Here is a 71713-nt window from a genome sequence, read left to right as displayed (position 1 = left end):
TCTCAAATATTACCCTGCTATTCCTCCTGACACTAGGATCAATTTAGCATGGCCAATCAACCTAACCCGCACATCTTTGGACAGTGGGAAGAAGCTGGAGCACCCGGAGGAAACCCACGCAGACACGAAGAGAATGTGCAAACTCCACACAGTGACCCGAGGCTGGAATTGAACCCGGGCCTCTGGTACTGTGAGGCAGCAGTGCTAACCACTGTGCCCCCTGTAAATGTGTCCCACGTGTCGCCTATAAACTCTTCATCCTTTGTTTCTCAATCTTGGACCACGTTTGTTACAGTACGCTGAGTTTTTGTTGTCTTTGTCCCAGCACTGAGCTTTGGCTACACCTGCTTCAGCAGCTGTTACTCTCTGATCCTTTAAGCTTTTGGTTGGACCTGTTTCAGACCCGAACACGAGCTTTCCCCCTGGCCCAGTTTAGCTTAATGTTCCCAGCCAGGTTCTCCCCGTTAGGGCTGATAGTCACTTTAACAGCATTCAGGGATACATTCAACAAGTTCATCATCTCACTGTGACTCTGGCCCTTTACTGTATCCTTCTTGTATCCTGTGGATCCGTTCTCCCTCTATTCACTTTTCCATTTGATATACTTGGTTCTTGCTTTTTATAATTCTTGTTTGGAACTTGTTGTTCCTTCCTCTAACACACATGTCCCTTTTTTTAACCACAATCCCTGCGATTTGCATCGGCAGTCAGTGCAGTAACAATATCAGTGTGCAGTGCAGTAACAATATCAGTGTGCAGTGCAGTAACAATATCAGTGTGCAGTGCAGTGACAGTAGCAGTGTGCAGTGCTGTAACAATATCAGTGTGCAGTGCAGTAACAATATCAGTGTGCAGTGCAGTAACAATATCAGTGTGCAGTGCAGTGACAGCAGCAGTGTGCAGTGCAGTAACAATATCAGTGTGCAGTGCAGTGACAGTATCAGTGTGCAGTGCGGTGACAGTAGCAGTGTGCAGTGCAGTAACAATATCAGTGTGCAGTGCAGTAACAATATCAGTGTGCAGTGCAGTGACAGTAGCAGTGTGCAGTGCAGTAACAATATCAGTGTGCAGTGCAGTAACAATATCAGTGTGCAGTGCAGTAACAATATCAGTGTGCAGTGCAGTGACAGTAGCAGTGTGCAGTGCAGTAACAATATCAGTGTGCAGTGCAGTAACAATATCAGTGTGCAGTGCAGTGACAGCAGCAGTGTGCAGTGCAGTAACAATATCAGTGTGCAGTGCAGTGACAGTAGCAGTGTGCAGTGCAGTAACAATATCAGTGTGCAGTGCAGTAACAATATCAGTGTGCAGTGCAGTGACAGTAGCAGTGTGCAGTGCAGTAACAATATCAGTGTGCAGTGCAGTAACAATATCAGTGTGCAGTGCAGTAACAATATCAGTGTGCAGTGCAGTGACAATAGCAGTGTGCAGTGCAGTAACAATATCAGTGTGCAGTGCAGTAACAATATCAGTGTGCAGTGCAGTGACAGTAGCAGTGTGCAGTGCAGTAACAATATCAGTGTGCAGCGCAGTAACAATATCAGTGTGCAGTGCAGTGACAGTAGCAGTGTGCAGTGCAGTAACAATATCAGTGTGCAGTGCAGTAACAATATCAGTGTGCAGTGCAGTGACAGTAGCAGTGTGCAGTGCAGTAACAATATCAGTGTGCAGTGCAGTAACAATATCAGTGTGCAGTGCAGTGACAGTAGCAGTGTGCAGTGCAATGACAGTATCAGTGTGCAGTGCAGTAACAATATCAGTGTGCAGTTCAGTAACAATATCAGTGTGCAGTGCAGTAACAATATCAGTGTGCAGTGACCGTAGCAGTGTGCAGTGCAGTGACAGTAGCAGTGTGCAGTGCAGTGACAGTAGCAGTGTGCAGTTCAGTAACAATATCAGTGTGCAGTGCAGTAACAATATCAGTGTGCAGTGACAGTAGCAGTGTGCAGTGCAGTGACAGTAGCAGTGTGCAGTTCAGTAACAATATCAGTGTGGAGTGCAGTAACAATATCAGTGTGCAGTGCAGTGACAGTAGCAGTGTGCAGTGCAGTGACAGTAGCAGTGTGCAGTTCAGTAACAATATCAGTGTGCAGTGCAGTGACAATATCAGTGTGCAGTGACAGTAGCAGTGTGCAGTGCAGTAACAATATCAGTGTGCAGTGCAGTGACAATAGCAGTGTGCAGTGCAGTAACAATATCAGTGTGCAGTGCAGTAACAATATCAGTGTGCAGTGCAGTGACAGTAGCAGTGTGCAGTGCAGTAACAATATCAGTGTGCAGCGCAGTAACAATATCAGTGTGCAGTGCAGTGACAGTAGCAGTGTGCAGTGCAGTAACAATATCAGTGTGCAGTGCAGTAACAATATCAGTGTGCAGTGCAGTAACAATATCAGTGTGCAGTGCAGTGACAGTAGCAGTGTGCAGTGCAGTAACAATATCAGTGTGCAGTGCAGTAACAATATCAGTGTGCAGTGCAGTAACAATATCAGTGTGCAGTGCAGTGACAGTAGCAGTGTGCAGTGCAATGACAGTATCAGTGTGCAGTGCAGTAACAATATCAGTGTGCAGTTCAGTAACAATATCAGTGTGCAGTGCAGTAACAATATCAGTGTGCAGTGACCGTAGCAGTGTGCAGTGCAGTGACAGTAGCAGTGTGCAGTGCAGTGACAGTAGCAGTGTGCAGTGCAGTGACAGTAGCAGTGTGCAGTTCAGTAACAATATCAGTGTGGAGTGCAGTAACAATATCAGTGTGCAGTGACAGTAGCAGTGTGCAGTGCAGTGACAGTAGCAGTGTGCAGTGCAGTGACAGTAGCAGTGTGCAGTTCAGTAACAATATCAGTGTGGAGTGCAGTAACAATATCAGTGTGCAGTGCAGTGACAATATCAGTGTGCAGTGCAGTAACAATATCAGTGTGCAATGCAGTGACAGTAGCAGTGTGCAGTGCAGTAACAGTATCAGTGTGCAGTGCAGTAACAATATCAGTGTGCAGTGCAGTAACAATATCAGTGTGCAGTAACAATATCAGTGTGCAGTGCAGTAACAATATCAGTGTGCAGTGCAGTGACAATATCAGTGTGCAGTGCAGTAACAATATCAGTGTGCAGTGCAGTGACAGTAGCAGTGTGCAGTGCAGTAACAATATCAGTGTGCAGTGCAGTGACAGTAGCAGTGTGCAGTGCAGTGACAGTAGCAGCGTGCAGTGCAGTGACAGTAGCAGTGTGCAGTGCAGTGACAGTAGCAGTGTGCAGTGCAGTGACAGTGTCAGTGTGCAGCGCACACACCTGGCAATTTGCAATGGCATCCTCCAGTTTTTGTGGTTTTGCGTATTGGTGGTAATTTCGAACCTGTGTCTGTGTTCGGTTTCAGTCGATATCTTATGGCTTTGCCTTAATTATCACGCTTCCTTAGCTGCTAATTCCTCAGAGATTATAGAGGCATAGAGGTTTACAGCATGGAAACAGGCCCTTCGGCCCAACTTGTCCATGCCGCCCTCTTTTTTAAAACCCCTAAGCTAATCCCAATTGGTCCATATCTCTCTGTGCCCATCTTACCCATGTAACTATCTAAATACTTTTTAAAAGATAAAATTGTACCCATCCTCTCCTTTTAATTCAATCCATCAAGTCCCGGTAGCATCCTAGTAAATCTTTTCTGTACTCTTTCTAGTTTAATAATATCCTTTCTATAATAGGGTGATCAGAATTGCACACAGTATTCCAAGTGCGGCCTGACCAATGAACAACTTCAACAAGACGTCTCAACTCCTGTATTCAATATTCTGACCAATGAAACCAAGCATGCCGAATTTGTGATGTTTAAAGCCTTCTTTAGGCCTAACAGGCACCAGAGTGTGGTGACTAGGGGATTTGCACAGTAGCTTCATTGCAGTGTTAATGCAAGCCTACATCTGACACCAGTAAACAAATAAACCTAAACTTAAAAACTTGAGTTGTTTTCTGTTAAAGGCCTTTCCTGGATAGATTCGCTGCTTAACCCGCACACTAATCTGTCTCTGACCATGACGTTCAAAACATCTCCAACTTCCCAGTATTCAGCTAATTTCTTTAAAGCGTCTACAAACTGTATAATTAATTCACCTTCTTGTTGGTTCCGGTTTTGAAAGCTGAACCTGTCAGGAATGAGCTGGCAAAGTGCCCAAAGTGCTCACCTGAAGATTACGGTCAGTTATCGAACACAATCGTGTCTGGGATTCCGTGGCACACAAACACCTCCTTTAGTGCCAGAGTTACTGCCTCTGCGGCAGCTGCTTCACCTCAACCCATCCTGAGAAGTAATCCACTACTTTAAGGAACAATTTGCTGTTGAAGGTGAACAAATCAATGCCCAGCCTCTCCAACGGCCGGATAAGGAATTATGTGAGAATGAGGGGCTCTCTCTGCTCCTTCCCGAGCAGTGCACACACCTGGCAATTTGTAATGGTTCCCTCCAATTGCCTTGGAAATGCCTCGTCACCAGACAACTGATTGGGCCCAGACTCTGCACTTGGTGATTCCCAGATGTGGATGGAGCTGGTTGGTTTTGGGACTGAGACCGTCCCACGGCACCCTGCGGTTAGTGTGTGACTGGGTGGGGGGAGGTAAACAGGGGGGCTGTCCCACAGCACCGTGCAATTAGTGTGTGACTGTGGCCAGGGGAGGGTGGGGGGGGGGCGGGGCCTGTCCTGTTGCACCGTGTGGTTGGTGTGTGACTGGGAGGAGGACAGGGAACCATCCCGCAGCACCATGTGGGTTGTCCTGGGTGGTGTATTTTTTGAACAATCTCTGGCCATTGGGAAACTGGGATAAGCTCCCGCCTCTGAGCGTAGGCCAGAAACACGTCTGTGTTTTTATTGGTTGAACCTAGTCCTGTCTTGGGCCTTTGCAGAGTCTCTCCATGTTGGCAATATCTGCAGATGTGGGCAAGCTCCTCATCGCACATTTGTTCCTGATGGATCTGTTGTGGTCACTGGCAGGTGTCTCCTTGTCAATTGGGAGGAGCTCCCAGCTGTTTGATGAGATTAACACCCTGTTTTATCAGGAGGTTCACTGTGTGTCTGCTGTTGGCTGGTTTTTCCTTGGTTTTTGAGGAACCTCATGAGACCTATGTGAAACCTCTGGGTTCTGCGTGGCACCTTTAATAGCTGCTTTCTGTCCAGTGAGATGAGTGGCTAGTTTTGATTGTAAGCTGAGGACCGATGATACAGCCTGTAAATTTCTCACACGGCTCTGTGTGAACTTCCTTCTATGATGGTCCCTCGTCTCCATGTCCAATACTCTCCAGAGGTGTCAGACACAGGTCAGCAACGGCCATCTAGTTATTCCCGGAACAGGTCTGCACCCAGAGCTGCGGATGAAGCATTTGCTGCTTTGATGTTGGGTGGGCTAGGTCGTAATGGGCAGAATGTCCATGCAGAGCAGCATCACCTTGATGGGAGCGATAGTTTTGCTCTTTGATGTCAATCCCAGCACCATGCCTAGTCTTCCCCATGGAGATACCACAAGAGTTCTGAGATTTGTGCCAAACTGGGTAAAAGTTTTGCCAGCTGGTTCAGCATTCCCAGGAATCACTGAAGGTCTGGGATTGAGGATGGGGGTTGGGAACAGGCTGGTTTTTTTGGGGGGTTTGCCGTGATACCCTGATTGCTGACGATGGAGCCCCAGAATGGAAGTGATGTTTTGGAAACCTCTCGGTTGTCACTCAGCGTCAGCCCTCCTTCCCGCAGGCCCTCTCTGATTGCTGAGAGTCTCTCATCATCCATCATCGCAGCACCAACCAATACATCATCCAGCTGGGGAGTGACCCCCTCAAGGCCCCGGGAAACGGCCAGCATCAATATTTCAGGCTGATGAGGTTGTACACGGCAGGCAGGGAAAGCAGAACCTGCTGAAAGGGGGAATGAATGTGGGTAACAGACTGGACTCTCGTCCAGAGGAAGTTGCCAAAAGCCCCCGTTTGTGTCCAGTTTTGACAATGTCGTACTCGTCGAGAGTTTAGTGGGGATTTTGTCCATTTAGGATGTGGTTTGTATTTCCCTGGCTCCCGTTTTAATGAACTGTGTCAGTTTGACACAAATGTGGATGGAGCTGGTTGGTTTTGGGACTGGGACCGTCCCACAGCACCGTGCGGTTAGTGTGTGACTGGGGAGGGACTGTGTGGTTAGTCTGTGACTTTGTGGGGGGGGTGGATGTGATGAATCCCATGTTCCTCATCCGGTCTGGTCTCCTGTGCCTGTGTCTAGAGTGCGTGTGGGATCTTGCTTGGTGTGAATAGACAAACTGGTTTAGCATCCTCTCTCAGTGTGATCCAGGAAATCTCTCTCAGTCGCCCCGGTCCGGTGAGGAGTTTCGGGAATTCAGATTGGAGCCGGGCTGTTGCTGATTAAATCTCGTTAATATTCTGTAACAGGTTCGGTTCCGCGCAGGCCTTGTGTTGACTGATGAACAATCCTGGTTGTGAATCACAAAGAGACTCTCCCGGATTGTTTTATTCTTGTTTCTCAGTGCCGCCTGCAGGGTGCCTTTCACTGGGAGGTTCACCCTCCTGATCCACTGAGGGAGAGGGGGGTCAGTCACTCGGTCACCAGTTATGGGTGTGTGTCTGACAGGGCGGTTACTCGGGCTCCTGTGTCTAATTTAGATTCATTAAATGACCACTGAGTGAAATGTCCACATTGCAGAGTGAGAAACCTCACCCAGGGAGAATGGCCGTGAGTTTCCTGGACCTGCAGCCTTGACCTCGCGGAGAATCTTTCAGCTTTTTGTACATTTCAAAGTTCTCGGCCTGCAGAGTTTGTTTTTTTGTTTCTATCCAGTTCAATCACAGCCCAATTCAAAGTCTCCACGAGTGAGACGTTCCCGATCCGAGCTGACAAGACTCACCACTTCCTGTCTTGGGTTTGATCTACACGATCCGAGCTGATTGGAGCAGACATTGCTCCTTCTCCGAGGCTCGGTCTCATTGTGTATCTTCACCAAAAGGCCGAGATTCCGCTTTAAAAAACTGCTTCAAATGAAGCCTCAGTGTAATCTCATGACTTCAACCAAGTTCAGGACAATAAAACCACACTTGATTTTAACCAATAGGCGGAGAGTTTGCTGCAGTGTCCAATCCCGTTGGACTGAGAGCTGAAATTCATTGATCTCACCTGTGGGCCACATTGCTCCACACTGCCACTCTGTGGCCAGGTCAGGTATTGTTTTCCCCGGCCTGGTGTGTCCTTCTGTGTTGCTTAACTCACTGGACTTTTTATTGGCCTCTGCAGCGCAATCATTTCTCTCTTAAAATGGTTCTGTGCTGCTCACAGAGTTCTGACGCCTAACTATCTGGAATTGTTTTTTTTCCAGTGTTCGGCCTTCCTTTGCTTTCTGGAGTGTGTTGTCTGCCACTCCAACCACTGCTCTGTCTCTGGTGAATTGTGATTTTAAATCTGTTCTCACAACCTCCTGCCATCCTGTACAGATCGACAGTGAATCAATAGATTCTCCTGGCTGTTATTGATTTGACTTGATTTATTATTATCACATTTATTAGTATACAGTGAAAAGTATTGTTTCTGGTGCACTATACAGACAAAGATCTTGGGGTCCGGGTCCACAGGACTCTTAAATCAGCCTCGCAGGTGGAGGATGTGGTCAAGAAGGCGTATGGTGTACTGGCCTTCATTAATCAAGGGATTGAGTTTAGGAGTCGGGAGGTAATGCTGCAACTTTATAAGACCCTTGTCAGGCCTCACTTGGAGTACTGTGCGCAGTTCTGGTCGCCTCACTATACGAAGGACGTAGAAGCTATTGAAAGGGTACAGAGGAGATTTACAAGGATGTTGCCTGGATTGGGAGGCATGCCTTATGAAGTTAGGTTGAGGGAACTGGGACTCTTCTCCCTGGAGAGACAAAGGTTGAGAGGCGACCTGATAGAGGTTTATAAAATGTTGAGAGGAATAGATAGGGTGGATTCTCAGAGGCTATTTCCCTGGGTTGAAATGGTCACTACGAGAGGACACAGTTTTAAGGTGCGGGGAGGCAAGTACAGAAGTGATGTTAGGGGTAAGTTTTTCACTCAGAGGGTGGTGAGTGAATGGAATCGGCTGCCATCAGTGGTGGTGGAGGCGAACTCGCTGGGGTCTTTTAAAAGACTTCTGGATGAGTATATAGGATTTAATGGGATTGGGGGTTATAGATAGGTCTATGGATAGGTAGGTGTTGATGTGATCGGCGCAACTCGTGGGCCGAAGGGCCTGTTTGTGCTGTAGTGTTCTATGTTCTAAAGCATACCATTTATAGAGTACATAGGGGAAAAGGAAAAGTAGAGTGCAAAATATAGTGTTACAGTCATAGGTAGGGTGTAGAGAAAGATCAACTTAATACAAGGTAGGTCCATTCAAAAGTCTGATGGCAGCAGGGAAGAAGCTGTTCTTGAGTCGGTTGGTGCATGATCTCAGACTTTTGTACCTTTTTCCCAGTGAAAGAAGGTGAAAGAGAGAATGTTGGGGTGCGTGGGGTACTTGATTATGCTGGCTGCTTTGCCGAGGCAGCAGGAAGTGTAGACAGAGTCAATGGATGGGAGACTGGTTTGCACGATGGACTAGGTTTCATTCACGACCCTTTGTAGTTTTTTGTGGTCTTGGACAGAGCAGGAACTCTGACAAACTGTGATACAAGAACGCTTTCTACAGTGCAACTGTAAAAATTGGTGAGAGTCGCAGCGGACATGCCAAATTTCCTTAGCGTCCTGAGAAAGTAAAGGCGTTGGGGGGCTTTTGGAGTCTCTTACTGAATTTAGCTCTTTTGATTATTTTATTGCTTCTTAGATTAAGGTAAATGTTAAATAATTTTAACACTTCTTTGAATTTTGTGTCGTGGTGGGTTTAGAGTTAGTGGGAGTGTGAATTCTGTAAACAGGTTAACATGCACACCTGTTTGTACAAGGCTCTTTTCTCTCTGATGCTGACTTTCCCACTGGTTTGCACCCATCTTGAGTACGGTTTATTGTACGTTACTGAATGTGGTTTTCACTCGGATGTGACACTGTGAAGTCTTCAGTAAAACTGAACAAGCTGCAACATGAAAGATAATTGAACTGTACCTTGTATTTATTAAATGAACTCAGTGTAAACACATTTGTTTTAACAATACAAGGTACATTTACATTAGAATAAATAAATTCTGCTGGGTACCTGGTGCCCACAGCAATGTTCTAAAACATCTGAAATGTTTTCATGTCGACTCCTGCTGATGTATTTGATTTGAGTTTGTTCACTACACTTTTCCTCCAACAGAAACTCTTTGAAACAAAATAAATAAGAAAACTCACATTCAGCTGGTCCGTCACTCAGGGAATATCTCTAATTTATTCCCCGACTGGATTCAGTTGCAGTATCGTTGACAAAAGGCAGGTGGATGCTGATAGTAAGATCAAGTTCTCAGGAAGATCTCTGCTTTGTGTTACGTACATTAACCTGACACAATATTCAGGATTTAAAATAGGGACACTCAGGATAATAATAATAATGTTTCCATTAGTGGGAGAGACCAGGATCCGAGGGCACAGCCTCAGAGTCAAAGAATGACCCTTTAGAACTGAGCTGAGGAATTTCTTCAGCCAGAGGGTGGTGAATCTGTGGAATTCATTGTCACAGAAGGCTGTGGAGGGCAGGTTATTGAGTGTATTTAAGACAGAAATAGATAGGTTCTTGATTGGTAAGGGGATCAAAGGTTACAGGGAAAAGGCGGGAGAATGGGTTTGAGAAACATGTTAGCCACGATTGAATGGCGGAGAAGACATGATGGGCTGAATGGCCAACATCTGCTCCTATGTCTTATGGCCTAATAGTTAGATGAATACTAACTGGGGACTAAACCAAAGTCCATTCCCTAATGTTTCAGCCTTTGGGGAGGGTGGGGAAGGGTTAGGGTTAACCTGAACCTCTCATTGTGTGTCACGACGTTCTGAATTCCTCCTCTGACCAAATGTATCATTTCACTAGAAATAATCAGTACTGGAAACCTACAGGAACACCCTTATCATCCAACTACACGTCAGTGCAGCTCTTCCTAAACAACCAGAATGTTATTTGCTTCCTGTACTAGTTTGTGGAATTTTTAAAATGCAGATTATCAATCGGTGTGGAGACCCGCGAGAGAACCAATGAAATAACTGCTGTGATCCACTGCGGAAAGAATTATTGGAATTATGAACCTAAATTCTGGTACCGCGCTGTGACAGTATCCCTGCTTTAACTTTACGGTGCGATTTGGGCCAATCAATGGCTAATTGATTGTGGTTAGCACTGCTGTTTCGTAGCCGCAGGCACCCAGGAAAAATTCTCGGGCCACTGTCTGTGTGGAGTTCGCATGTTCTCCCCGTGCCTGCATGGGTTTCCTCTGGTTTCCTCCCACAGTGCAAAGATAGAAACATAGAAATATAGAAAAACTACAGCACAAACAGGCCCTTCGGCCCACAAGTTGTGCCGAGCATGTCCCTACCTACTAGGCTTACCTATAACCCTCTATCTTACTAAGTTCCATGTACTTATCCAAAAATCTCTTAGAAGACCCTATCAAATCCAACATCACCACTCTCTGAGTGAAAAACTTACCCCTGACATCTCCTCTTTACCTACTCCCCTGCACCTTAAACCTGTGCCCTCTTGTGGCAACCATTTCAGCCCTGGGAAAAAGCCTCTGAGAATCATTGTTAAATCAAGCCTTCCATTGTTTGCTGGAGCAGACGAGTGAAGGAGCAGAGAGAGAGCTAAGATTTTACCTGTTAAAAACCTGTTTAAAATAAGTTTAAAGCACTTTGTTCTTTGTAGAACTGTTTAAAGCATTTATTTATTGTATTTACTGCTTTAAGAATTCTGAGGGAGTGGTTAGCAGGCAGTTGTGGGCCATCAGCTTTAAATATCAACTGACCACACAGTGAAGCCTTCCATTGTTTGCTGGAGCAGACGAGTGAAGGAGCAGAGAGAGAGCTAAGATTTTACCTGTTAAAAACCTGTTTAAAATAAGTTTAAAGCACTTTGTTCTTTGTAGAACTGTTTAAAGCATTTATTTATTGTATTTACTGCTTTAAGAATTCTGAGGGAGTGGTTAGCAGGCAGTTGTGGGCCATCAGCTTTAAATCAGCGCCAGGTTTAAAAGGAGGCCTGGTGTAGACAGCGGGCAGCGTCTGAGCGGGCAGCGGAGTGAGTGGGAAGCAGAGTGAGCTACTAGGGCTTAATATCAAAAAGGGCTGGAAGGAAAAAAGGCCAGGTGAGTTCGTTTGAAAAACAAAAAAAACAAAAAAATTTTTTTCAAAACTACTACAGTGAATAATGGAGGGGCATGTGATGTGTGGTTTCTGTATGATGTGGGAACTGGTGGACCCCAAGGTTCATCCCAGTGACCATGTCTGCAGTAAGTGCAGGTTGCTGGAGGAGCTCCAGCTCAGGGTAAATGAGCTGGCCTCTAAGCTACAGACACTGAGGCTCATCAGGGGGAGAGAGGGTGCCATTGTCAATGGGGTGCAAGTGACATCCACCCCCCCTAGACTGGCTAACTCTAAGGGTCAGGGACAAGAGGGGGCTGCTGGGAGGAGGAAGGTGGGTGAGGAGCGGAGGCCTCAGCCTCTTAATCTGCATAACAGGTTTGAGGTTCTTGCTTCCAGGCTGGACGAGAACGAGGCAGGTGAGGTTGGTGAGCAAACTGCACACGGTACAGTGCTGCAGCAGGACATAGGCAAAGAGAAAAGGAAAAGGAACGTAGTAGTGATTGGGGATAGTGGGGTGAAGAGTATTGACACTGTCCTTTGTCACAATGACAAAGTGCACAGAAGGGTGTGTTGTCTGCCTGGTGCTCAGGTACGGGATGTCACAGCTGGGCTGCAGAGGAACCTGGAGTGGGAGGGTGAGAATCCGGTCGTTGTGGTTCATGTGGGTGCTGGCGACGTAAGCAAAATGCAGACTGAGGATCTGGGGAGGGAGTATGAAAAGCTGGGAATGGAATTAAAAAGTAGAACCGACAAGGTGGTCATCTCTGGGCTACTGCCTGAACCGTGTGCAGATGGGCGTAGGGTTGACAGGATTAAGGAAGTGAATGGGTGGCTCAGGGATTGGTGTGGGAGGAATGGGTTTGAATTTATGGGGCATTGGCACCAGTATTGGGGTAGGTGGGACCTGTTTGGGCGGGATGGGGTTGGTCTGAACCGTGCTGGGACCAGAGTGCTGGCGAATCGAGTAAAGAGGACTGTGGACAGGGCTTTAAACTAATTGAGGGGGGGGAGGGTGCGAGGGTAGGTGACCTTACGAGGTCTAAAGTTAAGGAGAGTGTACATGTAAGGGAAGAGGCCGAGGATGTCCCAATAATAGAGGGAGTAGGGGGCGTGAGTATAGTTGGTGGCGTTGCGGCAAATAGGGTCCAGGTGAAGACTGGGATGAAAGCACTTTATCTGAATGCACGAAGCATTCGGAATAAAGTGGATAAGCTGGTGGCGCAGATCGACACAAATGGATACGATCTGGTGGCCATTACAGAGACGTGGCTGCAGGGTGACAGGGACTGGGAGCTGAATGTACAGGGCTATCAAGTGTTTAGGAAGGATAGGCAGGAGGGAAAAGGGGGGGACGTAGCTCTGCTGATTAAGGATAGCATCACGGTGGTAGCAAGGGATGATATTGGAGCCAAGGAGCAGAGGGTGGAATCGTTGTGGGTGGAGATTAGGAACAGCAAAGGGAGGAAGATGCTGGTGGGTGTCGTCTATAGGCCCCCGAATAATGATCTGGAGATGGGGCGGGCTGTTAACGCGCAAATAAGTGCGGCGTGCAGGAATGGGACGGCCGTAGTTATGGGGGATTTCAATCTGCATATTGATTGGTCGACCCATGTTGGACGTGGGGGGCTCGAGGAAGAGTTCTTGGAATGCTGCCGGGATAGTTTCCTCGAACAGTGTGTGTTGGAGCCGACAAGGGAGCGAGCTATCTTGGATCTGGTGCTATGTAATGAAGCGGGTAGAATTAGGGACCTTGTGGTGAAGGATCCTCTTGGGGAGAGTGATCATTGTATGGTGGAGTTTCTGGTGCAGATGGAGGAGGAGAAAGTGGGTTCCCGGACATGCATCCTTTGTTTGAATAGAGGGGAGTACGGTAGGATGAGAGAAGAATTGGCGAATGTGGACTGGGAGAGCGCGTTGGAGGGAGGGTCTGTTGAGGAGCAGTGGAGGATCTTTAAGGAGATCTTTCTTGGTGCTCAACGGAAATTTATTCCGATGGTCAAAAAGGATAGTAGGAGGAGAGGTAATAAGCCATGGATAACGAAGGAGGTGAAGGAAAGTGCTAAACTAAAAGCGGAGGAATTTAGAGTAGCTAAGAGTAGTGGGCGAAAAGAGGATTGGAAGAGGTTTAAATGTCAACAAAGATTGACAAAGAAGTTGATAAGGAAGGGTAGGAGAAACTATGAAGCTGGGCTAGCGCTTAATATAAAAAAGGATAGCAAGAGTTTTTATAAATATATAAAAAGGAAGAGGCTGGCTAGGGTGAATGTTGGTCCTTTAGAGGATGAGAAAGGGGACCTAGTGGTAGGGGATGGGGATATGGCTAAGGTATTGAATAACTTTTTTGTTTCTGTCTTCACGGAGGAGGACGTGAATAATTTGCCGGGTGTTAGCGATGGAAAGGTGGTAGGACTGGAGGGTCTTAATGACATTACTGTTACCAGAAAGGCGGTGCTCGACAGACTGGAGGGGCTGATTGTGGACAAGTCCCCAGGACTGGATGGAATGCATCCGAGGGTTCTGAAAGAAATGGCGGAGGTGATAGTGGATGCCTTGGTGGTTATTTTCCAAACGTCGCTGGATTCCGGGGAAGTGCCGGATGATTGGAAAACGGCTAATGTTACGCCGTTGTTTAAGAAGGGTGCCAGGCAAAAGGCGGGGAATTATAGGCCGGTTAGTTTAACGTCTGTGGTAGGTAAAATGTTAGAATCTGTCATTAAGGAGGAAATTGCGAGGCATCTTGAAGGGAATTGCTTGATAGAGCAGACGCAGCACGGTTTCATTAAAGGGAAGTCGTGTCTGACAAATTTACTGGAGTTCTATGAGGATGTGTCTAGGGCGGTGGATAGAGGAGAGCCGGTGGATGTGGTCTTTCTAGATTTTCAGAAGGCGTTTGACAAAGTGCCTCACAAGAGGTTATTGCAGAAGGTCGAGGGACATGGAGTTGGGGGTAGGGTGTTAGCGTGGATAGAGGATTGGTTGTCAAATAGGAGGCAGAGAGTGGGGGTCAACGGGTGCTATTCGGATTGGCGGATGGTGACTAGTGGAGTGCCCCAGGGGTCGGTGCTGGGGCCTCAGCTTTTTACCATTTATATAGATGATCTGGAGGAGGGAACCAAGTGTAGAGTGTCGAAATTTGCTGATGACACCAAGATTGGGGGAACGGCAAATTGTGCGGAGGGTGTGGAGAGTCTGCAGAAGGATCTAGATAGGCTGGGCGAATGGGCCAGCAAATGGCAAATGGAATTTAATGTTGGCAAGTGTGAGGTGGTCCACTTTGGTAGGAAGAATGGTAGGAAGGACTATTACTTACGGGGCGAAAAACTGCAGCAGGCGACGGTGCAGAGGGACCTCGGGGTCCTTGTGCATGAGTCGCAAAAACCCAGCTTGCAGGTGCAACAGGTGGTCAGGAAGGCGAATGGGATGCTGGCCTTCATAGCGAGGGGGATTGAATATAAAAGTAGGGAGGTCTTGCTGCAGCTGTATAGGGCATTGGTGAGGCCGCAACTGGAGTACTGTGTGCATTTTTGGGCGCCGTACCTGCGCAAAGATATTTTGGCCTTGGAGGGAGTGCAGAGGAGGTTTACTAGGCTGATACCGGAGTTGAGGGGGTTGAGCTATGAGGAGAGGCTGAATAAACTGGGCTTGTACTCGTTAGAGTTTAGAAGAATGAGGGGAGATCTCATTGAGACGTATAAGATGATGAATGGGATGGATAGGATAGAGGTGGAAAGACTCTTCCCGCTCAAAAAAGACAGTAGGACTAGGGGGCACAGCCTCAAGATAAAAGGGGGGCGGTTTAGAACTGAGTTGAGGAGGAACTTCTTCACTCAAAGGGTGGTGAATCTCTGGAATTCTCTGCCCGTTGAAGTGGTGGAGGCTGCCTTGCTAAATATTTTTAAGACGCGGGTTGATGGGTTTTTGATAGGAGAGGGGATTAAGGGTTATGGGGAGAGGGCGGGAAAGTGGAACTGAGCAGCGACAGATCAGCCATGATCTTATTGAATGGCGGGGCAGGCTCGAAGGGCTGGATGGCCTACTCCTGCTCCTATTTCTTATGTTCTTATGTTCTTAATCCACTCGATCAAAACTTCTCAACATCTTATACACCTCTATCAGGTCACCTCTCATCCTTCGTCTCTCCAGGGAGAAGAGTCCCAGCTCCCTCAACCTATCCTCATAAGGCATGCCACCCAATCCAGGCAACATCCTTGTAAATCTCCTCTGCACCCTTTCTATGGCTTCCACATCCTTCCTGTAATGAGGCGACCAGAACTGTGCACAATACTCCAAGTGGGGTCTGACCAGGGTCTTGTGCAGCTGCAGCATTATCTCCCGCCCCCTAAACTCAATCCCTCGATTGATAAAGGCCAGCACACCATACGCCTTCTTAACCACATCCTCTTCCTGCGAAGCTGATTTGAGTGTCTTATGAACCCGGACTCCAAAATCCTTCTGATCTCCCACACTCCCAGAGTCTTACCCTTAATATTATAATCTGTCACCCTATTTGACCTGCCAAAATGAACCACCACACACTTATCTGGGTTGAAGTCCATCTGCCACTTCTCCACCCAGTCTTGCATCCTATCAATATCTCGCTGCAACTTCTGACATCCCTCCACACTATCCACAACACTCCAACCTTTGTGTCATCAGCAAACTTACCAACCCATCCCTCCACTTCCTCATCCAGGTCATTTATAAAAATTGCAAAGAGCAAGGGTCCCAGAACAGATCCCTGGGGCACTCCACTGGTGACCGACCTCCATGCAGAGAAAGACCCAGCTACAACCACTCTTTGCCTTCTGTGGGCAAGTCAGTTCTGAATCCACAGAACAATGTTCCCTTTGATCCCATGCCCCCTCACTTTCTCAATAAGCCTTGCATGGGGCACCTTATCAAATGCCTTGCTGAAGTTCATATAAACCACATCTACTGCTCATCCTTCATCAATGTGTTTAGACACATTCTCAAAAAATTCAACCAGGCTCGTAAGGCACCATCTGCCTTTAACAAAACCATGCTGACTATCCTTGATCATACTATACCTCTCCAAATGTTCATAAATCCTGCCTCTAAGGATCTTCTCCATCAACTTACCAACAACTGAGGTTAGACTCACTGGTCGGTAATTTCCAGGGCTCTCTCTTCTCCTTTTCCTGAACAAAGGAACCACATCACAATCCTCCAATCCTCCGGAACCTCTCCCGTCTCCATTGATGATGCAAAGATCATCTCCAGAGGCTCTGCAATCTCCTCCCTCGCCTCCCACAGTAACCTGGGGTACATCCCATCTGGTCCCGGCAACATACCTAACTTGATGCTTTTCAAAAGCTCCAACACATCCTCTTTCTTAATATCTACATGCTCAAGCTTTTCAGTCCGCCGCAAGTCTGCACTACAACCACCAAGTTCCTTTTCCACTGTGAATACTGAAGTAAAGTATTCATTGAGAACCTCTGCTATTTCTACCGGTTCTATACAAACCTTCCCACTGTCACATTTGATAGGTCCTATTCCTTCACGTCTTATCCTCTTGCTCTTCACATACTTGTAGAATTCCTTAGGGTTTTCCTTAATCCTGCCAGCCAAGGTCTTCTCATGACCTTCTTAAGTTCCTTCCTATTAGCCGTATACTCTTCTCGATCTCTAGCATTACCTAGCTCCCTGAACTTTTGTAAGCTTTTCTTTTCTCCTTTATTAAATTCATTATAGCTTTCGTGCACCGCGGTTCCTTTAACCCACCATAACTTCCCTGTCTCATTGGAATGTTGCTGTACAGAGCTCCAGACAAATAGTCCTTGAAAGTTTGCCACATTTCTTCTGTACATTTCCCTGAGAAAACCTCTTTCCAATTTATGCCACTAATTTCCTGCCTGATAGCCTCATAATTCCCCTTACTCCAATTAAACACTTTCCTCGTTTGTCTGATCCTATCTCTCTCCAATGCCAATGTAAAGGAGAGTTACGATCACTATCCCCAAAATGCTGTCCCACTGAGAGATCAGACACTTGTCCACGTTCATTTCCCAAAACCAAATCAAGTACAGCCTCTCCTCTTGTAGGCTTATCCACACATTGTGTCAGGAAACCCTCCTGAACACACCTAACAAACTCCTCCCCATCTAAACCCCTTGCCTCAGGGAGATTCCAATCGATATTTGGGAATTAAAATCTCCCATCATGACAACTCTGTTACTATTACATCTTTCCAGGATCTGTTTCCCTATCTGCTCCTCAACATCCCTGTTACTATTGGGCACCACCTATAGAAAACACCCAGTAAAGTTAATGACCACTTCCTGTTCCAAACCTCCACCCACAGGGACCCCGTAAACAATCCCTCCATGGCATCCATCTTTTCTACAGTTGTGACACTAAAATGTTGAGAGGAATGGATAGGGTGGATTCTCAGAGGCTATTTCCCCGGGTTGAAATGGTCGCTACGAGAGGACACAGATTTAAGGTGCGGGGAGGAAAGTACAGAAGTGATGTTAGGGGTAAGTTTTTCACTCAGAGGGTGGTGAGTGAGTGGAATCGGCTGCCGTCAGTGGTGGTGGAGGCGAACTCGCTGGGGTCTTTTAAAAGACTTCTGGATGAGTATGTGGGGTTTTATGGGATTGGGGGTTATAGATAGGTGTTGATGTGATCGGCGCAACTCGTGGGCCGAAGGGCCTGTTTGTGTTGTAGTGTTCTATGTTCTATGTTCTATCTCTGATCAACAGTGCCACTCCCCCACCTCTTTTTCCTCCTTCCCTGTCCCTTCTGAAACCCGGCACTTGAAGTATCCAGTCCTGTCCCTGAGTCATCCAAGTCTCCGTAATGGCCACCACATCACATTTCCAAGTAGTGATCCACGCTCTAAGCTCATCCACTTTGTTCACAACACTCCTTGCATTAAAATTACACATCTGAAACCTTCAGTCTGAGCACTCCCCTTCTCCATCACCTGCCTATCCTCCCTCTCACACTGTCAACAAACTCTCTCTATTTGTGAGCTAACCTCCTCTCTCCCAGTCACTTCACTTTGATTCCAGCCCCCCATTCATTCTGGTTTAAACTCTCCCCAGTAGCCTTAGCAAACCTCCTGGCCAGGATATTGGGCCTCCTGGGATTCAAGTGCAACCCGTCCTTTTTGTACAGGTCACCCCTGCCCCAACAGAGATCCCAATGATCCAGGAACTTGAATCCCTGCCCCCTGCTCCAATCCCTCAGCCACACATTTATCCTCCACCTCTTTCCATTCCTACTCTCGTGGCACAGGCAGCAAATATACGGGTTAGGTTGGTTGGCCATGATAAATTGCCCCTTAGTGACCTGTGATGTGTCTGTTAGAGGAATTAGTGGGTAAATAAATGGGGTTGTGGGGATAGGGCCTGGGTAGGATTGTTGTTTGAGCAGATCTGATGGGCCGAATGGTCTCCTTCTACACTGTAGGATTGTATGGTTCCTAATTCTTTCCATCATTGTATTACAGTGTTAACCAGTTGCCCTGCTCACCTTCACGCCCAATCTACCCGCTGTGAAAATCTGCACAGATCTGAAAAGATTAAACAGCCAAATAACTAATCACGCCATCCTTGCCAGTTTAAGCTCATTCTTTTATACAAAGAAATTAAGTTTAGTTTGTACTTCAAAAATGAAATATTCATGTCATAAGAATAAGAACATAAGAAATAGGAGCAGGAGTAGGCCATCCAGCCCTTCGAGCCTGCCCCACCATTCAATAAGATCATGGCTGATCTGAAGTGGATCAGTTCCACTTTCCCGCTTTCTCCCCATAACCCTTAATTCCCTTATTGATCAGAAATCTATCTACCCATGACTTAAATATATTTAGCGAGGTAGCCTCCACCACTTCAATGGGCAGAGAATTCCAGAGATTCACCACCCTCTGAGAGAAGAAGTTCCTCCTCAACTCTGTTCTAAACTGACCACCCCCCCCACCTTATTTTGAGGCTGTGCCCTCTCGTTCTGGGTTTCCTTTCTAAGTGGAAAGAATCTCTCTACCTCTATCCTATCTATCCCCTTCATTATCTTATATGTCTCTATCAGGTCACCCCTCAGCCTTCTAAACTCCCACGAGTACAGACCCAGGCTATTCAATCTCTCCTCATAAGCTAACCCCCTCATCTCCAATATCAGCCTGGTGAACCTTCTCTGTACTCCCTCCAAGGCCAATATATCCTTTTGAAAATAAGGGGACCAAAATTGCACACAGTTGGCCAAACAAATTGGCCAAACCACAGTTGTCAAACAAATAAAGGTAAACTTCCAAATTATGAAACTAATTACTAACTACAATGAGAAGCAGACTCGGAGCTGAGGTGCTGGCCATTGACCAGGGCAGTTCTGCCCAAGCAGTCAGCTGCAGTGAGCAGACAGGCATTAGGCTGAAACTACTCTTCTAATGGAACTGGCACCCTTTGTATTTAAAACACATCGATATCTTCCACTGGAAGTCTATATGGTGTGACTTTATTGCAGAAGGAAAATCAAAGTAAAAAAGATTGAATTAAATGTCAACAAATTTCACCCAAATCTCCCACTTGGTACAAGTTCTGTCATATGAAAGAATTGTTTTTGACACACAAGTCTTTACCTTCAAGAGCGATGACCCCGGTTCTGTTTGAAAAGTTTAAGGAAGAGACAAAGCTTTGTGCTGGTCGAGAATCCAGGAATGAGTCACTCTTGGCACTTTGTAGAACTTTTATCACGTTTTGTGTTGTGGGGCTAAAGGTGTTTATGTGGCAGTGGGATGTATTAGTGTGTGCGGTGGGTTAGCTTTCCAAGCTGTTACTAGACTCATCTCAGTTTCTCTGCACAGCTTCATTTGTGGGGCCTCCTGTTGTTTGGGGCCCTGCACCATGGCACACTTTATTTCATGGGTAAATCCGCCACTGTATGTAGGATTAATTAATTCCCCGTCTTGCAATAATGTCATTTGCAATCGGGCCTACTGAGTAAAGCAATGTGTTCACCTGCTTGTCTTCTGAATTTGTATTCAAACTTGAAGCGACGCTGCATTTTAAGAGTTGTTTCTTCCAAGGACCCCGATTTTGTGATTGATATAGACCCTGGATTAATCCAAATTGACTGGGAAATGTGGAATTCTGATCCATGTTGAAAATTTTGCAAGTATATGTTCTGAAGTTGAAGATGGTGTCATTATTCACTCGGAGGGAAAGGATTTCCTGTGGATACCAGTTTTGGCAGGTTCTGCAGTGATGGTGATGGCACTTTGCTTGAAAAAGATGATTTAACAATAGCTGCCTGGATCATTTTCTTGTTCAGTGTTTTACTTCTTTGACTTGTGAGTTCGACAAATTCTAGCTTCTGTCAGTCTTTTACCAAACTGGACAGTTGCTGTGCTCCCCAAATATTTAACTAACACTTTCTCTTCTCTGTGAGCTCCGTGTTTAGCCTCTGACTCGGGGATTGGGTTTTAGTGACTCTCAAAACGCACTCGGACTCCGAATTAATTTAAAGATTCCTCAGGACTTGCAGCAATGCAGGATTTTTAACGATATAGCTCCATCTTGCAAGTTCTGCTGACTCTGTGCACTGAAGCTGGACTTTTAAATGAGATTCAATGGAGTATTCTGCTCCAATGAGCAATTTTAAATTTCTGCCTTCAGCTTCCAAGCCTTTCTTTGGAACTTATTTCCTGGCAGATCTTCCCTCCCTGCCTCTGTTTCTGAGTTTCTTTTCCAAGTCTGAATTTGTTTTTGAATTTTTCCTCAGTCTTCCAGCATTTTGCTTTGTCTCTGCATTTTAGTGGACCTTTTTTCCATAAGCTGCCATCATGTTGGAGGGTGTTGGTTCCAGTTAGTAGGGCTGAAGAACTCTTTGTAATCATTCATAGATTAATTGTAAGCCTTTAATGACCCTTAGAGAACTATTTACAAATATACAGTAAAGGGTACAAACTAAGAGCTGTTCCCACACTTGCTGGTACACACGGCTCTGTCCAAGATGTAACTGACCCTGGGTGTAAGTCATCTGCTCTCTTATATCGCTATGTGGGCAGTACTGTAGTTGGCCCCATGTTGACCCTATATGTACCAGACCCTTACCCTACAGAGCGGGAGTGGGACAGGAAATTGAAACATAAGACTCTAAAATTATCGGCTGTCAAGGACTTTGCAACGTTCTGAGGTCACGAAAGATTGGACCGATATGCAGGTCCTTTCTTTTTAAATAGCTGTGGGATTGATGTGGCAGCGACTGTATGAAAAACCTCCAGCAATGATCATCTGCTTGGGCAGACTAATGCGAACCGCACTCAACTTTTATTGCAAGATAATCTTTAAAGGTTCTGGAGAAGAAGCAAAGAAATAGGATTTGAGAAGATCTCTGGTTTAAAAAAGACAAGAGCAAGGCCGATATGAGCAATTTAATTAGCTTCTATGATTCAATAAATTGAAATGCAGGTTCTCTGATTTTGTTATGAGGGAGTTCAGTTCCATTAATGTGACTAAATTATTCTGTTCAAAGCACGGATTAATTATTAATGGTGAGCAAAACAAAGTAGAAAGATTGTTTTTTTCACATAAAAACGGAATTAAATAACAGATTTACGGAGTTTTCAGGACAAATAAAATCAGCAGCAATAATCCTGAAAGGAATGGGTGGCACAAGCTTTTCATTCAAAGGTTTCTGCTCCACTTTTCACCTTTAATCTGGTTTTGCCTCGACAAGCACTATCTGTGGCTTACCTTCAGGCAGCAGAGAGCCACTCCCAAGCTGCTAGCAGTGCCGAGCTCAAACCAATTGCGGGATCCCTTAATTAGAAATTGCCTGGGAGATATAAGACTCAGTCTCTGGAATGTACATTCCCCCAGAGAATCTTGCTGCGTTGGAGAACATATGAAGAAATTGAGGATGGCTCCCTCTCCATTATGGGGAAGAACCTGGTCGTTAGGTCTGAGACACTCTCGGTGTTGCTGCTCATTGTGTAGGTCTGGCCTAAACCCGATTCCTGCCCTGAGGTGGTCACAGAAATATCTTCTGCCTCATCTGGAGATTGAAAATGGACCTTGTCCACATGGTCACAATCTTTAGATTAAAGATGAAGAGAGATCCCAAGTTCACCCTCATCCTGATGACCATCTTTGTGTGTGGCTGCATCAAGCTATCTGCAAATGCCAAATGTCAATCTGTGCTGAGTTTCTATCTGTCCCCAGTGTTGCGAAGGACGGGTCTGGCCACATTCCCACAGAATGCTTCATTAAGTCGGAACGTTCTGTACTGCCCACCCCTTGTGAGAGGCTTGTGCAATAAAACACCTCTGAGCACAACTTTATCAGGCACTGGTCCACATGAAACATCCTTGAGTTTTGTGGGTAAAGGGGGTGGTGGATCCTGTTGGTTCCCTGAGCAGACTGTCAGAGTCATTTGGCAGATTGCCTCATCACCAGAACTTTCAAACAAACACCAAAACACAGCGGGGGCTGATTGCCTGACCTCACCGCGCCTGTTTGACCATCAGCACACGGAATTCTCTGGCCTGGTCAAGCCCCTGGGAGCCCCCAACAGGTGGTGCCAGCTGGGCACTGCCAGTGTGCTGGGGCAGTGCCAAGGGGATGGGGGCCTGAGTGAGAGTTATGACGGGAGCTATGTAGGGGGTCTATTATGGGGGTCTATGCAAGGGGCTATGCAGTTGGGGGGATACGCAGGAGTGAATTATATTGGGGTCAAGCAGGTAGATCCGTCATGTGGGCTCCAAGACCGATGACCCATCTCGGGGTGGGGAAACATGCTACCAATGAGGTGGGGGGGGGGCTCCTGATGGCTGTGGGGGGAGGGGGGATGACTTCCAGTGCACTCTCAGATCGGGGCACCCTGGAGAAATGGCACCTGAGAGCTCTGAAGCCAAGTGAGACACCCCTGTTCAGGAGTCTATCAGTGCATTGCACCGGACCCCATAATCTGGTCATGTCCTTTGCCATGTTTCAGACCCATCTGTGTCCCTGACCCTGATGCAAACATTTCATGATGTATTTATTTACAGATGTGCCTAGTGCAAGGACATTAATGAAACAGTGTCTAGATATAAAAGAAAATATATGAAAATGCTGGAGAAACTAAGCAGGCCTGAGAGTTCTGCACAGATGCTGATCTTTTTCCGGCATTCTCTGTTTTTGGTTTAGATTCCAGAATCCGCAGTATTTACTGGAGGATTTTCACAGTAACTTCATTGCAGTGTTAATGTAAACCCTCTTGTAATTAATAAATAAATTTTATTAGGTAGGGTCTGTGTGGAGTTTGCACATTCTCCCCGTGTCTGCGTGGGTTTCCTCCCACAGTCCAAAGATGTGCCGGTTAGGTTGATTGGCTACACTAAAATTGCCCCTTAGTGTCCAGGGGTGTGTAGGTTCGAGGGATTAGTGGGTGGGATATGGGGGTAGGGTGGGATTGTGTTGGGTGCAGACTCGATGGGCCGAAGGCCCTCTTTCTGCACCGTAGGGTTTCTATTAACTTTATTTTGCCATTGTCTGTATGTGAAAAGGATGTTTGAGATATCTGTCCCAAACAACATACAGACCCTACATTTGGGCAAGTGCTTTGTTGAGGGGAGGGGGGGGGTGGAAACAAGATGCTGGAGGGTGCTACAGAAATGCAGTTTCCCTGAGATGCTGATTGAAGGGCGGGTTGTCCCTCCTGAACCCCCCCCCCTCCCCAGTGTAAGAGTTGCCAAACAGGAGCTTGCTTTGAGAGTTTGTGTGTGACATTTCCCCTGACTGTGTTTCCTCTCTGAGTTTGATTTGTGAGGGTGTTTGGAGTGAATGAGCAGAGTTTTGGTGAGTGTTGCTGCCTCTCCCTCCTCCTCCTGTCATTCCCACTTTCTCCTTTTCCCCCCGGGGTGGGGGTGGGGGTGGGGGTGACCTTTTTGTCTCCAAAGCTGCATTTCCGCATTCACCTGTTTAAGCAGCAGCAGCAGCAGCTCCTCCCGGACCATGTCCCAGCCGGAGAGCGGGCAGCCTGAGCCGGGACAGCCTCCGGCAGCCCCAGCCTGCCCGCGGTGCCCGGCTGCCGGCCAGGGGCAGCAGCAGCAGGAGGAGGGGAGCCGGCCAGCCTGCTGCACCTGCCAGCGGCCCGACAGCCAGCGGCTCCCCGCCTCCCGGGCTCCGGAATGCGGCCAGTGCCCCGCTCACGGCGGCCAGGAGGGCTGGTTCTGCTTCACCGAGGGCAGGGCGGTGTGTGCCCGCTGTGCCATCCCCGGAGCCTGCAGCAACCACCTGGGTACCAGCATCGGGGAGGCGGCGGAGCGCATGAGGGTGAGTCGGAGCCGGCTGTGGGGTGTGGGGGGGGCATTAGGGTAAAGGGGCATTGGGGTAAAAGGGGGGGCATCAGGGGCAAAGGAGGGCAAGGTGGCATCAGGATAGTGGTAACCAGGGCATCAGCCGGGGCAAAAGTATGAAAGGTGCCCCTCTCATCTACCAGGGACATTAGGGTAAGTCAACCAAGGGTGGGGGAGGCATCAGTGTAAATTGAGGGCAATAGTACCCAGACCATCAGCTCAGGTACAGAGCTGGGCAGCACGGTGCTACAGTGGTTAGCACTGCTGCTTCACAGCTCCAGGATCCTGGGTTCGATTCCCAGCTCGGGTCACTGTCTGTGTGGAGTTTGCACATTCTCCCCATGTCTGCATGGGTTTCCTCCCACAGTCCAAAGATGTGGGGGTTAGGTTGATTGGCCATGCTAAAAATTGCCCCTTAGTGTCCAGGGATGTGTAGGTTAGAGGGATTAGCGGGTAAATATTTGGGGATAGGGCCTGGGTGCGATTGTGGTCGGCGTAGACTCGATGGGCCAAATGGGCTGTTTCTGCACTGTAGGGTTTCTGTGTTCTAGAAGAAGGTCCCATCATCTACAGGGGCTTTAGGGTAAGTGAGCAGACAGGGCTGAGAGAGCCCATGGCAGGGGATGGATTGGACTCACTCTGTCAGCAGCTTAAGGCACCTGTACCAGGATGGGACTGTGCTCTGGTGTGACCTGGAAAGGTATTTAATGCACCTCCACCTTTGATGTTGCTATTGGCTCAGTTGATGGCACTGTGAGTGGCAGCATCTGAGCAAAAAACATATCAAGGCTGGCACAGCAGTGCAGTACTGGCAGAGTGCTGCCCTGTCAGAGGTGCCATCATCCTGCCCAGGCAAATGGAAAAGGCCCCATAGCGCTATGGTTGAAGAAGAGTTGGAGAGTTAGAATATAGAACACTACAGCACAAACAGGCCCTTCGGCCCACAAGTTGCGTCCATCATATCCCTACCTACCAGGCCTATCTATAATTCTCAATCCCATTAAATCCCATGTACTCATCCAGAAGTCTCTTAAAAGACCCCAGTGAGTTCGCCTCCACCACCACCAACGGCAGCCGATTCCACTCACTCACCACCCTCTGAGTGAAAAACTTACCCCTGACATCTCCTCTGTACCTACTCCCCAGCACCTTAAACCTGTGTCCTCCTGGTATCCTGGTCAATCAACACTGTGGCTAGATTAGTAATCCAGAGACCCAGGGTAATGCTCTGGGGACACCGGTTCGAATCCCACCACGACAGATGGTGAAATTCGAATTCAGTTAAAAAACCTGGAATTAAAACGTCTAATGCTGACCATGAAACCATTGTTGATTTCTGTAAAAACTCATCTGATTCACTAATGTCCTTTAGGGAAGGAAATCTGTCGTCCTTACCCCACTCCCCCAGGCTGGCCTCGGTTTCCCTGTATGATGTGGAGATGCTGGTGTTGGACTGGGGTAACTCGTTAGAGTTTAGAAGAATGAGGGGAGATCTCATTGAGACGTATAAGATGATGAATGGGATGGATAGGATAGAGGTGGAGAGACTCTTCCCGCTCAAAAAAGACAGTAGGACTAGGGGGCACAGCCTCAAGATAAAGGGGAGGCGGTTTAGAACGGAGTTGAGGAGGAACTTCTTCACTCAAAGGGTGGTGAATCTCTGGAATTCTCTGCCCGTTGAAGTGGTGGAGGCTGCCTCGCTAAATATTTTTAAGAAGCGGGTTGATGGGTTCTTGATAAGAGAGGGGATTAAGGGTTATGGGGAGAGGGCGGGAAAGTGGAACTGAGCCACAACAGATCAGCCATGATCTTATTGAATGGCGGGGCAGGCTCGAAGGGCTGGATGGCCTACTCCTGCTCCTATTTCTTATGTTCTTATGTTCTAAACACAGCAAGAAGTCTGACAACACCAGGTTTAAGTTCAACCGATTTATTTGATAGTAAACTCACAAACTTTCGGGGTTTGCCCCTTTGTCAGGTGAATGGAGAGTTCTGGCCTCAGACAGAGCATATAAACAGCACAGACAGTTTACAGATTACTGATTAGAATGTGAGTCTTCACAGCTAACCTGCTGTTCAAGTTTTAAAGGTGCCGACAGTGTGAGTGGAGAGAGCATTAGGTTAAAGAGATGTGTATTGTCCACGACTTGCCTGGGTTTACAAAACCTCACTTGCTGCACTGTCCGGAGATCTGTAAACTGTCTGTGCTGTTTATATGCTCTGTCTGAGGCCAGAACTCTCCATTCACCTGACAAAGGGGCAAACCCCGAAAGTTTGTGAGTTTATTATCAAATAAACCTGGTGTTTTCAGACTTCTTACCGTGTTTCCCTGTATGATGCAGGCGTATTGCAATGTGCCAGACAGAGGGAGTTGCTGGCTCTTTCCTGAACAAAACCCTCAATCAAATCATTTCAGCCACAGCCTGACACAGGTCAGAGTTGTGAATTATTTTACTCTCACTGTCAGAGCTATGTGTGGGGATTAATGTATTCAGGTAGATTCCTGCATTAAAGAGAGAGAAAAAAGTAGAATGAAAAGCAAGATTTTGCAGTGATATTGGGGAGGTTGTGCTTCTCCTGAAATTCTAACACTTGTTTCTATCCGAGTGGCTTGTTTGACATTTCCAAGAAGCATTAACCTTCAGCAAGTTAGGACCAGGCTAACACTTATCTCTATCACTAAAATTGATTCTTTGGGCATTTATTGCATTGCTGTTTATGGGATCTTGCTGTGTTCCTGACCGAATCGTAGTGAAGGAAGAGTGGGATAGTTCCAGGTCAGGATTGTGTGTGACCTGGGCAGGTGGTAGTTTCTGAGGATGTGTTTCTTCATCCTCAAAATTCCAGGGATTACAACCCTGGTTTGTGTAATCTCCACACATAATGAACCCTTGGAATCTAGGTGTCATTCTCATTAGGTTATAATGTGCATTCTCTCAAGCGAAGATATCCTTCCCCAGATAAAATAAGCAAAATACTGCAGGTGGTGGAATCTGAAACAAGAACAGAGGAAGCTGGAAAAACTCAGCAGGTCTGAAGCATCTATCAGGAGAGAGAACACAGTAAAGGATGTTCCTGCTCTCGAGGGATCACAGCAAAGGTTTACCAGGCTGATCCTGGGGCTGACGGGACTGATGTACGAGGAGAGATTGAGTGGATCAGGATTGTTTTCACTGGAGTTCAGATGAATGGGGGGGAATCTCATTGGGAGTTATAAAATTCTAACAGGACTAGACAGGGTAGACGTAGGGACGATATTTCCGATGATGGGGGAATCCAGAACCAGGGGTCACAGTCTGAGGATTCAGCATTGACCATTTAGGACGGAGATGAGGAGAATTTCTTCATCCAAAGAGTGTTGAGTCTGTAGAATTCAATACCACAGGAAATAGTCAATGCCAAAACATTGAATGCATTCAAGAGGCGGCTGGATATAGCACTTGGGGTGAATGGAATCAAAGGTTATGGGGAGAAAGCAGGAATATGCTATTGAGTTGTATGATCAGCCATGATCGTAATGAATGGCAGAACAGGATCGAGGGGCCGAATGGCCTCCTCCTGCTCCTATCTTCTATGTTTCTATGAGTCATGGACCTATTGATTTTGATTTGATTTATTATTGTCCACTGCATTGGGATACAGTGAAAAGTATTGTTTCTTGCACACTATAAAGACCAAGCATTCTATTGATAGAGTACATAGGAGAGAAGGAAAAGAGAGGGTGCAGAATGTACTGTTATCGTCATAGCTAGGGTGTAGAAAAAGATCAGACCCTTTGTCAGAACATTCTCAGAATTGCTCTCAGTGCTGCAGATGTGGTTTGGCCTGGAGTTAGTCTGGCTGAGTCATGACTTCCTGCCCTTCCTCAGAAGGTTGTGGGCTCAAGTCTTAAGAATATGAACACAAAATCCAGACTGACAGCTCTAGTGCAGTCCTATCATCACACGGTCAATGAATGAACAGAGCTGAATGCTTATTGCCCTGTATAGGATGTAAGTCCATTATGGGGGATAATAATTAACCCGTGGCATTTTAAGATTGTTTGGAGCATCTTTCGGAAAGCAATGTGAGTACAACAGAAAGAGATCTTTGTTCTTAGAGATTTTTAAAATGCCAAGTTTAATGGTTTTCTTAATTTTTATTTCTTCCTCTTTTATCCCTCTCTCTCTTGTCCTCCCTATTTTTCTTTCTATCCCTAATTGAACACTAATTCACCTAATTTCCTACTTTTCATTCTTTTATGGGATGCATTTATTGCCCATCCTTAATTGCCCTTGAGAAGGTGGTGATGAGCTGCCTTCTTGAACCGCTGCAGTCCATGTGGTGTAGGTACATCCACAGTGCTGTTAGCAAGAGAGTATCTTTGTTGTTCCTCTATTTCTTTCTATGTCCTTAAGTCTTATTGGTTAAGGAGATGGGCTGTGAGTCTCATCACTCACTAAGGTCCTGGTTTCCCTCATTAATGAGGTTGCCAACCCTCCAGGATTGGTTTGGATTCTCCAGGAATTCAATCTCTAGGACACTGCTGTGTGCGACTCTGGAGAATAATTATCGGTAGTTTCAAAACAGATTTGTTTTGTCATTTTCTTTGAACACTTCTCTTTACCAGTTGTAAAAATATTGAAAATGGGGTGAAGACAGTCAAGCATCTTCCAATTGGGGAATGAATATTTTTGCTTTCGAATTTACATAATGTGTCACATGTGTTGGCTGCCAAATGGCTGGAATGTGGGGGTCAGTCATGTGATAAATCCTCCATGGAACCTCCAGGAGTATATTTAATCACAGTTGGCCTCAGTTTGTACCTCAAGCAAGTTAGAGCAGCAAAACTTGATGGGTGTCGAAAAACAAGTCTAATGGGTTGTGCCAGGAGATGGCCCGGTGCAGCAAACTGTGGGCCTGTTATGCACTGTCCACAAAAACCAAATCAGGCATTAATCCCAAGTGCAGTCTCTCGAATGGAGCCACGAGTGAGACACTGAGGCAGACATTAAGATTGTCCTGAACCGCTTGGCATACCTGAATAGATTTATGGAATGTGTGCTTCAACACTTATCCAGTATTAGACAGACACAATGAACAAATCCACTCACCTCTCCGCAATGGAGAGGAAATCTGTAAACTCTGCACAGTGCTATTGAAAGCTCAGCAGGATATGGCTATAGAGGATAAAGTAATCAGTTCTGGACACAGCAAATGGAAGCTTAAATTTAAGATTGATTCCCAGGGTTGTATTATTGAGTGCAATAGTGACTCGGTTGGTTTAACTTTGAAAGATGCCAGGAATCATATGAGCCAGAACTCCTCAGTGAACTTAAAGCATGAGGCAGATGAGAAACATTAGCACGTTAACTTGTTGATCTTTGGTAGTTCATTGTGTTCCATAATAACCATTTAGTTTGGAGTCAGACTGTGGAAACATTCAGGGAGAGGAGACTGCAGATTGATTTATTTAAACAGTAGCTTGAGTAAACCATTCTCCTTCCCATCTCTCACTTACATCCAACATGAATGGGGCAGGGTTATTCACAGTGCTGGGGCTAACAGTGTTCCTGCTTATAATCAGGCATTCTTTGTATAATATGTTTTCTCTGTAGACCAATTTTCTAATCACATGTCTTGATTCAAAACAGTGGAAGCCAGGTCAGACTTTATGTAGTGGGTTATCACAATTGGCAAAATGCGTCTCAAACGATGCAGCACTTTGACAGGCAAACCCATCGGGGTGGAACTTAACTTTGTGCCTTGGCATAGTTCGGTGATAATGATCCTACATCAACTTCAAAGCAAATAAAACAGGATGATATTAAGCAGTTAACTAACTCCTATTATACACTATTGCACACAATCAAGATCTCTCCCCTTAAATTGTAAAGATATCCACATCCAAAGCATCCATGTACTAAAGAATGCAGCAAAAAAATTGAAAGAATATATGAAATATTTAACTTGTCTTTATTTGTTTATTATTAGTCACAAGGCTTACATTAACACTGTAATGAAGTTACTGTGAAATGCTCCTAGGCGCCACACTCTGGCATCTCTGCACCTAACTAGCACGTCTTTTGGAATGTTGTTTGTACTGCTTGTCTGTCAATTTCTCTCTGTATTTCTCTCTCTCTCTCTCTGGAATATCTTTTCTGTTTCTTTTACTTTTTTCCCCACAATACACTTCATTGAAATAAAATTGTGAAGTACATTTCATAATAGTTAACATTTGGTATGACATGTAGTGTGATACAGATGGGTTTGTTTTAGTGCAGTGCATGGAGTGTCTACACTTGTCATTAAAGGTTCTCAGTCATTAACTCTTGCCCCTCTGTTCACAGCCACTTGCCCTGCTTGTCCAGTGTTGCCAGCTTGCTGCCTTTTTCCAATTAATCCTCTGTGTAACCCTGCCCAGTGCCCCACCCCCCACCCTTGTTTTCAGAAGACATTTTATTTGACTCCCTGAGGACACATACCTTCTGATTCCCTGTCCGTGACTAAGTGACTATCTATGAACATGTAGTTTATGCTGACAGTTAGATGGGTGAGTATTGCAGCCTGACCCACTTCCCCTCCACCCTTTAATATCTCAAGACATTGACACCGATGCTGGTGTATCACTATAGCTGTGAATGAGGTTATCTAACAACGCAGAATTACATGATTTTCATTATGGAAATACATCTCAGTGTAAAAGCAGATATTCCAAATGGTTCATCGTTTGATGTGAAAAAGCTCTTTGTCAAATTCTTTCCTTGCTCCCAGTGTTTTCTCAGTAGTTTTCAAGTGAGGGGTGTGATAGGATGTACAGAATGTGTATTAAAGATGTGATTATGATCAGGAATGCTGTTAGTTGCAGCACTGTGAATAATACTGGGTGGGATTTTACATCAGTGCTGATTCCATGGCTGGCCAGGTGGTAGAGTTCCAGCCACTGGCTCTTTCACAACAATTTGCATTTATATAGCACCTTTAACAACCCAAGCTGCTTTACAAGATCATAATTAAACTGTTACAAACAGGAAGAGGGGTTAATTTAAACAATGTTTCTTTCCCTCTCACTAGCCGTCCATAAACAGAAAGGTGTTTTTGATTTGCTTCCTTCATTCTGAGCAATGGTATAGTTCCCAACCCCTCCGTTCCGGTGAATCCCAATATTCTATTAATACCCCCGTGGCAAACTCAAGATGGAGTGAACTCAAAGGGTTCATTTGTTTGCACGCACTCAGAACACAGGAGGAGGGCAGCAACACTGCCTCCTGCACGTTCAGACAGTAAAAAGAGAGAGATTCCTTGTCCTTCCTCAACTTCCACTTTTTGGGTGAAATGAGGCGACAGAGTTGGAGGTTTCAAATATCTCCGTGAGTGGCTCCATAGCCTTGGGGATAATTCTAACGTTTATCTCCAGAGCGAACATAATCATGAAAGGGGTTCTCTGTTTTATATCTTTCCCAGTTGGCAATACTTTAATTGTGTAAACTGGTCACTTGACTCATTCCTGTGGTGAAGGGTTTATCCTATGATAAACGCTTGGGTTTATACTCATTGGAGTTTTGAAGAATGAGGGGTGATCTTAAATCCTGGGGGGGGGTGCAGGGGGCTTCAGAGGCTGCCAAGAGGATGCTTCCATTGGTGGGGTAGGGAGGGGCGTGATTCTAGAACGAGGGACACAGTTTCAGAATAGGAGGTTCCCTCTTTTAAGACTGAAATGAGGGAATTATTTTCTCCGAGGCGCGATCGTCAATGGAATTCTCTTCCTCAGAAAGCAGCGGTGGCTGGAGGGCCATCGGATTTATTCAAGGCTGGGCTGGGATTGACAAGGGAATGGAGGGTAATCAGGGGCACGTCGGGAAGTGGAATTGAGACCACAACTAGTTCAGCCGGGATTTTATTGAGTGGCAGAATAGACACAAAGGGCCGAATGGCTTACTCCTGATCCTCAGTCCCGTGTTCTTGTGTTGGTCGGCCATTTGTGAACAGCCGTTTATCGCCAGAGATAAATGTTAAAATGATATCGCTCTTTCTCTAGTGGTCTGTATGGATAGATATATTCAGAATTAAAAGGGAGGGAAAAAGTAGCTGGTTCTTTCGGCCTGCCCACATCCACAGAACTTCACCACTTGACACTTCCTCCTATCAGTCCAGGACATATCCAAAGATGTGCAGGTTAAGTTGATTGGCCTCGCTAAGCTGTCCCTTAGTGTCCCAAGATGTGTAGTTTAGGGAGATTAGCAGGGTAAATATATGGAGTTATGAGGGTTGGGGTTTGAAACTCTGTTAGAGGGTCAGTGTGGACTCAATGGGCTGAATGGCCTCCTTCTGCATTGTAGGGATTCTATGATTCTATATCTCTGTTTCTTTCCATTGAATCCCTACAAGATTCCTCCAGGTGCTCCAGTTTCCTCCCACATTCAGAAAGACATGTTGGTTAGGTGCATTGGCGATGCTAAATTCTCCATCGCTGTACCTAAATAGTTGCTGTGGTATGACGACTAGGGGATTTTCACAGTAACTTCATTGCAGTGTTAATGTAAGCCTATTTGTGACAATAATAAACTTTCAACTTCCAAGGCCATCTCAATTCTTAAACAAGGCTGGCCAAGAGGAGTCTTCTTGTCTGCTACGACAAATGACCCTGCAACCTTCCTTTCTATTTAAACCTTTGAGACATGCAACAATCTCAGGGACCCAGATGAGGATTAAGTATCCCTTGTTAAAGCCAGAGTGGAGAGATAGGAATCATGGATCTCTCGCTTGCAGAACCAGTAATATTGCCTTGTGGAACTGCAAAGTGGTTCTGCCCTTTTACCATCTAACTAACAAGGTTCAGTGACTGTGCCCAGATTCACTGCAGAGTGTGCTTGCTGGTGTCTCGATGTCCAATGTTCAGCCACAGATTTAGACTGAATCATTTGGAGTTGGACAAGTATCAGACAGCAGGGAGTTACTCTGCTGTGCCATTGGCACTTTAACCTGGCACCTTTTAACCCAATCCCACTGCTGCACGGATATGAAATAGGCCCAACAATCAGAAGGAGGAAAGAGAAGGTTAAGAAGTGACCTGATAAAAGTCTTTACATTTATGAAGAGATTTGATTAGGTCAATGGAGAGAAGAGTTTTTCCACATGTAGGTGAGAGATCAAACCCAGGAGCCTTGAATATGAGAGTCACTAATTAATCCAGTTGAGAATTCAGGAGAACCTTCTTTACCAAGAGAGTGTTGAGAATGGAACGCTTGCTCCCACAAGGTGCAGCTGTGCATTCAAGAGAAAGCGAGACAAACACATGAAGAAGAGAGGGACAGCAGGATGTACTGAAAAGATGAAATTAACTAAATAGATTGGCAGAAGGATCATGGGGAGCATAATCAGTAACACAGTCCAGTAGGGCAGAATGGCCTCTTTCTGTTATTCAATCTAAACCTCCCAGAATCCTGATGCTGTGGAATACAAGATTAGAGAAACCGGCCCCTCCCCAACTCCCTTCATTGATGGTTTTCTTATTGCATCAGAACACGGCCACCTTGTTGTTGAGCCTAACCTTTTGATGGAAAGATGCGGCTTCTTTCCCCGCCCATTTTCCCCAATCATCGCCGCAAAATTTGCTGGTCTAACTCTGAAAGAGTTAGTTGCTCCTCAAGAGGGAATCGATGATTGGCCCTGGCGGCTCTGTTATGGTCATGGGCACACCTCAGGCACGGTGATACCAGTTGACCAACGCATCAAAAGAATATAATATTTATATGGCGCCTTTCAAAGCCTCAGAACATTCCAAAACGTTTTGCCACTAATTAACTAGGGGGAGATGCTGGTATCTTGTGACATCACTGGACTAATAACCAAGAAGCCCAAGCTAATAACCTGGGGACGTAGGTTCAGATCCCACCACAGCAGTTGGTGGAATATGAATTCAATGAATAAAATCTGGAATTAAAAGCTAATCTCCCAGTAACAGTGATGATGTAATCATTGTCAATTGTTGTTTAAAAAAAAACCCTCACTGGGTTCACTGATGTCCTTCCCTGGTGAGGCTCCAGACTCACAGCTGCCCTCTGAAATGGCCAAGGAAATCATTCAGTTGATGGGACAGTTAGGAATGAACAATGAATGCTGGGCCTTGCCAGTGATGTCCCCGTTCCTATCAATAAATAAAATACTTCCAAAGAGTTATGATGAAGGAAAGGGTTCAGCCAATTAAATTACAGCAAGCTCCTACAAACAGTCATGTGATATATAATCAATGATGTTGATTGGGGAACAAATGTTGGCCAGGACTTGAGGAAGAATTCTTGCTTTTCTTTGAAATAGTGCCATGGGGGCAGGAGCGGGGGGGGCGGGGTGGTGGTTTGTTTGCATTTCAGCAACTCATTCTGCATCTCTGAAATAGGACTTCAGTCCACATCCTTCTGACTCAGATGTGAGTGCTACCAATGAGATAAGGCTTACACTTTAATATAGTTCATCGAATCCTTACAGTACAGAAGAGATTCGGTCCATCGAGTCTGCACTGACCACTATCCCACCCAGACCCTACACCTGTACTCAAACAAACTGTAAGTAGTTAAATGTGAGTTGGTTGAAATTGGGCCGTTTAAGCCTGTGTTAAAGGGAAAAGTATCATTTCACAGAAACTGTAAAATAAAGACCTGTGCACTCTCTGATCACTCAAGTTACAAATACCTTAGCTGTAATAAGATATACCGACTCCTCCTGGTGTTACTGACGCCACGCGGTTTGATATTTCTTTCACTGCTCACTGATCCCGAATGTGAAAGAATAACTGTCTCTTTCTTTTCCCTCCCCAGAATAAACTGGTTGATGTTTGTGAGAAATTACAGCTGAGATTAGCCTCGGTGGAGAGATTCACGGCAGAGACACTGAACCATAAAAGCCACAGCGTTAAGGCAAGTGTCCTCAATTCACCGTCACCCACTCCAGTTACAGGTCTTGGGGGCAACGTGCTTTCTGAACTGGAAGAATTACATTTTACAGATTGGTTTTCACAGGGAAGTGGATATAGATTGAAACAGTGCAGGGGAGTGGGGAAGGAGCAGAGGAGATGGGAGTATTTTTTATTCATCCATATCATGTGAGTTTCATTGGCAAAACTACCATTTATTGCCCATCCCTAATTGCTCTTGAGAAGGTGGTGGTGAGCTGCCTTCTTGAACCGCTGCATTCCACGTGATAAAGATACATAACAATGGAATGCAGTGATTCAAGAATGCACCTCGCTGTTAGGGAGAGAGTTCCAGGATTTCCACCCAGCGACAGTGAAGGAACAGTGATATATTTCCAAGTCAGGATGGTCAGATTGGAGGGGAACTTGCAGAGAGCGGTGTTCCTGGATATCTGCTGCATTTGTCCTTCTAGGTGGTAGAGGTTGTGGGTTTGGAAAGTGCTATTGAAGGAGTCTTGGTGAGTTGTTGCAGTGTATCAGTGATGGAGGAAGTGTGGAAGGTGGAGGAAGGTGTGCAAGTAAGCATTCTGCTTTGTCCTGGATGGGGTGGCTTTCTTGTTGGAGCTGCACACATCCAGGCAAGCAGAGAGAATTCCATCACACTCCTGACTTGTTCTTTGAAGCTGGTGAACAGGGTTTGGGGAGTAAGGGAGTGAGTTACTCATCAAAAGATTCCCAGTCTCTGACTTGCTCTTGTAGCCACAGTATTTAAGTGGCTAGTTCAGTTCAGTTTCTGGTCGATGGTAGCACCCGTGATGTTAACAGTGGGGGATTTAGCAATATCAAGAAGAAATGGTTGAATTCTCTCTTTTTGATGATGGTGATTGTCTGGCTCTTGTGTGGCTTCATGATATTTGCATTTATCAGCCCAAGCCTGAATGTTATTCAGATCTTACTGAATTTGGACATGGACTGCTCTGTATTTGAGGAGTAACAAATGGTTCTGAACATTGTGCAATCTTCAGCGAACGTCCCCATTTTTGGCCTTATGATGGCAGGAGGTTTATGAATGAAGCAGCTGAAGATGGTTGGGTCTAAGGCACGACCCTGTGGAACTCCTGCAGTGATGTCCTGGAGCCAAGATCCTCCAACCCACACAACCATCTTCCTTTGTGCCAAGTAACTCAAACCAGTAAAGAATTTTCCTCTTGATTTCCAATGACTTGAGTTTTCCCTGGGCTCCTTCATAGAATCATAGAAATCCTACAGTGCAGAAGGAGGCCATTCGACCCATCGAACAATCCCACCCCAGGCCCTATCCCCACAATCCCTCACATTTACCCCGCTAATCCCTCTAACCTACACATCCCGGGACACTAAGGGGCAATTTAGCATGGCCAATACACCTAACCTGCACATCTTTGAAGTGTGGGAGGAAACTGGAGCACCCGGAGGAAACCCACACAGACATGGGGAGAATGTGCAGATTCACACAGACAGTGACCCAATCCAGGAATCGAACCCAGGTCTGTAAAGCTGTGAGACAGCAGTGCTAACCACTGTACCACCTTGGCTGCATTTTGGCTTCTTGATTGGCTTGAGGTCAAGGGCTGTAACTCTCACCTCACTCTTCCTTAGCAAAGAGATTTCCCCTCATCTCGGTCCTAAATGGCTGATCCCTTATCCTGAGACTGTGTCCCCATGTTCTAGACTCTCCTGCTGAGGGAAACATCCTCCCAACATTTATCCTGTCAACCCCTCTAAAAATGTTCTTCATTTCAATGAGATTCCCTCTGAATCTTCTGAACTTAATGTTGATCCATTCCACTCAATCTCTCCTCATGAAGCAGCCCTTTCATTCTCGATTATTTTTCTGCCCCTTGTTTGGTGAACCACAGCAGCTACTGCATTTCAGAAGGAATGTCTTTGGTTGGAAAGCACTCAGAGATGTTCTGGGGTTTGTGAAAAGTCTTTATTTCCTTTTTGGTGTTGTAGCCAATTGCAGCACTTCAACTGGCTAACGCTTGTGATCTCTGTGCAGTTGGGTGGACAAGCTGCTTCTCTTGTTGGTGTGACATGTTCGGAGAGCGCAGTTTGCACCTTTTATCCTTTTGAGATCCAACACCATATTCAGGATACCGCAGTGATGTTATATGTATTGCTGATGGCAATGATTGGGGTGAATGTTAGAATTATAGAATCCCTACCCTGCAGAAGGAGGCTATTCGGCCCAGTGAGTCTGTACCAACCACAATCCCACCCAGGCCCTAGCCCTGTAATCCCATGTATTTACCCCAGCTAGACCCCTGACAGTAAGGGACAATTTATTTATCACGGTCAATCCACCTAACCTGTGCCCCTCCCACAGTCCAAAGATGTGCAGGTTTGGCCGATTAGCCATGCTAAAAATTGCCCTTAGTGTGCTGAGATGCGTAGGTTAGAGGGATTAGTGGGTAAATATATAGGGATATGGGAGTAGGGCCTAGGTGGGATTGTGTTCGGTGAAGACTCGATGGGCTGAATGTAGAGGTTCTATGATTCTATGAAACCAGAGCAGCCGGAGGAAACCCACAGAGACAAGGGGAAAATGTGCAGACTCTGCACAATCTTTGTTGCTGATTCTGGCTAATATTGATTCTGGTGACTACTTAGCCCTGCTTATTATTAGTGCTGATTCCAGTCAGCATTATGGATGGAGACAGTGTGAAACTCTGGGGTGAAAACTAGCTCCTTCCTCAGGCCTCCACTTTGCCCAAAGGTCTGCTCCAGGATTGGCCCTCTCCAGGATTGGCCCTCTCCAGGATTGGCCCTCTCCAGGACTGGCCCGCTCCAGGACACACACATCATAAAGTCTTGTCCTAACGATGATTGGTTCCTGCATTGCCTCTTTGTCCACAGACACCTCAATTTGAAATTCCCATCTTTACCTTCAAATCCCTCCATGTTCTTGCCCTCCCTATCTCGTAAGACCATGAGAAATAGGGGAAAGAATAAACTATTTGACCTACTGAGCCCATTTCATCATTTAATGAGATCATTGCTGATCCAACTGTGGCCTTAACTCCAATTTCCTCCGTGCTTCCCGTAATCCTCGACTCTAAGTTGGCATAGGGGCTACAAAGGACCATGAGAATGTGTGGGGCATAGATTGGCAACAGGGTGGGAGCCATGAGAAATAAATGGGGCATGGAGAATTTGTTGGGTGGGGAGGGATTGTTTATTGTTTTATTCTTGTCATCATAACTGGGACACGGAGGCAGGTGGTTTAAATAGCACAGGAGCCCCTGGGGCTGCCTCTGTATTGTTTTCAGGGGCAATCCTGCCCCCCCCAGAATGAAAATCCAGAGACTTGGGGCATTTCTCCGAAGTCAGTTCCAGGGATCAATGTGAAGCCTGTGGAAAGGTCAATCATTTTGCTGCCCGTCAGCAGAATGAGCTGCTCTGAGCAATGCCATTGGAGGGACCCTGTACAGGTAGCACTACAAAAGGGTGACTGAATGTAGCCAATGTAGAGGTGGATGGCCCCGGATAGGTTCTCTTTTGGATTCAGCAACCAGCCACGTGTACCCATGGCCATTGGCTGCTCTGATGTAGATGCTAATGTCTTAACGTTAACGTCTTGGGAAACGAAACGTTCAGTGAACTTTAGAAATACCCCACTCTCTGCAAAGCAGGAAATATGAAAAGTTTCTCTCACGACAGTGATACGCCACCCGAAAATTTGTGGGACTTTTGAAATATCAATCGCATTCAAAGATAAAAGAATGAATGATGTGTCAAATCAGGAGAATCAGCGAATCGGTCTTTATGCAGCAACAGACAGTCATATACGCAATTCACACACAAACCAACAACATTCTTAAATTATATAGAATCCTTACAGTCCAGAAATAGGCCATTCAGCCCATCAAGCATGCACCTAAGGTCCACTCCCCCACCCTAACCCCACACATTCACTTTGGCTAATCTACCTAACCTACACATCTCTGGACACTAAGGGGTAATTTAGCATGGCCAATCCACTAACCCACACATCTTTGGACTGTGAGAGGAAATCAGAGCACTCAGGAAACCCATGCAGATACAGGGAGAACATGCAAACTGCATACAGACAATCACCCAAAGCCGGAATTGAACCTGGATCCTTGGCGCTGTGGGGCAGCAGTGCTAACCATTGTGCCACCATTGCTGCCCCTTATACTGATCGCTTCACTAGTATCAGGAAATTGGAAGGTGTTATGTGCAAACAGTACTCAGACCTGAATGTGCCCCCCAGTCACACTTCAACAACAAATACCATTTCATATCAGAAGATAGATAGAGTAGGAATTTCAGTGTCTCCTTGATCTTGACATAGAGTCATAGAGGTATACAGCACAGAAAAAGGCCCTTTGGCCCATCACATCTGAGCCAATCAAAAATAAACCACCTAACTCTCTTAATCCCATTTTCCAACAATTGGCCCATAGCCTTGTATGTCTAAGTGCACATCTAAATAGTTCTTAAATGTTATGAGGGTCCCTGCCTCCACCACCCTTTCAGGCAGTGCGTTCTAGATTTCCACCATCCTTTGAGTGAAAAACATCTTTCTTCCATCCCCTCTAAACCTGCTGCCCCTGGTCATTGAACCCTCCAACAAGGGGAAACGTTTGTTCCTGTTTACTCTCTGCCCCTCAGAACTTTATACATCTCCATCATGTCCCCACTCAGCCTCTGCTCCAAGGAAAACAACTTCAGTCTATCCAATCTCTCATCATAACTAAAACTCTCCAGTCCGGGTAACACCCTGTTAAATCTCCTCTGCTCCCTTTCCAGTGCCATTCCATCACTCTTATAATCTGGATTCTAGAACTGTTCACAATATTCTAGCTGTGGCCTAACCAACATTTTATGATGTTCCAGCAGGATCTCCCTGCTCTAAAACTGTATGTCTCGGTTAATAAAAGCAAGTAGATCAAATGCATTAACCATTATTGAGAAAGTTTGGGTTGTACCTACCCCATGGGTCTTGACCAAACAAATTGACAAGAAATCCAAGAGTGAGGAGCAGATTGGAGTCTGTGTTGATATGTGGTCACCAAACAAACTACAACAGGAAAGACACTTGACATCAACAACTTAGAACATCATAGAGAAAAATGAATGGTGCTAAATATTTTGCTAAAAGTTTAAACAGTTTATTTATTAGACACAAGTAAGGCTTACATTAACACTGCAATGAAGTCACTGTGAAAATCCCCTAGTCACCACATTCCGGCACTTATTCAGGTCAGCGCACCTAACCAGCATGTCTTTCAGACTGTGGGAGGAAACCCACGCAGACACAGGGAGAATGTGCAAACTCCTCACAGACAGTGACCCAAGCTGGGAATCAAAACCAGGTCCCTGGTGCTATGAGGCAGCCGTGCTGCCCGACTCGATCTCAGTACAGGTCACTATCAAATTAAACATGTCTAAGAGGCGGGGTATCTTACAATGTTCACCATTCACATCAGACTTATCGATACAAGAGTCTCAACCCAGAAGCTGAGATATTTCTGCTGATGATTCAGGTTCCACTCCCAGGAGCTGAATATCTACTGAACATCAGTGATAACTTTCTCATCTACAGTCACACTGAAATCGAAACACGCCAACACGCGTGCCTGTAACGTCTTAGAGAAAATAACCTCACCTTGAACAAAGACAAATTCTTGTTCAATGAAAGCAAAACTGAATTCCTCAGTCACGTGTTCAGCAGCTGACCCAGGGAAAGGTGAAGCTACTGCAAACTCTGTGGATCCAACAAACATTCAGCCAATTGGAATCTACTCACGTTCCTCTCATGCTGCAGTTTCTCATTTTTGACTTTGTTTTGTTGTCTGACTCCCTTCACCATCTGACACAAGAGACCACCATGTGGGAATGGACTGAATCCCACAAACAGGCTGTAGATCAGATCAAATAATCGCTGTCAGCAAGTGGCACAAATGCCTACTTCGATCCTGAGAAAAGCATCCAGTTAATGCCTGTGGAAACGTGTCATTCACAAATGGAGAGAGAAGAACTCTTAACCACACTGGGTATCTCACAGTCTGCTCTCTACTGACACGGAAGTTAGTTTGAAGTGATTACTGAACTTGTCAGCAGTAACTTGTTCAGCCACATTGCAAGCCAGAAACTTGAATAAACTGTTAAATCCTCAAACTGCAAGAGTATGAGTGTCAGCCAGGCAAGCTCAACAGGTTATCTATCTTTCATGCCATCATCCTTTGTCAAAGAACAATTCAGCACAGGAACAGGCCCTTCAACCCTCCAAACCTGCACCGATCATGTGTTCCTAACTAGATCATCCATTTGTATCCCTCCATTCCCAGTCTGTTCATGTGGCTATCTAGATATCCCCATAACCCTTAATTCCCCTATCAGAAATCTATCTACCCGTGACTTAAATATATTCAGCAAGGTAGCGTCCACCACTTCAATGGGCAGAGAATTCCAGAGACTCACCACCCTTTGAGTGAAGAAGTTCCTTCTCAACTCCGATCTAAACTGCCCCCCCTCCATTATTTTGAGGCTGTGCCCTCTCGTTCTGCTATCCTTTCTAAGTGGGAAGAGTCTCTCTACCTCTACCCAATCTAGTCCTGGTAGGGCTGAAATACAAACAGAAAATGCTGGAAAATCTCAGCAGGTCAGGCAGCATCTGTGGAGAGAGAAACAGAGTGGAATTCTCTGAACATGCCTGCGGGTCGGATTCTCCAGTCCCGGTGAATGAAGTTTGGGCTGAGCGCCAAATTCTCTGTTCTCGCAGGGAGTTGTGGCGGGGCAAATGAGATCAGAGAATCCCTCCCAATGTTTCAAGTCTGTATGTCTGTCTCCTCTTTAGTAGGACTGATTGTCAACAATCAGGAATATCGAGACACAGAGGGATCTGGGTGTGCACGTCCACAGATCCTTAAAGGTGGCAGCACAGGTGGAAAAGGTGGTGAAGAAAGCATATGGCATTCTTGCCTTTACTGGACAGGCATAGAGTATAAATGATCCTAGCGTGTCTGCCTCAACCACCTTGCTTGTTAGTGCGTTCCAGGCCCCCACCACCCTCTGTGTAAAATCTGTATTGAACCTTGCCCCCCTTACCTTGAACTTGTGACCCCCATGTTTGTCATTTCCGACCTGGGAAATAGCTTCCAACTGTTCACCCTATCTATACCCTTCATAATTTTATAAACTTCTATCAGGTCACCCCTCAACCTCCATCTTTTCAGGGAGAACAACCCTAGCTTACTCAATCTCACTTCATAGCTAAGACCCTCCATACCAGGCAACATCCTGGTAAACCTCCTCTGCACTCTCTCCAAAGTCTCCACATCCTTCTGGTAGTGTGGTGACCAGAACTGGACGCAGTATTCCAAATGTGGCCTCACCAATATTCTACATAACTGCAACATCACATGCCAACTTTTATACACTATACCCCATCCAATAAAGGCAAGCATGCCATATGCCTTCTTCACCACCTTTAAGGATCTGTGGACTTACACAGCCAGATCCCTCTGTGTCTCCATACTCCTGATTGTTGACAATCAGTCCCACTAAAGAGGAGACAGACGTACGGACTTGAAACATTGGGAGGGATTCTCTGATCTCACTTGCCCCACCATTGCTGCCTGCGAGATCAGAGAATTTGGTGATCAGCCCAAACTTCATTCACTGGGACTGGAGAATCCGAACCGCGGGCATGTTCAGAGAATTCCACTCTGTTTCTCTCTCCACAGATGCTGCCTGACCTGCTGAGATTTTTCAGCATTTTCTGTTTGTATTTCAGCCCTACCAGTTGTGAGGGAAAGATTATTGAGAAAATCTTGAATCTATTGTATGTGACTGAGTTCAATGTCTGCCTCACTAATTTAAACAAAAAGGAAGCAGTGGAAGAGATTAATGTTACAATAAAGATCCAAGTGTTATTGGTGAAGAGTTTTGTTTATGTTTATTGTTTATAAGACAGACCATCCCTTCTGGAAGTTTAAAATTCTTGGAAAATTGAAGGGAAAAGAAGATATATTTCTCATTTACCAGGAAGGAGGAAAAGGTAGAGCAAGGGATCCCACACTGGGTTCCACACAACCCAAGGTCAGGCTCTGGGGTGGGGGTGGACACTGAGAAGGGTGAGTGAAAATGGATGCATCCATTAAAAATGATAAAGCTTTCCAGAATTACAGAAATATTTTATTATAATAAACAGAGACATATAAGACACAGAAACATCTTTTTGTATGTTTGTACCTATTGTGCAATAATAATCACTGTTTTGTGGTAAGATTCTTCAATGTAATAAGAATGTTTCTCAGTAGTTTTGGGAGGTTCTGTAGCTGGAAATGTTTGGGAAAGTCCGGGAAGGTGATCAACGTTCCAATAGAGGGAGTGAGAAAACAAACAGCAACATTCAAGCAGCACACTGCTACTGAATGTTTCTTACCGAGAACTTTATCCCTGCCTTAATCTCTGCAATTTCCTCTCTAAACCTCTGTCCCTTTAAGACACTCCTTAAAACCTGTGACTTTGTCCTTTGTTCTACGATGTCCTGGTGTGGTTCAGGTTAAAGTTTTATGTGATTAGGTTCCCGAGGATGTTCTGCTACATTAAGCTATGTATAAATTGTAAGTTGTTATGATAATGCTGCTTTAGCTTTCTGGGCTGCTCTCACTGATTGAGGTTATTGTGGCTCCGATTAACACCATTGGTTGCAGCTCATAGAATCCCTATAGTGCAGAAGGAGGCCATTCAGCCCATCGAGTCTGCACCAATTCTCTGACAGAATGTCTCTGACCCAGGCCCTGTTCCTGTAACCCCACATATTTACTGTGGCCAATCCCTCTAACCTACACATCTTTGGACTGTGAAAGAAAACTGGAGGAAACCCATGCAGACACGTAGAGAATGTGCAAACTCCACACGGACAGTGACCCAAGGGCGGAATGGAAATCTGGTCCCTGGAGCTGCGAGGCAGCAGTGCTAACCACTGCGCCAACGTGCTGCCTTACTGATGGCTTCTATCCACCTTCCTGCCAACAGGCTAATGCCAGCGGTGCCAGGGAACTGACCATCCAACGTCTCAACTTTATACGTGAGCTGTGCGAGAATGAGGAGCAGAGACTGTTGGAAGTGATCCATGATGAGGAAGAGCGGGTCCAACAGAGCATCCTGACCCAGAAAACCTTCTGGATGGAGTCTCAGCAGAAGTTAACTGACATTAAAAACTACCTGGTAGACAGACTGACCAAAATGGATGACAGTGCTCTTGTGGTGAGCAATAGTCCATTACTATCCTGTCTCATTTAAAATTACTTCTGTTGACTGAATAACTTAATTCTCTCTTTCTTTCTCTCTGCAGAAATGCCAGAAGGAAATATTTGAAAGGTACATCCTGTCAATTAAACAGAACAAACATCGACTACTGATATCAAACCCAGCAAAACCCATTGGAGCTTTACTGCAGTTTAGGATGTCAGTTAGACCAGAGTGTTAATGATGTGCCTCAGCTGAATCCCCAGCCTGACAGTAGCAAAATACCGTGGATGTGGGAAATCATAAATAAAAAAAATGCTGCAAACACTGAGCAGATCAGGCAGTGGAGAGAGAAACAGAGTTAACGTTTCAGTTCAATCACTTTTTATTGCCACTGTTCTACCTGCTGGCCTGAACCACTGAGTATCTCCAGCATTTTCTTGCTATTATCCCTGCTCCACCTCTGATCATAACTGGATCGAATTTCATATTGAATTTAACCCTGTAGAGAACTCCAATGGAGTGATGAGAATTTCCATTCTGATTGGATCAGATTGTACATTGAGCGAGGTTATTGTCTGATTGTTGTCCCCACACCTCAAGGCTGAATCAGTACCAACTGCGTAGTGTCACTAAACACACCCTTATCCATTCAAGCTTTACTCCTGCAGTTCACAATGTCATTTAGATCCCTTGTAAAAATATTGCACCGTAATCGCCTCCAGGGATCTCATTCTGTTTTCCATTCTCGAAGGAAGGGTGGTAAAGATAAAGCTGCCCTCTTCATTGTGGGAATCCCGTTTGTGAAGTTCTGATCCTTTTGGATGTACGGGTCCAGGCGTTTCATCCTCAGGCCACACCTGCAAGGATAGCCATCAAGCGACTAAACTGTATCACTGAACTCATTGACCTGCCTCATGGCCCTGCCGTGATTTAGCAGCTCCAAGTTCACGCAAGTTCACTCTTTAATTTCACAATGATTTGTGAACATTATGAATGATCTGCATCTTACAGCCACCTCCCAGAATGTTATCAATCCTTCCACTTACTACAGCTTTCAACAAACATGTGGACCTTTCTTTGAACCTTTCACCTTCCCATCCCAGGCTGCACCTAGTTCATTATGACTGTGGTTTATTTTAACATTGGGCCATCCTTGATATTAGCTATTGAAGCCTCTTTACCATCAGTGTAAAGCCTCCATTTACCCCCAGGTTAAATCATGTAAGTTCCTCTCTAGGTGACAACATATTACTGGAGATTTATCCCATGATTCTGTTCAGATGGTCAAACAGCCTTTTTAGCCCCTGTCAAATGATTCTCATTGAACAGAAAGTTGGCAAGTCTCATGGAGATGAAGCTTTAAGTCCTGGAGATTTCAGGACAATGCTGGAGGGTTGATAGCTTTGCCCCCTAACTCTGCCCCCTCCACTTGCCCCAGCCCGGCCCCACCCTGTGAGATCTTTGTATCTGGGGTTCAGCAGTTTTCAGTCCTACAATAACAGGGAGATTTGAAGTTAAAGATGATTGTGGACACAAATTCACACACAATAGCTTCACATGACTGATGGAGCTGGGCCAGGGAGTGAAGTTTTCACATTTTATTAATACTGGGGGGGAAAGCCAATGTGTCCATTGGTGTTTTCTTCATTCGCTTATTGGTCCTGCAGCTGGTGTAAAAAGTTTCTCCTTATTTATTCTATAAAAATCCTTCATGTGTTTGAATATCTTTAGTAAATCTCCCCTATACTTGGAGAATAACTCCAGCTTCTCTGGTCTGTCCACACAACTGAAGTCCCTCCCTCTAATCTCCTCTCCAAAGCCTTGATATCCTTCCTAAATGTCGAATTGGACACAGCACTGCAGTCGTTCTGTGTGTGTTTCTGTTTTTATGATCTGAATGTAATTATTTTGTTCCAGGGCAGAGGAAGCAGAGGGCATTCTTGAGCCTGAAGACTCAAACAAGCTGAACTTCAACCCTGCCTGTGCTCACAGTCACCTCCTCAGTAACCTGTGGGCATCTGCAGCCATGATCTGTACTGCAGGTCAGTCATTACTGGCAGACGGTGACGGCTTCGTGTAATCCAAGGCTTTGCTGCCTGCGACCTCTCTCGCATCAAGTCCCATTACCCTATCAACCTGTGCTGACTAATCCACATTGCTCGACTGGAAGACAATGCCTCTATTTTAAAATTCTGTAGTTAAATATCCCCATAGATTCAGCACTCCCTATATCTGTCATCTCCTCCAGCCCCACCACCCTCCGTGATAATAGCATTCATCTAATTCTGGCCTCCTGACAATCGATGCTTTTAACTGCTCCCCCATTAGTCTCCGAGATCTGGAGTTCCTTCCCCTCACTCCCACCCTCCCTCATTTACCCCACCCCACACACACACACACACACACACACACACACTCTTTCCTCCTTCCTCAACACATTGACTAGGCTTTTGTCCATCTGCCCCAGTATCACCATATTTGGCTTGATGTCAAATTTTGGGATGTTTTATTGGATTGAAGGTGCTGACAAATAAGTACCTGGTTGTTGGAAATCACTGGTGAATCCAATGAGGAGCTCAGGAGATACATCTTTCTCGAGAGAGTGGATAGAATGTGGAATTGGTAACCATAGGCAGACTTGCCTGATGCTAATTGCTGTCAGTAACTGCCGCTGGAGTTCACGTGCTGAGTGAGGGAAAAAAGGGGATTATGTTTAATGTGAGGCTCCCTGCAGTTAAATTGTTGTCACGTAGCTGCAGCGACAACACACACTTGGGTCAGTACTGGATTGTGAGCAAGGTTCAGCAACCCCTACAAGAAACCTATACAGACTATCCTCTGACAATCTTGTGAAATATCTGTGCTGCTCACTGAGCCGCCATCCTCTTGATACTTTCTTACTAATATTTAATTGAAGGAAATTTCTGCTCTACTGGATGTTGGACAAACAGTGTTTCCGTCCAGAGACAGTGGAGGGGTCGAGTGAGGCAGCAGTGAGGTCGAGCTGGGTCTTGTCAATGAAATCTGACACTGTGGGCAAGACCAGTAGATGTGGGAGCTGAAGCAGGCCACTCGGCCCATCGAGTCTACCCCGCCATTGAATGAGATCATGATGGATCTGATATAATCCTTAACTCTGCTTTCCCACCTTCTCCCCACAACCCTTGATTCCCTTACTGATTAAATATCTGTCTATCTCAGCCTTGAACATACTTAACAACCCAGTGTCTATAGCTTTCTGCAGTAAATAATTCCACAGATTCACAACCCTCTGAGAGAAGAAATTCCTCCTCATCTCTGTCTTAAGTGGGCAACCCCTTACTCTGAGGTTGTGCCCTCTGGTCCTAGATTCTCCCACAAGAGCAAACAATCTGTGTCTATCCTGTCAAGCCCCCTGAAAATCCCATATGTCTCAGGAAGGTCACCTCTCATTCCTCTAAACTCCAATAAGTGCAAGCCCAACCTACTCAACCTCTCCTCATGAGAAAATCCCTCCATACCAGGGATCAACCAAGTAATCCTTCTCTGGACTGCCTCTGTCAGAATATCTTCCTTATATAAGGGGACCAAAACTGTTCACAGTATTCCAGGATGGTTTAACTAGTGCCTCATATAGTTTTAGCAAGACTTCCTTATTTTTATACACATTCCCTTGGAAATAAAGGCCAGTATTCCATTTGCCTTCCCTGTGACCTGCTGAACTTGCATGCTAGCTTTTTGTGACTTAAGCACGAGGACCCCAAATTCCTCTGTGCTGCAGCTTTCTGCAGTCTTTCTCCATTTAAATAAGATTCAGCTCCTTTATTCTTCCTACCATAACACATAACTTTACATTTTACTACATTACATTCCACCTGCTCCCCCTTTATCTATCCTGCTGATTACTACCTTGAAGAATTCTAATAGATTTGTCAGGCATGATTTCCCCTTCATGAAGCCAGACTGATTTATATTATGCTTTTCTAAATTCTCTGTTATTACATCCTTTATAAAGGATTCTAACATTTTCCCTCTGTCAGAATTGATTCATGAACTATTTTCAAAAACGTCTGCCTTTGCTGATCAACTATCTTTCCTGCTAAACTCCTTTCCCAGTCCACTCCAGCCAACTCTGCCCTCATTCCTTTAGAATTACTCTTATTTAAGTGCAGCAAGGGTGTTTCTGACTCAAATTCTCAGAACGAATGCTGAATTCTATCATAGAATCATAGAACCCTACAGTGCAGAAAGAGGCCCTTTGGCCCATCGAGTCTGCACCGAACACAATCCCACCCAGGCCCTACCCCCATATCCCTACATATTATACCCACTAATCCCTCTAACCTCAGCTACCCTGGACGCTAAGAGGCAATTTCTTATCATGGACAAACAACCTAACATGCACATCTTTTGGACTGTGGGAGGAAACCAGAAGACCTGGAGGAAACTCACGCAATCACGAGGAGAATGTACAAACTCCACACAGACAGTGACCCGAGCTGGGAATTGAACCCAGGACCCTGGAGCTGTGAAGCAGCAGTGCTAACCACTGTGCTACCGTGCCGCCATGTTATGGTCACTGTTTCCTGGTGAATCTTTTGGGATTGTCAATGAAATCTGTCTCATTGCATATTACCAGATCCAAAATAGCCTGATCTCTGGTTGAATCCACAACATATTATCCTAGGAAACTGTCCTGAACACACTCTTATTCTTCCTCACGGTTACCTCTGCCAATCTGATTTTCCCAATCTACATGAAGATTAAAGTCAATAGTGATTGAAATATAGCCTTTTTTTAACATGCCCTCATTATCTCCTGATTTATTCCCCATCCTACAGTATTGCTACTGTTAGGAGGGGGTTGGGGTGATCGACAACTCCCACCAGCGTCTTCTTCCCTTATTCTTTCTTACCATCGTCCATTTGGATTCTACACCTTCCGATCCACGATCACGTCTTGCTACTTTTCCAACTCATACTAACAAACCCCAGCACCCTTTCTTTCCTATCTTTACATACCACTGAATATTTAATTTCCAGTTTTGATGATCTTGTAACGTCTATAAGATCATATCCATTAACCTCAATTTCTAATGTTAGCTCATTGAATTTGTGCCCAATACTATATGTGTGTAAGTGAAGAGCCCTTAATTCTACCTTCTAACCATTGTTTCCCTTTTTGACCCTGTTTGTTGTTTTTTTTTATATTTGTACAGTCTGTCTCTTCTTGACACATTCTGGGTGTCATTACCTAAAGAGCTGCCTTACAATGCTGTCCTATCCTTTTGCTTTTTAAGCCTCTCCTCCAGAACCATCCACCCCTCTGTTTAATTTAAAGCCCTCTCCATTTCCCTGGTTGTGTGGTTTGTAAGAACACTGGTCCCAGCACCGTTCAGATGTAGGACCTCCCAACAGCCTCCACTTTCCCTAGTCCTGAAGCCAGTGCCCCATGACTGAAACACACTTCTCCCACACGAGTCTTTGAGCCACCTATTCATCTCTCTAATTTTATGTACCCTGTGCCTATTTGCACGCTGCTCAGGTAATAATCCAGATATTATAACCTTGGAGGTTCTGTTGTTTTGCTTAATGCCTGGCTCCTCAAACTCTCTATGCAGAACCTTTTTTTGTAGTTGATACCTACATGAACCACGACAATAAGACTCTCTCCCTCCCACTGCAAGTTCCTGTTCGGCCCAGAGCAGATGTCCCGAACCCTGGCACCAGGAAGGCAGCATCGCCTTCTGGACTTCTGATCCCTGCTATAGAGAACAGTATCAACACCCCTCACTATACTGTCCCTTATGACCTCTACCTTCTTATGCGCTCCCCCCATCTGAATGGCTTCCTGTACTATAGTGTGATGGTCAGTCAGCCAATCCACCCTCCGGCTCCCACTTTCATCCAAACCTGTTGGACAATTGCAGTGACAGACACTTCTGCCCTCTGGGTTCCCTTACCTGCCTCAGCTGCACTTGCACCCTCCTATCCCTTACCACTTTCCAAACCGGAAGATTCTATCCTAAAGGGTGTGACTGCCTTCTGAAACAAAGGGTCAAGGAAACTCTCCCTCACTGACCTGTCGCTGTGTCCGCAGCTCAATGACTCTGAGCTAAAGCTCCTCAGGCTGCAGGCATTTACCCTGAATAACAGCTGTATCCATGAGCATCCCACAGCCGTGACACATCACCTATCCTGCCAGACTTATGATTTTTAACTAATTGTTTTGTTATTTCATTCATTTTTCTTCCTTTTGGATCTTAATTAATCTTTATCACAAACTGCAGAACCAATTTAAGCCTCTGTAAAATAGACTCTGACCACTTACCAGATATTCACAAGATACCAACAGCTCAGCTCCTTCCCTGTAGAACAACCAATTCCTACTGCCCTCCTCACCAAACTCTGTCCAAGGTCACACTCAGTGCCGGTCACACACACTGTGTCTGGATTTATCTGTTCTAAAACACAGGGATTTGTTGAGCTCAGGTACAACAGAGACCAATTCAACCCAGTTTCCTGAATTCATTCTTTCAGCTGATGTTGGTAGGAAGTGTTTCTCCCCTGACTTAGGCCCCTGGATGAGACTTACACATCAAACAATATCCACAGTTAAACATTAAACACAAACACAACCACTATTAGATTTTTGGGTAGATACTTAAAAAGATATTTCAAATTTCATTCTTCTCACTAAACATCCACACACTGATCTGAGACTTGGTCTTGGGGTGGGCCTGGGGCTGGGGTCGGGTCTGGGGTCAGGGGGTGGGACTGAGGGTGGGGTTGGGGTCTGGAAGGTCGGGCTGGAGTCTGGGGACGGAGCAGGGGTCTGGGGGTGGGGGTGGGGCTGAGGTCTGCGGTGGGCCTGGGGGTGGGGGTGGGGTCCGGGATTATGGCTGAGGTTTGGGGATTGGCCTGGGGGCGGGCCTGGGGTCTAGGGTAGGGATAGGTCTGGGGTTGGGCTGGAGTCTCGAGGTGAACCTGAGGTCTGGGGATGGGTCTGGGGGTGAGGATTGGGCTGGGTCTGGGGGTTGGGCGGGGGTCTGGGGGTTGGGCAGGGGTCTGGGGGTTGGGTTGGAGTCTGGGGATGGGTCTGGGCCTGGGGGAGGACTTGAGGTCTGGGCCTGGGTCTGGGTCTGGGGCTGGGACCTGGGGGTGGGCCTGGGATTGGGGTCTGGATTGAGGATTTTGTACCTCAAGTCTCTGCAGTGGGACTTGAACCCACAATTTTATTTTATAAACAAAAGAGTAACAAGTTAACCCATGCTACAAGTTTGTTTTTTTAAAAAGCCTTTAGACTGTTACATGGATAAGATGGGTATAGAGGGATATGGGCCAAATGCGGGCAAGTGGGATTGGTCGGTGGTAAAAACTGGGCAGCATGGACAAGTTGGGCCAAAGGGCCTGTTTCCACACTGTAAATCTCTGTGCTCTGTGACTCTAGTTTGTAAAGATTGTAATGGGCAAATCTCCTGTTTCAGATGCTGAAGACTTGCACATTGATGAGAAAACTCTGCACCCGTCGTTGATACTGTCTGAAAATAAAAAGAAACTGACCTTTGTCAAGAAGAAAGTCCACTCGTATCCGGACTGTCCTGAACGCTTTGAGCACTGGCCAAATGCCCTGACGCTGGAGTCTTTCCAGAGCGGGTGCCACACATGGAGAGTGGATGTGCGAAATAGCTGTGCCTATAAAGTAGGCCTGGCATACGGCTGCCTTCCCCGCAAAGGCTCCAGCCACGAGTCCCGATTTGGTTATAACTCATTCTCCTGGGTATTCTCTCGGTACGATGAAGAATATTCAATCGCCCATGATGGCCAGCTGAAGACCTTGGATCTGCTGAGGCGCCCAAAATCGATTGGTGTGCTGGTGGACTATGATGGAGGTGAAATCCTCTTCTATGACGCTGACACCTGTACGATAATACACAATTACAGAACAAAATTCACCTCTCCCATCCAGCCGGCATTAGCAGTGGCAGATGAGAGTATCGCGCTTGTCCACTAGTAGGCTGGTGCATGCACTGGATATCCCCGAGTTTGCATCTTGTTTGGGAATGTTGTCATACTCGGAGGAGATCCCAGTCTAATCGAAAAGCAGATTACTGCGGATGCTGGAAATCTGAAATAAGAGAAAATGCCGGAAATATTTAACAGGTCTGGCAACATCTGTGGAAGGAGAAACAGAGTTAGTGCTGCAGGTTGGTGACCCTTCATTGTCCTGATGAATGATCAGTCTGAAATGCTAACTCTGTTTCTCTCTCCACTGATGCTACCTGATTTGCTGAGTATTTCCAATGTTTTCTGTTTTTACCCCAGTCCAATTATTCAGGAACCAGCAGGTCCCAAAGCTGGGTTAAACAGGACATAAAAGCTTCTTTTGCTGAGAAGTCCACACAGGGATGCTTCACTCTTGCAGTTTGGGTTAAATCCTATGTTTATTCCTGAATAAGATGTTGACATAACTGAAACATAGAAAGGATCAGTAACAGGGTCTTTCCTCTGGTTTCCTGCCCTTATTTTCCCTCCTGGATCATTGGTTTCCATCCTGGCCTAGATTTTAATCAAACTGACTAATTGGGATATGGGCAATACTGGCATGGCCATCTCTGGGTTGGTATCATGGGTGGGTCTTCTTATATCTCTGGTATTAATTTTATACAACAGTAGATAGTTAAGAGTCACCACGTTGGTATGGGAGTAGAATTACATGTGACCAGACCAGGTAAGGGAGGCAGATTTCCTTCCTGAAAGGATATTTGTGAAATATTGGGTTTTTATGACAATCCAACACCTTCGTGGTCACCATTACTAATTTCAGCCTTTTTGATTTGAGAATAAAAATATACAACTGAACTCAAACTACCATGGTGGGATTTGAACTCTCATTCTGTAGATTATTAGTCCAGTACGTAATCATTACACTACTATATGAGACTTTTGGCAGTGAATGTTAGCAGGCCATCTTACTGTCAGAGGAGGGGGTTTACTGGATAGGGGCAGGAACCAGGATTATTTTCTCCCTATCCCAGGGACATTGACCCTAATTGTAAGTGTTTCTAATTCTAGCTTTTGAGTGTCCCCGGAGGTAATTGCTCCATTTATGGCCATGCCCTTAGTTGCCTGGACTCCAAGTTCTGGAGCTCCCTCCCTACATCTCTCCACCTCACTTTCCTAAGAATATATCGAATAGGAACAGGAGGCAGCCATTCAGCCCCTTGAGCCTGCTCCAGCATTCAATAATATCATTGTTGATTTATTTGTGTTTTGAATTCCACATTTCCATCTGTCCCTGACACCCTTTGGTTATCTTGCCTAACAAGCGCCTATCTACCTCCACATTAAATATATTCAATAATCCCACATACACCACCTTCTGAGGCACAGAGTTCCAAAATTGCACAACCCTCTGAGAGAAAAAGATTCTCCTCATCTCTGTCCTAAAAGGGTGACCCCTAGTTCTGGACTCATCCACAGGAGGAAACATCCTTTCCATGTCCACCTTGTCAGTACTGTTCAGAATCTTTTACATTTTACTCAAGTCAAACCTCATTCTTCTAAACTTTAGTGGAAACAAGTCCAGTCTGTGCAACTTTTCCTTGTATAACAACCCGCACGTTCCAGGTATCAATCTCAGAAACTTCCTATGAACCACCTCCAATGTATTTACATCTTTCCTCAAAGAAGGAGCCCGAGCTGCACACAGTATTCGAGAAGTGGTCTTACCAATATCCTGTAGAACTGAAGTACAACATCCTTTCTTTTATGTTAAATTCCTCTTATAATAAAGGATTCCATTAGCCTTCTTAACTTCATGCTGGACCTGCATACTGACCTTCTGTGCCTAGAAGATTTTGACCCCTCTACACCTTGGAATTCTGCAGCCGTTCTTAGTTTAAGCAATCCTCTGTTTTTTGTTCTTCCTGCCAAAGTGAACAGCTTTACATTTTCCCACCTTATACTCTTATCAGCCAGATTTTTGCCCATTCACTTGATCTATCTGTATCCTTCTGCAATCCCCTTTTTATCCTCTTCACCTCATACTCTCCTACCTATCTTTGTGTCATTTGCAAAATTAGCTACCATGCCTTCAATCCCCTTATTTAAATCATTGATAAATTACAAAACATTAAGGTCCCAGCACAGACCCCATCGGAACTCCACTTGTCACATCCTGCCAATTAGAAAAAGACTCATTTATGCATACTCTGTTTCCTGTCAACCTTCAGTCCAGGCTAATACATTATCTCCTGTACCATGAGCTCCTACTTTGTACAAATGTTTTCTGGAAATCCAAGTACATTCCATCTACAGGCTTCCCTTTATCCATAGCGCTTGTCACTACATCAAAGAATTCCAATAAATTGGTGAAACATGATTTTCCTTTTACAAAGCTACACTGATCCTTCCTGATTACCTTGAATTTCTCTAAGTGCCCAGCTAAACTCTCTTTAATAATTGATTCTAGCTCCTTCCCCATGACACACATCAAACTAAGTGATGCAGTTTCCTGTTTCCTGCCTCTGTCAGTTTTTGAATAGAGAGATTATATTTGCTACATTCCAGTCTGATGAAGCCTTTGCAGAAGCTGGAGAACAGGTTTCAGAGTTGAACTTTGGCCTGGTGTTGTGAAACTTCTTACTGTGTTTACCCCAGTCCAACACTGGCATCTCCAATTACAGAGACAGGTAATTTCTCCTTTCATCTTTCTTTTAAATCCTTTTGCTGTTTATTTCTTAAGTTTGAGATTTTAATGGAGGTGTTAAATGAGCTGTAATACGGCCAGATATTCCTTTACAAGGTTGTTGGGAAGGGAGATTGGTCAGGGTTCATAATTCATGGTCAGTTGATTTGCTCTTTGTCTGCCTCCTTTGAAGTTGAACTTCATTCACAATGTGCTTCTTTCGATCTGCCTCGCCAACTTGTGTCAGCTTGCATTTAGTTTCAAATTTTTTTTAAAAATCTCATATGTTTATGAAAGATTTTAAATAGGGATTCATTCCATTATCTTCAACTTAATATCATTTCCTGCATTGGTATCTTCAATGTCAGTATTTTTAAATTCCAGCTATTAACGTTACACCAAACTACCTGATGTCTGATTGCTTTTGCAGAAGCTGGAGAACAGGTTTCAGAGTTGAACTTTGGACTGGTGTTGTGAAACTTCTTACTGTGTTTACCCCAGTCCAACACTGGCATCTCCAATTACAGAGACAGGTCATTGAAGCAGTTTAGACCCTGGGTTCGATTCCTGGCTCGGGTCACTGTCTGTATGGAGTTTGCACATTCTCCTCGTGTCTGCGTGGGTTTCCTCCGGGTGTTCTGGTTTCCTCCCACAGTCCAAAGATGTGCGGGTTAGGTTGATTGGCTGTGCTAAGAAATTGCCCCTTAGTGTCCAGGGATGCGCAGGTTAGAGGGATTAGTGGGTATAATATGTAGGGATATGGGTGTAGGGCTTGGGTGGCATTGTGTTCGGTGCAGACTCGATGGGCCAAAGGGCCTCTTTCTGCACTGTAGGGTTCTATGATTTTCCCATTCCTGGCATGGGAATGGATGTGCTACCATCCTGAGAGGGGGCAGCATCTACCATTCCTAGAAAGCCACTGCCATGGCTCTGCTGCGCGTGATCTAAAGAAGATCATATGGTGGATCATTAGAGGTTCCACCAGTCTTTAAAAAGCAGTGTAGATTCAGCAGCCCAGAGACTAAATGGCATCAGTCCGAGCTTTGCTCCAAGAGTCAATGCTGCTTTCTGTGCAGAGATGGTGAATGCCAACTTCACAGAGGTGACCACATAAAAACTGGTGCAGTGTACACTGCTAACATCACTGAGCAGAATGTCTCACTTGTTGGAATGGAACTCTTTACAAAAGTCTCAGACTTCTAGAATTGCATAGGCTGTGCAGACCCATTATTCCAGATTATCTGCCAGCTATAGGCACAACGTAAAGCCCGAGTAATACAATACCACTGACTGCAGAATGTACCTGTTATGTGACAGGTTTACACAGTCGCAATTATAGGGATGGACATGGGAATTGTAAGGTTAACACATCTGTATGCTTGAAAAGGGGCAATAGGAAATAAGATTTTATAAATTGAATTTTATGCAGATTTTTAAGGCGTCAATTTGTATGTTTTAAATCTGTACAATTATCAATATTAGCATGTGAATGGTTAAAATCTTTGTTCGATATTTGTCTGATTTAAGTGGAAACATTGAACCATTTGACATAAATTTATTAACACCAGTGTTAAAATATTTATTAGAAGATCAAAGGATCACTTGAAACAATCGTTTGCTAATTTTGTTTTCAGTAATTTCTGCACTGTACTTATTGAACTTAGAGATTCTCAAGCATTTTGCAAAACTGATTAATAGGCTGGGTTTATTTACTTTGGGCCAGAGGGCTGGAGGGAGATTTAAGTGACACTTATAAAATGAGGAGGTGCCTAGAACAGAAAGACTTGTTTCCCATAGCAGAAAAGGAAATAACCAGGGGTCATGAACATAAACTAACTGATACAAAGATTGGAGAGGAGAAATGCTTTCGCCCAGACTGGTGGGGGTCTGCAGCTCACTGCCTGAAAGGGTGGTAAGGGGCAGAAACCATCATCACATTTAAAATGTACTTGGTTATGCACTTGAATTGCTGTAATCTTCAGAGCAATGAACCAAGAGCTGGAAAGCGGGATATAGGCTGGTTTGCTCTTTTTCTGTCCAGCACAGAAATCATGGGCCGAATGGCCTCTTTCTGTGCTGTGCAGTTTTTTGATGATTATTTTTCCAGAAGAAACCGGGGAACTAAGGTTACTGTTCTGAACTGGTCTTGTACACTTTAAAATGGAACACCAGTAAAATGGGGAAATAAGACTATTGGTTTGAACTTTTTTTTCCTTCTGGTGTCTACCGACCACTGGACAAAACATGATATCTAAGCACTGCCTTGCGCTCTTTAGAAATGACCTCCCATCCAGAGAGGGCGAGGGAGTGTATCTACACCAGTACTTTACACAGAAAGGGTTCCTCCTCCAGCTCTCTCTACAATCCTTGTTTGTGGTTATTTGTCAGTGCTGCCTGACTTTGCAGGGTAGTCAGAATGTTTTATAAGGCATCGTGTCAATGTTTGTGAAGACTGAGCCTGCAGCCGTTTCTTGCTACGTTTTACAGGGATGTTGATATAGACCAGCCTTATTTTTCAAAATTTTAATGCCAGGTTTCCTCTTTCTCATAAATCTTTAACACGGAACAGTACAATGAAGGTCATTTTTGTATTCCTCGTTTATTTCGGATTTGGTTCTACATCTCAAGCAGATAGAGGGAGGACATTCCACAGCCAGACATCAAATGACAACAACCCACGGATGGTAGGTCCTTTTACATTTCTGTGGTCAGGCACAGATTGTTGTTTCAGGAGAACAACAACTTACATCTACGTAGCAACCTTGTGTAAATGAAATGTCCCAATATTCCTGACAGAAAGTTTATCAGACACAATTTCATATGGAGCCACGTACAGAGATATTAGGGCAGGTGATCAAAACCTTAGTCAAAGATGTAAGTTTGAAGGAAGTCTTAAAGGAAGAAATGGATCAGTAGGTTTAGGAAGAGAAACTGAAGGTTCAGCTCTGCCATTAATGATGTGGGTATGCCGGCGTTGGACTGGCGTAAACACAGTCTGACAACCTATTTAATAGGTTGGACTAAAACCTGGTGTTGTGAGACTTTTTACTGTGTTTAGAGCGATTAATATCAGGAATCCTCCAGAGACCACAATTAGAGGAGTACAGATAGCTCAGAGGGCTGGAGGAGATTACAGAGTGAGGGAGTGCGAGGCCTTGGAAACATTTGAAAACTGTAATGTGAATTTTAAAATTGAGGCATTGCTGGACCAGGAGCCGTGTAGGTCAGGGGAGGTGAGTGAACACAATCTCATATTGCCCATTAGTTAATACCAATTTCACCCAGGCCTGTAGGATAGTATAATATTGAGGAAGCACAGCTGTCACAGGGTCAGTACTGAGGGAGTACTGCACCTCAGCAAGAGTCACACTGATAAAGAGGCACTATTGTGCTGATAGTAGATTTGGACACTTTGGGAACATTCAGGTGGTTATTGGATAAGCACATGGAGCACTCCAGAATGATAGGGAGGGGATAGCTTGGTCTTGGGATTGGACATAGCTCGACACAACATTGAGGGCTGAAGGGTCTGTACTGTGCTGTAATGTTCTAATACTGAGAACTTTCTGGTGGAGCCCTGCAGCTGGCGGACTGCCACACTGGGGATACCCTGCACTGTGAGGGGTGGCACTGAGAGTGCCCAGCGCTGTGAGGGATGGCACTGGGGGAGCCCTGCACTGACGGACGGCACTAGGGTAGCCCTGCGCTGTAAGGGGCAGTACTAGAACACAGAATAATACAGCACAGGAGCAGGCTGTTCGGCCCACAATGTTGTGCTGAACATCTGGAGGTGCCCTACACTGTCGGGGGCTGAGCTGGGCTGCCCTGCACTGTCAGGGAGGCAGTAACACTCTTATCGATGTTTGCTCTGGTATTGAGATTATGAAATAGAAATTCAGGTGAGAACACAACTAAACTTGCCCTTTGTCACCCTCCGCAACAACAAGTTCAAAAGTGGCAAATATCTGTTTACCTCTCACACATTGTCTCCTGGTTTTCAGATTCTAGATCAAACCTCCTTCTCGTGGGCGAATTGTGGGAGTAAAGAGGCCCCTGCAGTCCTCAAGAGTCTTTCAATCCAACCAGATCCAATAAGTATTCCTGGAGATCTTAAAGCCAGTGCTACAGGTTCCACCACTGTTAACCTTGCAGCACCATTAACGGTAAGAATCCATCCCTCACCTTATCCTTGCTGCCTCAAACTGAATCCTTCACCCATGGCTTTAGAGTTGTGGAGGTTATAAGTAACAATGTTCTCCTTCCCAGCCTCTCGCCTTACATCCTTCGTAAGTTTATCCAAACCTCTACTGTCCATATCCTAACTTGCACCAAGTCCTATTCCCCCGTCACCCCAGCGCTTGCTGAAATAGAAGCAAATTACTGCGGATGCTGGAATCTGAAACCAAAAGAGAAAATACTGGAAAATCTCAGCAGATCTGGCAGCAGCTGTAAGGAGAGAAAAGAGCTGACATTTCGAGTCCAGATGACCCTTTGGCAAAGCTTTGTCATCTGGACTCAAAACATCAGCTCTTTTCTCTCCTTAAAGATGTTGCCAGACCTGCTGAGATTTTCCAGCATTTTCTCTTTTGCGTGCTGGAATATACTGGCTTCCAACCCAGCAACCCCACAATTTTAAAATCCTCATCCCTATTTTCAAATTCTTTCACGGTGTTGAAACTTGCTCCAGTCCTACTACTCTCTGAGGTATTTCTACCCCTCCGATTCTGGTCTCTTCTTCATTCTTGATTTCTATCACTCTACCACCGGCAGCTCCTTATCTCTGGAATTCCCTCCTGAAGCCTCTCCATCTCTCTTTCCTCCTTTAAGATGCTTGCTAAAACCTAGCTCTTTCACCGAGCTTTTGGATCATCTTCCCTAACATCACCTTGGGTAACTCAGTGTGAACCTTTCTTTAATAATCCTCTGAAGCATCTAATTGTGTTAAAGACGCTACATAAATGCAAATTATTATTGTTTGACAGGTTAATATAACACTGAACAAGGAAGTTGCTGGAATATGGGTGAAAATTCCATGTGTTCAAGAAATTGGAAGTTGTGTTTATGACGATGTCTGTCGAATACTGGATCTGGCAATCCCACCTGGACAGCAGTGCCCAGAACCGCTGTATACTTATGGAATCCCATGTCACTGTCCTTTCAAAGCGGTGAGACAGTTTACCTTGTTACACAAAGTAACAGCCCAGTATGTAATACAACTCACAAGATTAGCACTGTGTGTACAGGAACCGTAATCCTTGATATAGCCACTGTTGCTATGTAATCTGTGGTATTGAAAAGGCTGGCTACACTTAAAGTTGAAGTCATCAGGAGCAGATCAAAGGCATTTAGGGACACTGAGGGAAATAAGGGTAGAAATTACAGAGACGGTGGACATAATCTTTCAGTCGTCCTTAGATTAAGGGGTGGTGCCAGAGGACTGGAGAATTGCAAATGTTACAGCCTTTTTCAAAAAAGTGAGGATAAATCCAGCATGACAGTCAGTTAGTTTAACTTCGATAATGTGAAAGCTTTTAAAAACAATAATCTGGGGTGAAGTTAGCAGTCGCTGGGATAAGCATGGATTAATTAAGGGCTTCCAAAGAGTGTTTGATAAAGTGCCACATGACAAGCTTTTAGCAAGATGAGTGCCCATGGAATTATACGGACACTGGCAGCATCTGAAGTTCACTGAGTGGAGGAAACATTAGTGATGAATGGTTTTTCAGTATTTTGGGCACAATTTCAAATACCAGAAGTATTGTGAACTGTGAGGAGGACAGTAGTAGCCTTCACAGGGACATAGGTTGGTGGAGTGAAGTCAAATTCCACATGAAATGACGTGAAGTGAAACATTTGGTTAGAAACAAAGAGGAAATATAAAACAGAAGATACAATTCTGCAAGGGCTACAACAGCAGAGAGATGGGTTGCATGATTGAAGATGGCAGGGCTGGTTGAGAAAATGGTTAACAGAAATACAGACAAAATCCTGGGCTTTATAAGCAGAAGCACTGAGTACAAAAGCATGGAAATGATGGCCTCAACTGGGGCAGTGTGTCCGATTCCAGGCACTACACTCCTGGAAGAATTGAAGACTTTAGAGAGGGTGTGGAAAAGATTCTCGAGAATAGTCCCAGGAAATGAGTGGCTTCAGTTCCATTGATTGGAGAAGCTGGGACTTTTCTGCTTAGAGAAGATTGAGAGGAGATTTGATAAAAGATACTTGTGAGCAATCTGGACAGAGTAGATAGGGAGAAGCTGTTCCTGTTGGTGGAAGGATTGAGAACCATAGAGTTAAAGTGGATGGTAAAACAAACCAAAGGCATCATGAGGAAAATCCTTTTTACATAGCGAGTGGTTCAGACCTGGAAAGCATTGTCTGTGAATGTGGTAGAGACAGATTCACACAGCATTTGTTGTTCAGACCTGGAAAGCACTGTCTGAGAGTGTGGTGGAGGTGGGTTCAGTTGTGCCTTTGAGAAGGCAATTGGATAATTATCTGAAGAGAAAAATGTTGCAAAGCTACAGGAGGAGTGGGACTAGGGTGAGCTGATCTTGCAGAGAGCCAGCACGGATACAAAGGGCTTTCTTTGATGCCGTAACAATTCTGTGACATTATCAGGATGTTACAGGATAAGTTGATGGGGTTATGACTGCCTGGAAAATGCTCAAGATTATGAGTATACGTTGTGGTAGGATGGTCAGGTGTAACATGGGATAGTATATCTCCAGAAGGACAAGAAAGTTAGTAGTGAAAAGAGTGAGAGGGGTCCTTTGTGAGACATTCATCATTCAGCACTACTTACAAAACCATCAACCTGTTAACTGATTAACGGCTTTAAAATAAAAGAGAACAGAATTTTATCTGAACACAGTGCATGTTACAAACACAAACACGAGGTGAATTGAAATGTATCTTTAAAATCTGCTGACAAAGTCATACCTGATTTTACAGCAGTCTCGTTTCATGAATGTTTACTTTTTATAATGGTGTGAAATGGAAATTTAATAACACAGCTGATCAAGTGTGAGTGGCTGAGACTTACAGAGCAGGAAAGTCAATAGTAAGTTTGTGCTGAGTTAGCTTATTACAGCCAGGGCACAGGTCGGCACGGCATAAGTCATCACAGCAAGGATAAAATCAGTAAGGGTCTCCAGTCCTGTTCATTTTCTGCGTTCCTCCCCTTAGAATTGACAGAATATCCAAGGAGGACAGAATAGGAGCTTGGCTGTGATGCTCCCCATGGTTGAACAGCTGGCCAATATTTGTTGAGTGCGTATCTGTGTTAAATACGGGCACTTGGGTGAGGTAGTGTCAGGTGGCCAGATACATGGAACTGCACCTCAGCAAGGAGTTGATTATTTCAGGTGGGGAGGGGAGCAAGTTGGCAAAAAGGAAAAAAACGAAGAGAAAGTCAGTAGAGAAGAAAAGTTGTTAGTTAATTGCAGCAAGCGGAAACGTATGGCTTCAATTACATGGATCAACATTTTCTGCTTAAATGCCTGCCTTATAACACTACTCTGTTTTGGTATTTAGGGTGAGTATGCTCTGCCAAACACTTACTTCTACATACCCCCTGTGGAGCTCCCAATTTGGATGACCAGTGGGAACTACAAAGCGATGGCAATCCTGACCAGAAACCAGGAGGAGCTGGCCTGTCTCAAAGTCTCCTTTTCTCTCAAGTCAGAATAATCAAATCCAATCAGTTGCCATTTCAGCAGAGGCAAAGAGCAGGAAATCATCAACATTGCTTTTTCATCTCTCTGACATCAATGCCACGCTGCCAGTGTTTTTTTTCTCTAATATCAGCAGTTGTTTTTCAGCAGCAAATGCATTGCTTCCGTTTGAAATTGAATCAGGCATTGTTTCCATCATTCTGAAACTTCATTAACACGAACTAAAATATTTGCTTCTGCTTTTCTGACCCTGGATCCTGATTTACGGGACTGTCCACTGTCATGGTTATAAATGGTCACAGAATTCACCTCTGCCGACCAATGAACAGAAACCCCAGTAGCACCATACATCAGAGAAGGAGGCCATTCAGTCCAGCATTCCTGTGCTGGTCCCTTTAAAGAGCTATCCAAATAGTCTCTTTGCCCTGTCTTTGCCCCACGTTTTCCATTTCTGTGTTTGGAGAATTACTGTTGAATCTGCTTTCACGGTCTTTTCAGGCAGCACATTCTAGATCACAACTCACAGCTTTAAAAAGAAATTCTCATCCCGCCTCTAATTCTTTTGCCATTTATCTTAAATCTGGTTATCAACCCACCTTCCAATGGGAACAGTTTTCCCCATCATAGAACAATTACAGCACAGGAGGAGGTTATTTCTCTTTCGAAAGCCACAATTGTGCTGTCTCCAGCACGCTCTCAGGCAGTGTATTTCAGATCCTAACTGTTCGTTGTGAACAAAGAACAACACAGCACAGGAAACTGGCCCTTCGGCCCCACAAGCCCGTGCTGCCCATTTTAACATTCAGTCAGTGCCTCATTCCAATCCTTCTACCTACAACTTTTGTCTACGCCTCTTGGACTCCACAATAAAGGTGTGCAAATTTACAGAATTATAGGTGCGCCAGATTAAGGGAGGTCTAATTTAGGGGCAATTTGTTACACCAATCAGCCTAAGAGCATGTTTTTGGGGTGTGGGAGGAAACCGGAGCACCCGGAGAAAACCCACGCAAGCACGGGGAGAATGTGCAAACTCTCACAGACACCGACCCAAATTGGAGATCTGACCCAGGTCCATGTATCTGCACAGCAAACAGTGATAGTCACTGAGCTGTTGTGTTGCCCATCAATTGGTCCAGTTTAAGCGTACACTAACGATGTGAAGCACTAGGCAACTCTTGAAGCAACATCCAAGAGCAGCCCTTGCACGACCCACCGCGTGTATGCCCCTTGTTGGACAACAAAATGGATGCAATCACCTGTGGATGTAAAAAGGAGACATCAGTAAACATAAACAGCTTATACAGACATTCACGGGAGATCCCCAGAAGCTCAAACGTGAATCTGTCTCCACCACACTCTCAGGCAGTGTATTCGGGACCCTAACCACTGGCTGTGTTTAAAAAAAAAGTTTTTTATCACGTTGTCTTTGGTTCTTTTGCCAATCACCTAATTTACTCTATTGAGCAGTAGCACTATATACATACTTCAAAGTAACCCTTACTTCAACAGATGCCATATGACAGTAGATGTGCTGTGGTTCTGGGGAGGGTGGGGGTTGGTGGCACAGTGACAATGTCACTGGACTCGTAATCGAGAGGACCATGCTAATGTTCTGCCTACCACAGCAGTTGGTGGAATGCAAATTCAAGCAATAATCTGGAATTGACAAAGTAGTTTCAGTAATGGTGACCATGAAACCATTGTTGGTCGTCATAAAAACCCCATCTGGTCCACCAGTGTCTTTCAGGGAAGGAAATCTGCCGTTCTTACCTAGTCTGTCCTACACGTGACTCCAGATACCACAGCAATGTGGTCGATTCCTAACTGGTGTGGTAAGCAGTTAAGTTCAAGGGTAATGAGGGTTCGCGTCTCAACCTTTTTGGCTAAGTTCTAAGTGTCAGATCAAACCCAAGATCAGGTGCAGTTTGGTCTCTTTTGTGGGGACCATGAACTGGGTTCAATTTGAATTGGTTTTTGGAGCAAGACAGATGAAGGATTAAGAGTTTGCTTTGTCCACTCTGCACACTGACTTTGCAACTTTTAGAAAGGGATAAAATTTTGTCGGGATGGGCAACGAATGCTGGCCTTGTTGACCCACTCCAATAAAGGATTAATTTTCAAAAACTATATACTATAGGATATTCCTCAAGCATTAAAGATGTTCTAATTATTCCATACACCTGGATATGTCAAGTTATTCTGGTGATTGAGGCTCATTCATACTTTTTCTTTCTCTGATTCATGTTATATGAGCACCAACTGCATTCCTGATTAGTGAGTCAGCTTTTAAAGGGGATTTTTTTTCTTGTATTCATAAAGTGTGCTTGGTAAACTTTTGTTTGCGGGAAAAGTAAAGAGGTTTTTATTCCACGTGACACTCCAGTAGACAGGTATCAAGGTGCACTACATCACATTCTGTTTGTGAAGAAAATCCTTTACTTAATCTTATTTTCTCAAGAATTTTTAAGCTGTCAGAACCTAGACCTTCAATAATGTTTTCGTTTGCAAAATTTCGTGTCAAATTCGTTTGAAACAAATAAAATTAACAATGCTTTGTATTTAAAAAAATAAAGGTTCTGCCCTTCCTTTGTGACACTTTCAAACTTTTTCTTCTGTGGGGCATCATTCTGTTGTTGGTATAGCATAAAATCAAGGCTGAGGGAATGCTGTAAAGTCCGAAATACCAGCTTTCAGCTGAGACATTGAAGTGAGGTCTGTGTTTTCAGGAGGATTTGATATTATTCAAAGAATGGCAAGGGAATTTTCTCTCTTAATAGAAAATGCTGGAAAACTCAGGTCTGGCAGCAGCTGTGGAGAGACGGAAAAATGTGAATGTTCTGAGTCCATTGTGGTTTCTTTGTTATGGGATAGGATTGTTAACATGGATTGAATTCAATCTGTGTGACTGTGTATCCTTGTTCACAACATAAAAGAGAGGGCATGCCAATTTATGCAGCTTGCTCCACTCACCCTCATGCCAATACCAGCTCTCCACATCCTGGCACGTGTATTTTCTTTTGTTTCATTGCTGGGTATAGGTGCCCATGACAATTCCTCTCTGATCTCACAAGGCAACCAAATCTGCTCCCAGCAGAGCAAATCGATCGGTGAACTGCATTGCCCCTAAACATCTCAGCTTAAACTCCAGAAACTTGTCCAGCTTTCTTTGGATAGAACCATAGTGTTCCTACGATGCAGAAGGTGGCCATTTGGCCCATCAAGTCTGCACCAACTTCCCACAAGAGCATCCCACCCTATCCCTGAAACCCAACACATATATTGTGGCTAAACCACTCTTGGGATGCGAAGGAGCAATTTAGCACGGCCAGTCCAACTAATCTGCACAGCTTTCGGACTGGGAGGAAACCAGAGCATCCAGAGAAAACCCACACAGATACGGGGAGAACATGCAAACTGCACAGACAGTCACCCACCCAAGGCTGAATTGAACCCAGGTCCCTAGCACTGTGAGGCAGCAGTGCTAACCACTGTGTCAAAGTACCAGTTAGACAGTGACGAATCCACATGGACAATGCACTTACATTGCAAAGGGTTATGTCTGAAGTACCTCCTATCATATAAGTTCTTTGGCTCCGTGTTTTACACTAACATCTCTCTTCTCCGTTGCTGTTAAACACAAATAACCGACCCCACCAGACAGATTCTAATCCTTTAGTCGTTTTAGACACCCCAGAATTGTTTCTCGAATGAAAATAACCCCAAGTAATTTTGCACCGAGAATAATTGAGCCCAAAATGTTGGTCGTCCTCCTCTCCCTCCAGTGACCAAAGCTGAAAGCAATGTTTCAGTACCAAATCCTTGTATTTCCCACTTGGAAAATGTTATTTCGCACTGATCAGGAAGACATTCCTAAAACTCTTAGTTTTGAGTTTATGGGAATGAGTCATGATTCACAGAAACCCTACAGTGCAGATGGAGGCCATTCAACCCATCGAATCTGCACCGACAACAATCCCACCCAAACCCTATCCCTGTCACCCCACGTATTTACCCTGCTAATCCCTCTAATCTACACATCCCAGGAGATTAAGGGGCAATTTTACATGGCCAATCAACCTAACCCATACATCTTTAGAGTGTGGGAGGAAACTGGAGCACCCGGCGGAGTAGATAGCAAATAGTTCTTTGAGGTGCAGCATCAATTGTTTTAGAGCACAGAGAAAATTAGGTCATTCAACCGAATATAAATACAGTTGTCATTTCCCCCTTGTCCTCAATTCTACCCTTATGTCCTCCCCTCCCTCTCAACCTGTGAAAATATTCCCATCTTCCACCTATCTGTACTCGATACACAAGATATAAGGGCACAAGTGGACAATACTGCCTGATGAACCTGCTCCACCGTTTGATACAATTATGACTGATCTTGGGCTTCAACTCCACCTTCCTGCCAACTCCCCGTATCTCTTGATTCTCTGAGACGTCAATATCCATTTATCCCAATCTTAAAAACAATGGAACATCCATAACTCCCTGGGATACAGAATTCCAAACATTCATGACTCTTTGAGTGAAGGAATTTCTCTTCTTCAGTCCTAGGTGATCATCCCTTTATCCTGAGGGATCCCCTTATCTGGTAGATTCAGTTGCATAAAAATGTAAAAAAAAACCAAAGGGTAAGTAGAACCTTGGAGTACAGGTTAATGATAGGTTAATTGTTACCAGATAATGAAAGATCGTGTGAATTTGATATTGCACCCAGGGAATCATACAAGAATGAGGAAAAATGAATAACGGGACAAATTTAAAGGTTTTGTATCTAAACACGCACAGCATTCAGAAAAAAATTGAAGAGTTAACAGCGCAAATAGAGACAACAGGGTGATTTGTTGGAGATTACTGAGACATGGTTACAAGGAGACCAGGTCTGGGAGTTGAACATCCAAGGGTACTCCGTGTTTTTGGGGGATAGACAGAAAGGAAAAGGAGGTGATGTAGCTTTGTTAATAAAGAAAGGATCAGTGCTATAGTGAGAAGTGATATTGGCACTGAAGATCAAGAATCAGTCTGGATATAAGTAAGCAATATCAAGGGAAAGATTATTCCCACAGGGACTTCAATCAGTCCCAAATAGTAGATTCACTGTCGAATGCAGGATATACCAGGAAATACAGGGGGCTTGTTAGAAAGTAATGACAATAATCATGGATGATTTTAACACGCATATAGACAGAATTAATCAAATCAGCAATGGTAGCCTTGAGGGAGAGTTTATAGGGCACATTAGAGATTTTTTTGAACAATATGTTGTCGAACCAATAAGGAAGCAGACTGTTTGAATTCAGTATTGCGTAATGAGATGGGATTAATTCATGATCTTGTAGAAGAAGATCCTCTAGGGAAGAGTGATCATTTCATGCTTGAACTTCAAATTCCGTTTGAGAACAATAAACTTGAGTCCCATACTCGTATTCTGGCGTTAATCTAAGGTAATTATATAGACATGAGGACAGATTCGGCCCTAGTGGACTGAGCAGAAAGATTAGAAAGTTGGGCATTGGTGAACACTGGTAGTCATGATGTGGAGATGCTAGCACTGGACTGGGGTAAACACAGTAAGAAGTCTTACAACACCAGGTTAAAGTCCAATAGGTTTATTTGGTAGCAAACGTCACTGGCTTTCAGAGCGCTGCTCCTTCGTCAGCTAGGTGGGGAATTCTGATCACAAACAGGGCATATAAAGGTCCACACACAGTTTACAGAATACTGATTAGAATGTGAGTCTTTATAGCTAATCAAGTCTTAAAGGTGCAGACAATGTGAGTGGAGACAGCATTAAGCACAGGTTAAAGAGATGTATATTGTCTCCAGACAGGACAGTAAGTGAGATGTTGCAAGCCCAGGCAAGTCATGGGGGTTACAAATGTTGTGACATGAACCCAAGATCCCGGTTGGGACCACCCTCTTGTGTGCGGAACTTGGGCTATCAGTCTCTGCTCAGCGACTCTGTGCTGTCGTGTGTTGCGAAGGCTGCCTTGGAGAACGCTTACCCAAAGATCAGAGGCCGAATGCCCTTGACTGCTGAAGTTGTTCACTAATAGGAAGAGAACAGTCTTGCCTGGTGATTGTCAAGCGATGTTCATTCATCCATTGTCGTAGCGTTTGCATGGTCTTCCCAACGTACCATGCCTGGGGACATCCTTTCCTGCAGCGTATCAGGTCGACAATGTTAGCCGAGTTGCAAAAGAACGTACCATGTACCTGGTGGATGGTGTTGTCACATGAAGTGATGGCATCCATGTCGATAATCCGGCATGTCTTGCAGAGGTTGCTGTGGCAGGGTTGTGTGGTAATCACTGGAACAACACTGTTGTAATGATGACATCAACAAGCTTCATCCCACCATCAGACTCATCACAGACTACTCTCTGGAATCGGTTACATTCTTGGACACACGCATCTCCATTAAGGATGGTCACCTCAGCACCTCACTGTACCGTATGCCCATAGATAACCTCACGATGCTCCACTTCCACCCTAAGTACGTTAAGAAGCCATTCCCTATGGACAAGCCCTCTGCATACACAGGATCAGTTCAGATGAGGAGGATTGCAACAGACACCTCCAGACGCTGAAAGATGCTTTTATAAGAACAGGATATGGCACTTGAATCATCGATCGACAGTTCTGACATGTCACAGCGGAAAACCGCACTGACATCCTCAGAAGGCAAACACAGGACAAGATAGAGTACCCTGGATGGAGCATTGGGAAATTTTAAAGACCAACAGAGTTACCAAAAAAAAAATAAAAAGAGCAATGGTAAACTATGAAAGAAATCTCGTGCAAAAGATAAAAACGGATAGCAAAAGATTCTATAAGTACATAAATAGGAAGATGGCGGCAAAAGTCAACATTAGTCCCTTAAACGACAAGACTCAGGTGTTAACAATGGGAGCACAGAAATGGCAGAGACACTAAATCAATATCCTGCCTCAGCTTTCACAGTATAGGACACTAGAACCATTCCAATAATAACAGGTAATGCAGAGGTTGTTAAAAAGGAACTAAAAACAATTGTCATTGTACTGAACAAGCTATTGGGATTAAAGGCAGACAAGTCTACATGGACTTCGGTAAGGCCTTTGACAAGGTCCCGTGTGGGAGGTTGGTTAGGAAGGTTCAGTCGCTAGATATACACGGAGTGGCAGTAAATTGGATTAGACATTGGCTCAATGGAAGAAGCCAGAGAGTGGTAGTGGAGGATTGCTTCTCTGAGTAGAGGCCTGTGACTAGTGGTGTGCCACAGGGATCAGTGCTGGGTCCATTGTTGTTTGTCATCTACATCAATGATCTGGATGATAATGTGGTAAATTGGATCAGCAAATTTGCTGATGATACAAAGATTGGAGATGTAGTGGAGAGTGAGGAAAGTTTTCAAAGCTTGCACAGGGATTTGGACCAGCTAGAAAAATGGGCTGAAAAATGGCAGATGGAGTTTAATGCAGACAAGTGTGAGGTATTGCACTTTGGAAGGACAAACCAAAGTAGAACATACAAGGTAAATGGTAGGACACTGAAAAGGGATCTGGGAATACAGATACAAAATTCGCTAAAAGTGGCGTCACAGGTAGACAGGGTCGTAAAGAGTGTTTTTGGTACATTGGCCTTTATAAATCAAAGTATTGGATATAAGGGTTGGAATGTTATGGTGAGGTTGTATAAGACAATGGTGAGGCCGAATTTAGAGTATTCTGTGCAGTTTTGGTCACCTAATTACAGGAAGGATATTAATAAGGTTGAAAGAATGCAGAGAAGGTTTACAAGGATGTTGCCAGGACTTGAGAAACTGAGTTATAGAGAAAGGTTGAATAGGTTAGGACTTTATTCCCTGGAGCTTAGAAGAATGAGGGAAGATTTGATAGAGGTGTATAAAATTATGATGGGTGTAGATAGAGTGAATGCAAGCAGGCTTTTTCCACTGAGGCTAGGGGAGAAAAAAAACTAGAGGACATGGGTTAAGGGTGAAGGGGGAAAAGTTTAAAGGAAATATTGGTGGGGGGGGGGCTTCTTCACACAGAGAGTGGAATGAGCTGCCAGATGAAGTGGTGAATGTGGGGTCACTTTTAACATTTAAGAAAAGCAAGGACAGGTACATGGATGAGAGGGGTGTGGAGGGATATGGTCCAGGTGCTGGTCAGTGGGACTAGGGAGAAAAATGGTTCAGCACAGCCAAGAAGGGCCAAAAGGCCTCTTTCTGTGCTGTAGTGTTCTATGGTTCGAAGTCCCCAGGACCCGATGGCCTACATCCTAGAATCTTCAAGGAAGTATAATCAGAGATAGTGGAGGAATTGGTTATAATATTCCAAAATTCTCTGGATTCTGGAAAGGTTCCAGTGGATTGGAAAAAAAAACCCTTTCCAAAAAGAGGAAAGGTGGAAAATAGGAAACTATAGACCAGTTAGTTTAATGTCTGTCATTGGGAAATTATTGGAATCCATTATTAAGGAAGTAGTAATGGGGCATTTGTAAAGTCAAAATGCAATCCATCAGAGTCAGCATGGTTTTATAAAGACAAATTGTGTTTGACTAATTCACTGGAGTTCTTCAGAGATACAACAAGCAAAGTGAATATTGGGGGTCCTGCAGATTTAGTGTATCTGGATTTCCGGAAGGCAGAAAATATGCTGCACAAAAGGTTA

The 71713-nt window shown here is 45.0% G+C and overlaps 2 protein-coding genes across 3 annotated transcripts; both read left to right on the top strand.

Annotated features, from left to right (window-relative positions):
- Positions 1-24122: 24122 nt before the first annotated feature.
- LOC145358394 (B box and SPRY domain-containing protein-like) lies at positions 24123-53551 on the top strand. Its single transcript, XM_080212427.1, has 6 exons — positions 24123-24528; positions 35345-35443; positions 44491-44721; positions 44810-44835; positions 46624-46748; positions 52172-53551. Exons 1-6 carry the CDS (start codon positions 24208-24210, stop codon positions 52696-52698), a joined length of 1329 nt encoding a protein of 442 aa, XP_080068553.1. The 5' UTR covers positions 24123-24207; the 3' UTR covers positions 52699-53551.
- A 2158-nt stretch (positions 53552-55709) lies between these two features.
- On the top strand, positions 55710-65653 carry LOC145358395 (ganglioside GM2 activator-like). Of its 2 annotated transcripts, XM_080212430.1 has the most exons (5): positions 55710-55907; positions 57944-58058; positions 59376-59537; positions 60357-60539; positions 62911-65653. In XM_080212430.1, the coding sequence occupies exons 2-5, from the start codon at positions 57948-57950 to the stop codon at positions 63064-63066; spliced, it is 612 nt and encodes a 203-aa protein (XP_080068556.1). In that variant the 5' UTR covers positions 55710-55907; positions 57944-57947; the 3' UTR covers positions 63067-65653. The 2 variants fall into 2 exon arrangements, with proteins under 2 accessions (XP_080068556.1, XP_080068555.1); XM_080212429.1 differs by lacking the exon at positions 55710-55907 and having other exon boundaries at positions 57716-58058.
- Positions 65654-71713: the final 6060 nt, after the last annotated feature.

This window comes from Carcharhinus amblyrhynchos, chromosome 25, assembly GCF_965287045.1.
Source record: "Carcharhinus amblyrhynchos chromosome 25, sCarAmb.v2.hapA, whole genome shotgun sequence".
NCBI classification, from domain to species: Eukaryota; Metazoa; Chordata; class Chondrichthyes; order Carcharhiniformes; family Carcharhinidae; genus Carcharhinus; species Carcharhinus amblyrhynchos.
The sequence above is the reverse complement of the archived record's forward strand: the minus strand, read 5'-3'. Positions and strand labels throughout refer to the sequence as shown.

Bases quoted from the DNA above. Each gene is read 5' to 3' on its own strand.
- LOC145358395 (XM_080212430.1), top strand. From the start codon at position 57,948: ATGAAGGTCATTTTTGTATTCCTCGTTTATTTCGGATTTGGTTCTACA. The intron at 59,538-60,356 runs GTAAGAATCCAT...ATTGTTTGACAG, and splicing joins ACCTTGCAGCACCATTAACG to GTTAATATAACACTGAACAA. The intron at 60,540-62,910 runs GTGAGACAGTTT...TTTGGTATTTAG, and splicing joins GTCACTGTCCTTTCAAAGCG to GGTGAGTATGCTCTGCCAAA.
- LOC145358394 (XM_080212427.1), top strand. From the start codon at position 24,208: ATGTCCCAGCCGGAGAGCGGGCAGCCTGAGCCGGGACAGCCTCCGGCA. The intron at 24,529-35,344 runs GTGAGTCGGAGC...TTCCCTCCCCAG, and splicing joins AGGCGGCGGAGCGCATGAGG to AATAAACTGGTTGATGTTTG. The intron at 46,749-52,171 runs GTCAGTCATTAC...CTCCTGTTTCAG, and splicing joins AGCCATGATCTGTACTGCAG to ATGCTGAAGACTTGCACATT.